At 41.8% G+C, this 60,948-nt stretch overlaps 1 protein-coding gene and 1 long non-coding RNA gene across 2 annotated transcripts; both read left to right on the top strand.

The window, feature by feature from the left end:
* Window positions 1-914: 914 nt before the first annotated feature.
* Window positions 915-38,378, top strand: SYT9 (synaptotagmin 9). The gene is made up of 7 exons (XM_033928676.1): window positions 915-1,062; window positions 9,867-10,203; window positions 12,341-12,887; window positions 18,784-18,904; window positions 20,392-20,563; window positions 30,536-30,665; window positions 37,781-38,378. Exons 1-7 carry the CDS (start codon window positions 915-917, stop codon window positions 37,847-37,849), a joined length of 1,524 nt encoding a protein of 507 aa, XP_033784567.1. The 3' UTR covers window positions 37,850-38,378.
* Window positions 38,379-47,216: 8,838 nt separating this feature from the next.
* LOC117352019 lies at window positions 47,217-52,359 on the top strand. The gene is made up of 5 exons (XR_004537555.1): window positions 47,217-47,298; window positions 48,782-48,924; window positions 50,135-50,203; window positions 51,516-51,570; window positions 52,135-52,359. It is a non-coding gene; the product is annotated as an uncharacterized LOC117352019 (long non-coding RNA).
* The last annotated feature ends 8,589 nt before the right edge of the window (window positions 52,360-60,948 follow it).

Genomic DNA, 60,948 nt, shown 5'->3' with positions numbered 1-60,948 from the left:
CATGGGATTTGAAGTCCTGTTACCTTTGTTTTGACTTGCTGCATAGAAAAAGATAAACAGGCATGAGGAGTTTCTGCCTCCTTTTGGTCATCAGTTCTTTGCCTTCCCAGACTGGAAGAAGTGGTTTCCTTGTCTTTGGCTCCAGCTCCCTAGCCACTGCATCTCTCAGCAAGGAAACCAGGTTTTTGGCTCTGAGTTTCAGTCCAATGCTGCACCATTAATACAAGGGGTAAAAGCTATCTATTAATCAAAAGACTGTACCCTAGTCTCAGCATAGGGAGGGAGAAGCATTAGAGCAGTGGTCTCAAACCGCGGCCCGCCAGGTATTATTTTGAGGCCCTCGGTATATTTTTCATAATCACAAAAGTAAAATAAAAGTTTCTTGATCATATGTCTTTTTAGCTATAAATTACAATATTATTATTGAACCTTAGCCAAAAGGAAAGATTTATAAATTATAGTGTTACCTCATACAAAATTATTATTTCTTTAATAAGACATCACCCATTTTTCCTGAGGCCCTCCAAGTACCTACAAATCCAAAATGTGGCCCTGCAAAGGTTTTGAGTTTGAGACCACTGCATTAGGGGCTGTCAGAGCTATGACCTATGCTGAGTCGAAAAGTGGCAAAAGTTTATTATTTCCCAAGGTAGGAAGGCAGCTAGCTTGGGCCCTGCTGATCTGGGTTCAAGCCCGGATTGAACCCCCCCAAAACGCAGACCTCCCTTTCCTAAGATTAAGAAGACTGTCAGCAGAGCTCGGCACCATCCCCTGCCAAATCTAGCCTAGCTAAGCTAATACCAGCAGTGAACGCGGGGAGCGCCCGAGAGTCGCGGCTGGAAAGCAACTGGTGGCACCAGTAAGTGGGAGGCTCCGAAAAGGCCCAGGCACCAGCAGAAGGATGCTGAGGGGACATGCCTGCGGATCGCAAGGACGAGGTGTGCCGGAGAGCTTTGCAGCTGCTGCTGCAGCTTTGCTCGGACGGGACGCTGGAAGCCGAGGACTGTCCGGATTTCACGTCCTACCAGCGGGATCGAGCCAGAGCACGGCTTGCAGACCCAGGTAGAAAACTTTGGCTTTTGTTACGTTGCATGCTGTAAACTGCATTTTAGGTGGCAACATAGCGGGTGTTAAGAAAATGTCATCTAAATTGATCGTTTGAGAAAATAAAATGGCTCTACAGAATCTATTCCCCATGTCAGCCTTCCCAGTTTTCCCTCTGAATCCATTAAAATTTAGCAACTTTTCCTTTCAGTCCATTATTTTAATCTACATCTGAAGATCAGCAAAAAAATGTAATGACTTCAAAATACCAATCAAAATATATTAATTTAGTTTTCTTTCATATTAATATGTCTATGATTGTGCTGTTTATGTTTTTTGTAATTGGCCAAGATGCAGTAAAATTACTGGGATATAAATAAATCCTGCACTAAGCAGATTGCCTGGGATGCTATGTGCTTTTTTTTCTGCTGATTGAGTGTCAACATCACTAACAGATGTACATAATACACACAACTTGTTAATAAACAGGAGCAACTGAATATGGACTCGGTAGTTCATTAGTTATTATCATTCTATTCAGTGACTTGAAGGACTTAAGGAAGTCATCAGGTCCCAGTAAATTTAGCCACACACCAATGGCAGGATTTTAAACAGAGTGCTGCTAGGGATCTATAGATTCTGGGGCCCAGAGCAAGGTTAATAAAAAGCATGAGTTTCTGCAAAGGAAGCGACAGCGGAGGGAATATAGGGGCTTGTGGGGGGGGGGGGGGTGTGCATGATATATAATCATATAGGAACATAAAAATAGTTATACTGGGTCAGACCAATGGTCACGGTACACAATCCAGGTCACTAATATCTGGCCAAAATCCAAAGAGTAGCAACATTCCATGCTAGTGATCCAGAGCAAGCAATGGCTTCCCCCTTGTCTTTCTCAATAACAGACTCTGGACTTTTCCTCCAAGAACTTGTCCAAACTTTTCTTAAAACCAGCTACGCTATCTGCTCTTACCACATCCTCTGGCAACGCATTCCAGAGCTTAATTATTCTCTGAGTAGAAAAAAATTTCCTCCTATTGGTTCCCTGTAACTTCATCGAGTGAACCCTAGTCTTTGGAGTGAAAAATCGATCCACTTGTACCCGTTCTACTCCACTGAGGATTTTGTATCTCCCCTCAGCTGTCTCTTTTCCAAGCTGAAGAGACCCTTTTATCAAAATGTAGTAAAAAGTGGCATTATTGCATGTGTATGTGCAGTGCCATAGCTAGGGTCGGAGGCGCCTGGGGTGGTGCCTCCCCCCCTCCCCCCCACGCACCCTCTTCTCTGCCCCTCACTCCTTCCACACCTCCCCACATCCCCACACTCGAGCCCTCCCTTCCCCTCATACCTCTTTAAATCTTCGCCAGAGTGAGAAGCTTCTTTGGTCTGCTGCTCACGCCAGCATTGGCTTTCCCTGTGACATCACTTCCTGACCCCACGAACAGGAAGTGATTTCAGAAGGGAGCTAAGCCAGCGTGAGCACCAGTTTGGAGAAGTTGCTTGTGCTGGCAGAGATTTCAGGAGGTGCGGGGGTGAAGGGAGTGGCATGTTTCCCCCACCAAAATGGCACCTGGGGTGTTCTGCTCCCATCCCCCTTTACTACACCGCTGCATATGTGGGTCATTCCTGTGTGCTAAGGCCAAATTTCAGAGTTTTTCAATTCATGGCCATATGCTAATTTTTTCCATTAGCATGTAAGACCCTATTTTGTAGGCCGGAAGGGCTCATGTGCTAACCACATGCTGGTCTTAGTGTACAATGTAGCTGTGCTACTTCTCAATTATTGTTATTTTTTTATTTACTTTTCTATACCGTTCTCCCAGGGGAGCTCAGAACCGTTTACATGATTTTATTCAGGTACTCGAGCATTTTTCCCTGGGCTCCAAATCTATCTAATGTCCCTGGGGCAATGGGGGGGATTAAGTGACTTGCCCATGGTTACAAGGAGCAGCGTGGGTTTGAACCCACAACCTCAAGGTGCTGAGGCTATAGCTTTAACCACTGCACCACACACTCCTTGTATAACTCCACAATTCCTAGATAAGAGATGTTTCTCTTAGTGGAATGCCATGTCTGAAATGAGTTAAGGATAATCATAGCCTGGACATTGTTTTTTAATAGGATAGAGCTTGATATAGTTCTAACTGTTTGGATTTTACTATTTTGATATGGGTGGAAGCACTCAACACAATTGTAAGCTATTGCTGGTGTGCCATATTCAGTAACCTCTTTAGAAAAATTGTTGCTTGGTTCTTGAAGAAAAGAATGCAAACAAAATACACCTGATAGAGAGCAGAATTACGTCCAGAGTATTTACAGCTGCATTGCAATTTTTAATTTTAATGAACAGCATTATGGGTAATTGGCTATTAGAAGGCATGAAACCATTAGGAACTCTAGAATATAATTATGCATGTCATTAAAACATCACTTATTTATTATTTAATAGTAAATTATGAGTCATTAAAAATGTTTCATAGAGTCGCTTGCTGACCTTGGCTTTTGAAGTTGAAGAAATGAGATACCAATGATTTGTTTAGTTTAATAAACAGGAAACATCAAGGAAGGAAGTTCTGAAAAATAACTCACAGTGCACTTTCAACTGCAATTATCACATACAACACATTTTACTACTAAGATGGTGAGGCCAGATGTGAGATGAAAGCAATTTGGCTATGCACTAGTGACCTAGATTGGCCATCGTGAGAATGGGCTACTGGGCTTGATGGACCATTGGTCTGATCCAGTAAGGCTATTCTTATGGTCACTATCCTGAGAGTTAGAAGCTTTCTTCTTTTAATTTAAAAAAAAACAACCCCACATTAAATTAAGCAAAGAACATTTGTAACTAGCGATCCAACACCATAAGGGTACCACCATCCTCAAGGAATAAAAATTATTGGGAAGCAATTTCTTTAATTCTTCATTGGGTCCCATTGAGCTGAGGATTATTTTGCCTTGAACCAGGGGTGCCCAATACGTCGATCGCGATCGACCAGTAGATCGGGAAAGCAACGTGAGTCGATCGCTGAGCCCATCCCGGGCTCTGTGATAGACTCGTGGTGTCATCCCAATCTACTGGGTGATCAGCCTTCCTCTCCCCGATGTCCCTCACCACCCTCCCTCCAGAAGCGTCGGACCAATCAGCATTCTGCTCCCCGACGTCAATTTTGATGTCGGAGAGGAAGTTCTGGGCCAGCCAATTGCTGCCTGGCTGGCCCGGAACTCCTATCCGACATCAGAATTGACGTCGGGGAGCGGAATGCTGGTCAGCACGCTGCTTCTACAGGGAGAGCTTGGGGCGGCAGTGGCTTGGGGGCCTGTTCCCCGATGGTAGCAGTGGCAAACTGGTGGCTTGGGGGAGAGCAGGGAGAAAGAAAGAAAGGGGGCAGGAAGGGAGAGAGAAAGGGGGGGGCAAGGAGACAAAGAAAGAAGGGAGTCAGAAAGAAAGGGGCATGGAGAGAGAGAAAGAAAGGGAGGCAGGGAGACAGAAAGAAAGAAGGGTCAGGGAGAAAGAAATAAAAAATTGGGGGAGAGAATGAGATCTGGAGGAGAGGAAGTATACAGGAGGCTGAAAGAAGGGAAGAAATATTGGATGCACAGTCAGAAGAAAAGTGCAACCAGAGACTGAGAATGATTTTATTTTCAATTTAGTGATCAAAATGTGTCAGTTTTGAGAATTTATATCTGCTGTCTATATTTTGTACTATGGCTCCCTTTTACTAAACCGCGATAGCTGTTTTTAGCGCTTGGAGCCTATGAGTGTCGAGAGCTGCGTGGGGCATTCTGCGCAGCTCCCTGCGCTAAAAACTGCTATCACAGTTTAATAAAAAAATGTCTATTTTTGTATAGTTGTTACTGAGGTGACATTGCATAGAGTCATCTGCCTTGACCTCTTTGAAAAAACCCCGGAATATAAACGATAATTAACATTTTCTGTGCGTACAGTGTGCTTTGTATTTTTTTAAAAATGTTATTTTTGGTAGATCATTTTGACTTGGTCATTTTAAAAGTAGCTAGCAAGCCCAAAAAGTGTGGGCACCCCTGCCTTGAACCATATTTATTTTCACTTTTGCATTTGCATTTAGCTGATGTCTGGCAGTCGTAGCACCACATAAGTTACATTTAATTTTATCAGGAGCCTCGCATGAAGAACTTTTTCAAAAGCTTTCTGGAAATCTAGATACACTATATCAACTGGTTCACCTTTATCCACATGTTTATTCATATCTTCAAAAAAGCCAAGCAAATTGGTGAAGCAAGACCTCCTTCGGCTGAACCCATGCTGACTCTGTCTCATTAAATCATGTTTGTCTACATGATACACCATTTTATTTTTTATAATTGTTTCCACCATTTTGCCCAGCACTGAAGTCAGGCTTACCAGTCTGTAATAACCCTGGAACCCTTTTTAAAAATCGGAGTAACATTGGCCACCCTCCAATCTTCAGGTACTACAGTCGATTTTAACGACAGGTATTTGGTGAAGATCTGTATGTGTTTTATTTGTGAAGAAATCATTTAAAGTTGTTTTTTATGTGGAATTGGAAGAGGGACCAGTTAGAAGAGGGGCCCCCTCCTTAATTTCTGGCCTGGGTCCCAGCATATGCAAAACCAGCCCTGCCAGGTAGATTAGATTGATTGTGAGCCCACTGGGACAGTTAGGGAAAATGCTTGAAGTACCTGTATGTAAACCAGTTTGCATTGGCGTACCAAGGGGGGGGGCGTCCTCCCCGGGTGCACACCCCAAGGGGGTGCACAGCCGGCCACCCACCGGGGAATAGGCTGCCACTGCCGCCATCAGGAACAAGCCGGCACTGAGTTCTCCCTGCTTTTCTTCCCCATGGGGCCGACCAACTCTCGCCACCTGAGGTCAATTCTGACATCGGAGAGGACGTTCTGGACCAGCCAATTGCTGCCTGGCTAGCCCGGAACGTCCTCTCTGACATTAGAATTGACATCGAGGTGAGAGTTGGTTGGCCCCTCGGGGAAGAAAAGCAGGGAGGGAGAACTCGGCGCCAGCCTGTTCCCAATGGCGACAGTGGCAGCCTTTCCCCAGCGGTGGTGGCATGGGGGAGGGCAGGGAGAAAGATAGAAAGAAAGGGGGGGACAGGGAGTCAGAAAGAAAGAAAGGGGGGCAGGGTGAAACAAAGAAAGAAAAAAATGGGGCATGGAGAGAGAGAAAGACAGACATAGAGAAAGAAAGGGGGCATAGAGAGAGAAAGAAAGAAAGAAATGGGGCATGGAGAGAGAGAGAGAGAAAGACAGACATACAGAAAGAAAGGGGGCATAGAGAGAAAAAGAAAGAAGGGGGCAGGGTGAAAGAAAGAAATTGGGCACGGAGAGAGAGAGAGAAAGACATAGAGAAACAAAGGGGGCATGGAGAAAGAAATAAATAAATGGGGCACAGAGAGAGAGAGAAAGCCAGACATACAGAAAGAAAGGGGGCATGGAGAGAGAAAGAAAGAAGGGGGCAGGATGAAACAAAGAAAAAGTTGGGGGAGGGAATGAGGTCTGGAGGAGAGGAAGCATACAGGAGGCTGAAAGAAGAGAAGAAATATTGGATGCACAGTCAGAAGAATAAAGTGCAACCAGAGACTGATGAAATTACCAAAGGTAGGAAAAATGATTTTATTTTCAATTTAGTGATCAAATGTGTCCGTTTTGAGAATTTATATATGCTGTCTATATTTTGCACTATGGCCCCCTTTTACTAAACCACAATAGCGGTTTTTAGCGCAGGGAACCTATGAGCGTTGAGAGCAGCGTGGGGCATTCAGCGCAGCTCCCTGCGCTAAAAACCACTATCGTGGTTTAGTAAAAAGGGAGGGGATATATTTGTCTATTTTTGTATAGTTGTTACTGAGGTGACATTGCAAAAGTCATTTGCCCTGACCTCTTTGAAAATCCGCGGAATATAAATGATAATTAACATTTTCTGTGCGTACAGTATGCTTTGTGTTTTTAAAATTTTATTGTTGGTAGATCATTTTGATTGGTCACAAAGTTAAGGGGGAGGGAGGAAGGGGAGCTGCTGAAAGACATCTAGTAATCCTTGCAGGCTTGACTGTGCAGGGAATTATTTTTGTAAAATCATGTTTTGTTATGTGACTGGCATTATTTAGACTTTAATTTCTACGAATGAATAGAATAAAAATGATATAAAATTACTTGCTTGTTTTTATGTGTGTGCGCTGAAGGAAAGTTGAGAGAGAGTTGGCTGAGGACGCTGAAGGGAAATGGGGAAGAGAGAGTGGGGAGAAGACGCTGATTTATAAATTGACAATTGTACAGAATATTGTTTCTTTTTATACTTTAATATAATAAGTTCAATATAAAACAATTCAAGGCTTGTGTGGATGGAATCAGGTGGTTTGCGGGGATGGGGACCAAGCTTACGGGGATTAGTCCAATAAAATGGTATTTTCTTATTTCTCATAAGAACATAAGAATTGCCACTGCTGAGTCAGACCAGTGGTCCATCATGCCCAGCAGTCCGCTCATGTAGCGGCCCTCTGGTCCAAGACCAGCACCCTAACTGAGACTAGTCCCACCAGCGCACGTTCCTGTTCAGCAGAAACTTGTCTAACTTTGTCTTGAATCCTTGGAGCGTTCCAGCTTTCTACCACTCTCTGGGTGAAGAAGAACTTCCTTACGTTTGTACGGAATCTATTCCCTTTCAACTTTAGAGAGTGCCCTCTTGTTCTCCCTACCTTGGAGAGAGTGAACAACCTGTCCTTATCTACTAAGTCTATCCTCTTCAGTACCTTGAATGTTTCAATCATGTCCCCTCTCAATCTCCTCTGTTCGAGGGAGAAGAGGCCCAGTTTCTCTAATCTTTCGCTGTACGGCAGCTCCTCCAGCCCCTTAACCATCTTAGTCGCTCTTCTCTGGACCTTTTCGAGTAGTACCATGTCCTTCTTCATGTACGGAGACCAGTGCTGGACGCAGTACTCCAGGTGAGGGCGTACCATGGCCCAGTACCTTCTCTAATCTGTTCGTGATCCCCTTTTTTATCATTCCTAGCATTCTGTTTGCCATTTTTGCTGCCGTCGCACATTGTGTGGACGGCTTCATCGACTTGTCGATCAGAACTCCCAAGTCCCTTTCCTGGGAGGTCTCTCCAAGTACCGCCCCGGACATCCTGTATTCGTGCATGAGATTTTTGTTACCGACATGCATCACTTTACACTTATCCACGTTGAACCTCATCTGCCATGTCGATGCCCATTCCTCGAGCTTGATTATGTCACGTTGCAGATCTTCGCAATCCCCCTGAGTCTTTACTACTCTGAATAACTTCGTATCATCCGCAAATTTAATCACCTCGTTCGTCGTACATATGTCCAGATCATTTATAAAGATGTTAAAGAGCACGGGTCCAAGCACAGAGCCCTGTGGCACCCCACTGGTAACGCTTTTCCAGTCCGAGTATTGTCCATTTACCCCCACTCTTTGTTTCCTATGCTCTAGCCAGTTTTTAATCCACATGAGTATTTCACCCTCAATTCCAATGGCTTGCAATTTTCCGAAGTAGTCATTCATGCGGAACCTTGTCGAACGCCTTCTGAAAATCCAGATATACAATGTCGACCGGATCACCCTTGTCTATCTGTCTGTTTACTCCCTCAAAGAAGTGCAGCAAGTTTGTCAAACACGATCTGCCTTCGGTAAAACCATGCTGACTGGTCCTCATCAGCCCGTGTCCGTCAAGGTGATCAATGATGCTGTCTTGGACTTGGGAGTGATCATTAGTGAAGACATGAAGACTGCCAATCAAGTGGAGAAGGCTTCATCCAAAGCTAGACAAATGATGGGTTGTATCCGAAGAAGTTTCATCAGCCGGAAGCCCGAAGTTATAATGCCGTTGTACAGATCCATGGTGAGACCTCATCTAGAATATTGTGTACAATTCTGGAGACCACATTATCAAAAAGATGTGCGGAGAATTGAGTTGGACAACTTCTAGGTTTGTAAGACCAACCACAAAAATAATTAAAGGATAGATCTAATTCACTTTACTTACTGTTGAGGTGGATCTGTCTGAGAGGCTTTAGATGGATGGTGGCTTTGGGTTCATGGTGAGAGTTTTGGTTTGTTGGTCGCTGCCAAGGTTGGGACAGAGAAGCTCTGGTGGTGTGGAGCTGCCCGTGTGAACTCCAGGTTCAATTCTGGTCTTTTTAAATAACACCCGTACCTTATGCAAACTTTTGACATGGAACAACCCCACCACCACCACCCTTTAAATTTAATTCTAAGAAATGTCCTCATTTTATCAGTCTTGTTTTCAAAAATTAAGCACTACAGCAGTGGTATCTTTCCAATGATGACAAATTAGAGCACACTGTGATCAGTGCTGCTTAGCATCCCTACCACCATGACCCTTTCATCATAAAGCATATGGAGACAGACTTAAGTTTTCAATCTATATGCTTCAAAAGAACTGAGAAGGGGGAGAGATAATAGAGACATTTCTGGTATAAATGAACAGGAGGTGGGCCTCTTTAAATTGATACAAAGCTCTGTAGCAAAGATGAAAGATGGTAGACCAAGGAGTAATCTAAGGTAATATTTCTTTAAGAAAAGGAACAACTTCCCAGTGGATATGGTAGAGACAAGACTTGGCTCCGAATTCACAAAAGCAGACTGTGGAGTCTTCAGTCGGTCATCAATTTCTATATTTCTTTCATTGCTTTATACTGTAGAGTAGTAACAGTATTTGAAGAAAGTCATCAAGGACTGACCCTAGTGGTACATTTTCTTGATTTGTTTAAAACCGTTCAGTAATAAGAAAACTAACTTAATTTTCCTTTTCCTTGCAGATATTTCAGTGAGTTTACTTTCCCTACTTGTTACAGCCTGTGGACTTGCTCTGTTTAGTGTGTCCTTGTTTGTTTCTTGGAAACTTTGCTGGATTCCTTGGAGGGAACGAAATCTGTTTTTCATGAATAAAGAAAATAACGGTGAGCAGCTGAACTTCAGTGGTCCTGAGTACACAGAGGAATCCCTGAAAGAGTCCTCTTTCCTCCCAGAGTCATCTATGAAGATCAGTCACACCTCTCCTGACATCCCTTTAGAAATTGAGGCAAGCACCAAGGGAAACTGTATACATAATGCCCGAATGCAACGGCAAATTACAGAACCAACACCCTCTGCTCGGTCAGTACCAGCAATTTATTAATGCTAATGAGCGCCTACGTATTCTTGTTCTAGTTCATAATACAAGAAAAAAAAGGCATTGACACTGAAAAGTCTGTGATAAAGTGTTAAGCTTAGAATTTACAACAAACAAAGTAATATTGGCCAATATCAGTAATGTACAGCAGATAATATTCAAAGATTTAACAAAACAATAATAAACCTAAAACAAATACCCACATCTGTAATATCTCTAAATACGCTTTCGACTGATTGGAGTATTTGTTATAAAGTGTTTGTAAAAATGAATACACTTACAATTAAAAAGCATAGTATAATTAAATTAAAACAATTATCCAGCATCAGTACACTATAATTAGAACAGAGGTAAGGAACGTCTAGCTCCAAAACAATGAACTGTAGCCTGATATTGAGACATATGGGGCACCACTGCTTGCCCCGGGATTGGTAGCATGGAAATTTGCTACTAATCGGGTTTTTGCCAGGTGTTTGTGACCTGGATTTGGGCTAGATGGGTCATTGGTCTGACCCAGTAGGGCGATTTCTATGTTCTTTGTATTCATGAGATATATTTGATTAGAATTGAAAAAGTAGACATACAAATCTATCACATGCATATCCATTAGGGATGTCCTGAAAATTTGAATGGTCTGGATGTTGCCTATTTCTGATTACACGTGAAATCAAGCAAATATAGTTTAAGGTCATACCATGATCATTTGCCAATCTTTTATAATGAAGTATCAAATAGTGAAGAAACTGATTTTATTTTCTGAGTGAAAAAAGCATCACTTAATGAACTGGGAGATTTGCAAATGAAATTTCAAAGAATTATCAATTTTAAAGCCCAACAGATTTGTAGAATGAGATATTGGCAAGATTGCACCACTTACAGAGGGAGTAATAGATACAGATAGTGGAGTGTTACCAGGACAAGTCATAAATTCAGATTTGGAAGATGAAGCTTAAGACTATTCTCTAACAACTAGGAAGCAGTTCTCAGATGAAGAAGTATCTAAAGGCTAACCACATAATTTTCAGGGCAAGTTAGCACTGCTCTTTGGCATTGAATATCAGTGATGCCAGTATAACTACTGCCTCTGTCCATGGACTGGCTACTATCTGGATGGTGCTGTGACCCTCAATGGCGTTATCCATAAAGTACCTTTGAATCTTGATGGCGATGCTGGCCAGCAAAAGTTGAGTGTATATTCAACTGTGGCACTATTCAGAGACCATCTCTGAATAGAAATATCTTATCCATACAAAGTGATAAGGATAAGTCTGACCTAAATATTTGTCATTATGTTTTCAGTCAACCCTAAGTTTTCAAAGAGAAGAATTACGGTATATGATTAACTCCAATAACCATTCTTAATTCTGACTCTCTGTAGGTCAATATTTAGCTGAAACTAGTTAACTTATCCAGTTAACTTTAGTTACTCAGTACCAGGTCTGTGGAGTCAGAGTTGGAGCAATTTTAGGTTGAGTCAGAGTCTGAATCAGTAAAAATGTTCCTACTCCAAATCCTGATTCAAAATAAAAATGTACATTGTAATATATGGTAAATTTATTTTTTGTGCTTATACATATATATTTGTACTGGATCTAAAGTACTGGTAAATATAAGTTATATTTATCAATACTTTAGATCAGAATAAAAAAATATAAAGCCTAATCTGAGTAGGATATGAAGTCAGAGCTGGAGTTGGAATTGTACTGCCCTGCTCAGTACTGACAAATATAGTCATTTTTACCCTTTCTTTTCTATCCTAACTTACCCTCCTCCCTTTTACTAACTCATGGGGTAGAGGTTTCTAGCAAAGCTGCTCCAACGCTCTGGGTCGCAGCAGAAACCTCTAGCGCAGCTTAGTACAAGAGGGCCTAAATCAGTGCTATCTGGTTAAATTAGAACTGCATTCCTGATCTCCTCCCTTTATCTAGATAACTTTTAACTGAAAATTGAGCTATCTAGACAGCAAGACCCCAAATTTAAGACAATTTATCTGGTTATCTGTTCTGAATATTAACTGAGCTGTTTTTTTACTGATTTTTATTCCGTATAAAACCATACTACTAGAGTAAATTATGAACTGAAAAATGTTACCAACTCAGTGTATTTTGCTCTTCTTTTAAGGCACAACTCAATACGAAGACAGCTCAATCTTTCTAGCCCAGACTTCAATATCCAGCAATGTCAAAAGCAGGAACAGCTGACTGGGATTGGACGTCTTAAACCTGAGCTGTATAAGCAGAGATCAGTAGATACTGATGATGGCCAGAGAAGTGATAGCAGATGCTGTGGGAAACTGAATTTTATTCTTAAGTATGACTGTGATTTAGAACAGCTGATAGTGAAGATCCACAGAGCTGTTAATTTGCCAGCAAAGGATTTCTCTGGCACCTCAGATCCTTATGTAAAAATGTATCTGCTTCCAGATCGGAAAACAAAACACCAGACTAAAGTACATAGAAAGACCCTTAATCCGGTATTTGATGAAGTCTTTTCTTTTCCTATTCCCTATAATGATCTGGCCATGAGAAAACTGCACTTTTCTGTCTATGACTTCGACAGGTTTTCAAGGCATGATGTCATTGGCCAGGTGATAATGGATAATCTTTTAGATTTGACAGACTTTCCCAGGGAAAGTAATATTTGGAGGGATATTGATCATGTCACCAGTGTGAGTATCACTTTTGAGTTTCTAGAAATTACTTTCATGATCCAAATTAAAACTGATGTTTCAAAAATGTTATGCTTTATCCACATTTGATTGTTTAAGTGTAGCTTCAAGTTTCAATCAAGTTTCAAGTTTATTAGGATTTGATATACCGCCTATCAAGGTTATCTAAGCGGTTTTTACAATCAGGTACTCAAGCATTTTCCCTCTCTGTCCCGGTGGGCTCACAATCTCTCTAACATACCAGGGGCTATGGAGGACTGAGTGACTTGCCCAGGGTCACAAGGAGCAGCGTGGGGTTTGAACCCACAACCCCAGGGTGCTGAGGCTGTAGATCCAACCACTGCGCCACACACTCCTCCACACTCCTCCTCCACACTCTTGTGATATGTTTTTCAGAAAACACTGGAAAGGCAGTTGTGTAACTACATCCCCAGATGTTGTACATATGCCAAAACTATAGCTCTGGGCTCAGAATATTAGCATATGTTGGTAGAAATGCCTGTGCATTTAGGTGTGCCCAGTTTTGCCTATGTGTGCACCTAAGTGTGGCAAATAAGAACATAAGAATTTCCGCTACTAGGTCAGACCAGTGGTCCATCGTGCCCAGCAGTCCGCTCACACCGCAGCCCTTAGGTCAAAGACCAGCGCCCTAACTGAGACTAGCCTTACTTGCATACATTCTGGTTAAGCAGGAACTTGTCCAACTTTGTCTTGAATCTCTGGAGGGTGTTTTCCCCTATAACAGACTCCGGAAGAGCGTTCCAGTTTTCCACCACTCTCTGGGTGAAAAAGAACTTCCTTACGTTTGTACGGAATCTATCCCCTTTTAACTTCAGAGAGTGCCCTCTCGTTCTCTCTACCTTGGAGAGGGTGAACAACATGTCCTTATCTACTAAGTCTATCTCTTTCAGTCCCTTGAATGTTTTGATCATGTTCCTCTCAATCTCCTCTTTTCAAAGGAGAAGAGGCCCAGTTTCTCCAATCTCTCACTGTATGGCAACTCATCCAGCCCCTTAACCATTTTAGTTGCTCTTCTCTGGACCTTTCGAATAGTACCATGTCTTTCTTTATGTATGGCGACCAGTGCATAGTGATGTTCGTCGTTGAGGCGACTTGAATGTTACATGCAATTTTATACTTTGATGTATTTTATGGTTTGGCCAGTTTTATTGGTTACAATGATGCTTGTGGCTGAAACGATATGTGCAATTTGTTTTATAGTGATGTTTATGTTGATGTGATTTGTATGTTAAATGTAATGTTTTATTTTGTATGTAAATGTATAACTCGCCCTGTATCAGAGCAGGGGATAAATAAACAAACAAACAGGTTGAAAAGGTGATGGCGAAAGCTAGAAGGATGCTAGAGTGCATATGGAGAGGTATGGCCAGTAGGAAAACGAGGTATTGATGCCCTTTTATAAGATTTTGGTGAGATTTCTTGTAGAATATTGTGTACAATTCTGGAGGTTGTACCTTCAAAAAGATATAAAAAAGGACAGAGTTGATCCAGAGGAAGACTACTAAAATTGTGTTTGGTCTTTGTGATAAGGGGCATGGGGACAGACTTAAAGATCTTAATCTGTATACTTCGGAGGAAAGACGGAAGAAGTCATTTAAATACCTACATAATATAAATGTGCACGAGTCGAATCTCTTTCATTTGAAAGGAAACTCTGCAATGAGAGGGCATAGGATGAAGTTAAGAGGTGATAGGCTCTGGAGTAATCTGAGGAAATACTTTTTTATGGAAAGCGTGGTAGATGCATGGAACTGTCTCCTAGAAGAGGTGGTGGAAGCAGAGACTGTGTCTGAATTCAAGAGGGCCTGGGATAGGCACGTGGGATCTCTCAGAGAGAGAAAGAGATAATGGTTACTGTGGATGGGCAGAGTGGATGGGCCATTTGGCCTTTATCTGCCATCATGTTTCTAAGCTAATCCTGCATAAGAATAAGTATACTTAATGCTAACAGACAAAAATGTTTTGTAAAGGAGCTTGTTGTCAGACAAAGGAAAAGAAACATGATTGCAAATTGGACACTTGGGGGACCCTCTTTTCAGACTCGGAACGCAAATGAACTAGATAAAATTACTGTTAGATTTATTGACACTGATGAGAATCCTATATAATAAAACGCTAGCCGCGCATGCGCACTCCTATCAGCATGCTTCCATGATCAGTAGGTCTGTGGCCGCAGGAGTGCGCATGCGTGAATCCCCAGCACCTACCTACACTCGCCGGAAGGACTGGACTCCAGCGCTGGACATCCTGCTCTCCTGTCGGCTCCTCTCACGAGCCGCACCAGCGTCGGAGAAGGCTTCCGACGCTGGCGGGGATCGAGAAGAGCAGCGGCGACACCTCAAGGGGCGGGAAGGGAAGCGCCGAAAAAAGACTCCAGCCGCTACTTTCTTCGCAGTCCAGACTCCAAATGTCGATTCAAGCAGCGTGTGCAGCACTCTACACACGCTGCTTCGGGGCCTTCTACTGCCCTGATTTGCTCTGCCGTGTCTCTGATGATGTCATCAGGGACGTGCCAGAGTAAGTCAGGGCAGTAGAAGGCCCTGAAGCAGCGTGTGTAGAGTGCTGCACATGCTGCTGGAGTCGCAGGTTTGTCGGGAAAGGGGAGCAGGAGAGAAGACATGCACAGCCACTTGCAGCAGGGGCTTAGAGGGCAAGAGAGCTGCAATTGGACAGACTGAGGAAGGAAATGTTCACATAAAGAAGGGCTGAGACTGAAGAAGGAAAGAAAATTGGAGAGACTGAGGTAGGAAATGTTCAGAGAAAGAACGGCTGAGACTGAAGAAGGAAAAAAAATAGGAATAAATGCCTACAGGGAAACACAAGATCAGGAGCATACAGAGAAAAAAAATACAGCATAGAGGTTTGCAGGAATAAGGAACACATAGAGAAAGTAGAGCAAAGACCCCTGCAAGAAGAGAAAAGAGCAAAGAGACTGGGGATGAGAAAGAGAGCAGACATGCTTGCAGAAGAAAAAGCAAGGCTGGAGAGTGCAAAGTGAGGAAGAAAGCAGAGACAGCGCTACACAGGGAAATGGAGGGGGAGAGACAGAAAGATAAAAAAAAAGACAGACATATATTCTAGCACCCGTTAATGTAATGGGCTTAAAGACTAGTCAACTATAAAGAGCCTTGCAGTGGTATCATCCTATCTGTGCTAATAACCTATCCTGCTGTTATATCTCACAATGCTGAAGCTTATATTGTATAAATCTAAATCTCAGTTTTTTATTTACAGTATTTTATTATTTATATACCACTTATATCCTACGTGGTTTCACATTCAGGTCCTTTATCATATTTCCTTATCTGTCCTGGTGGGCTCAAATTCTATCTACCGTAGTGTACCTGGAGCAATGAGGGGATTAAGTGAGTTGCCCAGGGTCACAAGGAACAATGAGGGATTTGAACCCACAACCTCAGGGTGCTGAGGCTTCAGCTCTAACCCCTGTGCCACACACTCCCACTCTCTTTAATACTACATAATGGTATCCAGGCTTGAAAATTTTCCTAAAATCTTGATTGTCTCTGGAACTTATGAAAATCCCAAAATGTATTTTCTACACTAGAACAACCAAAAAGGAACCAGAAAGAAGTCATAATAAAATCCAAGTTGACATCTACTACTACTGTATAGAGTCACACAGGAGACAGTCCCTGCTTGAGTGAGTTTACAATCTAAACAATCAAGACAGACAAACAGGATGTCAGGGTAGGGTTGCAGGTGGAAAGAATGGCAAAACTGCTGGCGGGCAGAGGGAAGTAGGGTTACGAGCTGAAGGCTGTCTCAAAAAGGTGGGTTTTGAATACATTCAGTGAATTTAACCACTCCACAATCAGCTTTGGTTATTAGTCCACAGAAAGAAAATATCACCCAAAAGTCTTTTCCACAACAAAATTGCAAGATATACACTTAGGTGGACCATTTGCACCTGCTTCAAAAATGGTGTAAAATCTTTCAAAAGGGCTATTTTATATGGTGGTCAATAATATATATCATCATGAAAGGAAAAATCCAAATAAAGCCTTTTCATCCATCCATCTTATAACACAAATGGAGCATCAACAGGCATCCACTTGCTACATTGATCAAAGCATCTGGACATAAGACTAGCCTTACTGAGTCAGATCAATGGTCCATCTAGCACTATCCTGGGATAGCAGAGGCTACAAATATTAAAGTGGATCAGCTGCAGCAGGAGTTGGTAGCAACAAGACTGTGAGGCAATAAATGCCAAGGCAAGGAGGCTGGGAGAGCGAATGTCAAGCTCCAAAAGAAGTTACAAGAGATGCACCTATGGGAGGATGGCTGGGATGCACTCGGCTAGGAAAGGAGAATGATGTGTTGTCCCAGAAGGTGGAGGAGACCCAAACTCAGCTACTGAGACTGCTGTGGGGTAGGAGTGCCAGAAGCAAGTAGAAAAATTAAATTTGGTGCTGCAAGCAGCTTATGGGGCTGAGAGGGACTAACTGGGAAGAGAGTATTCAAGATGACCCTGAAGAGACGGGCCTGGCAACTTCTACATAATTCTGAAAGGAGTTAAGACAGGCATACATGCCAGGCAATGGGTACGGGTGAAGAATGCCACTGTGGAATTCTCAAGAAGTGAAAACCCATGGTGATTTGCCATTCTGTTCTACCTTGCACCTAGGCACCAAGGTGCCAGTACATTAACAGCAGATGAGAAAGACTCTCAGTCCTTAGGACAAAACAAGGTTGCCTGGATGGGGGAAATTGAAGTCCAAGCTCTGGTAATGGGAGGAATGGACTCTGATTTGGTTACAAGGAACAACCATACTCTTAAACCAAAACTCAAGTGCTGCAGTGTCAAAAGGTCAAGTACTTCAAAAGCAAAAGGTGGCATTGATCTGGGGTTCTCCAACAGGGGAGGGAACCCAGAGACTGATGGTCGGTATCCCTATGACTATTATGAACTACATGAAGAAGAAGGGATGCCCTGTTCCCTTATGCATGCTTGAAGCATGGAGAGTAACAGTTGAGGTTGTGGCTCTAGGGTGGTCTTGGCAATTCAGAATAGTGGATAAGGTCCTAAGTGCCCTGGGAAGTGCCTTGGGAAAGGGGCCCCTTGTAAAAGCAGACACTCACCCTATTAAGAATGAGCTGAGGGGGAGGGTATGTAACAGATTAAAGGGTTTTCCCTCCCCCATGCAAATATTATATCTCCGGGCAGCAGGAGGTACTAATCAAATGTGGAACTATAGGTCCCAACATGCACTTGGCTATGGAGCTCAGTGTTGAGTCACAGGGGCAGAATCCACAGGAGAGAGCCATTTCTACCGAGGCTGGGTTTATTCTAGAAAGGTCCCCGAGGGATAAAGAGGAACTCTCAAGTTTTCCCTAGAGATTGGTGGAGGCAGGCCTTGGAAAAAATTGATGCCTGCAGAAGATTGACTGAGGTAAGCCAATTTCATTCTGCTTTGTGTGACAAACAATAACAAATACAAATTCTCTTTATATGCAATTGTGTCTTGACTGTATATACGCCAACCTCTCTGGGCAAGCCAGGCTAGTCTCCCACGGTTATGTTATCACAGATCTTTATATTATGTTCAGTGACTTATGAGATAGCTGATGAGGAGGGAAGGTGAGCAGTCTTTATAGACTGGCTCACCACGATAACCCATATTTCTAATCTCGGGAAGAAAAGGATACCTTGGTTTATATGCAAGTATATACAGTAGATATACCTCTGATTATCAATTTTGACCTGTTTTAGAAAATATGATTGAATTCTGGATACACATTGGAAACCAGTTATTAAAACTAGCATAATTGACAAAGTGATTCATTACATTCTAAATATTTAAGATGTTAATTGCGTTTCATAGTCAATAAAAAAATCTCTCTTGTTTGATAGGACAGTGTGGATCTTGGAGACTTGATGTTTTCACTATGCTATCTTCCTACAGCCGGGAGACTGACCATCACTATAATAAAAGCAAGAAATTTGAAAGCAATGGACATCACAGGAGCATCGGGTAAAAGCATTTCTGTTAGTCTAACCTATTTTCTGTGTCAGAAGGTTTCAACAGCCAAGGAGCCACACCAGGGTTCATCTGAGCTTCCAGAAGAACACTTTTAAGGCACCATATTTGGAAATCACATACAAAAAGATCTTTACTTAAAAACATTGAACACCTAGCATACTTTGCAAGCTTCAAATAGTACAAGCACGGTATTTGATGAACAGTCTTGGTATATTCTTGAGACTGTCTTACTCATAGTTGCACCTCCATGATCCTCTCTGGCTTCAGAATTTTAACTTTATCCCCAGGACCACCAACTATTCTTGATTCCCCAGCTGTATTCCTATTAAGGTAGACTGGGGTTGTTGTGACCCTCAAAGTATATTGGGAGGGGGGGGAAGTGATGTGCTATGGGATTTGCAGAAAAACTGGGGGTCCTGGCTGATATTCAGCATATAATTATCTTAGGTCAGTCTTGGCTGAATATTTCCTGAAAACCGGCATAAACTGTGGCGGCCATTAGCAATCCAGCCAGGCCTGGATATCCAATCTCAGTACTCACAAATGGCCTGCCATTGAATATCCAGGACTAATTTAATTCATGACAAGCACATCCCCTGTCAAAGCATGCAATAATTCATACGCTACTATATTAATTACTATGTGCTTTAACAGGGGATGTACCTTGAGAAAGCCAGTAGACACAAGTTGGTACACATTGGATAACTGTTCCCTTGGCCATTCTGGACAGCATCACTGATGTTTTCATATTTTGTTCAGAACAAGAAGAAATACATACAGAATCTGCCTTCTTGGCGTTTCCAATTCAATTGTTGTCTTCACATTTCTATTTCTAATCTCTGGTCCCTTGTTCTGTATTTGGTGAGGGTCTGTCTAAGTATGTTTTACATATGTGATCACAGTGCCGCTGCGATGTTCCGTTTCTCAAGTTATTTTTGTGTAGTGATGTGTAGCAGTTCCACTTGCTCTGTTTTCACGGTCTTCTTCTGACATCACTTCCTGAACCCACACCTAGGAAGTGACATCAGAGGGAGAGCTCACATAGGCGTGACAGCAGGTTGGGGGTTGCTGCTCATGTCAGGAAATTTACAGAGGTACGGAGGAAGGGAAGCGGTACGCGTGTGACAGTGGGGGGGGGGGGGGCCCGAGGAAGGCGGAAAAGAGGGGAGGGGCACCACCACCCCAGATACCTCTCACCCTCGTTACGCCACTGCTCTCAGCCCTAATAAATTTTCAAGGAAGGCTTACGCTGGGTTTTACTAAACCATGGAAGAGGTCGGCAAGGTAAATGCTCCAACACTTGTAGGAATTGAATGAGCGTAAGACACTCTTCCGCAGTTTAGTAAAAGAAGCCCTAAATTAGGAGTATAACTCAAAGTTATGAGGTTAAATCCTTTGCATGTGGTGCGATATAATTTTATATCTCCTCTTGAATTAATAGTTTTCTTAATTCCAGTATATTCTTCTGATTTAAACAGATCCTTATGTGAAGGTTTCTTTAATGTGTGAAGGAAGGCGACTGAAGAAAAGAAAAACCTCTACAAAGAGGAACACTCTAAATCCTGTTTACAATGAAGCTATAGTTTTTGACGTCCCTCCAGAAAACATTGACCAAATTAGCCTGTCAGTTGCTGTTATGGATTATGACCGGTGAGCTGTACATAGTTATCAGAAAACATAAATAAGACATTTTAGCCCTGTTCTATAAACGGCTGGTGATAATCAGCAGAGTTGTCAATCAACCGCTAGGAGTCTTTTATAAAATCACACTGACGGTCGCCTAGCTCAGCATCATAATGATAGACACCCATATATTAAGAACATAAGAATAGCCTTACTGGGTCAGACCAATAGTCCATCAAGCCCAGTAGCCCATTCTCACGGTGGCCAATCCAGGTCACTAGTACCTGGCCAAAACCTAAGGAGTAGCTATTAGGCCAAGGTTTAGGCCTACCGATGCCTAAGTCACTGCATGCCCATTCTCCAACCCTAACCATGCCCACTTTTCAGGTAGGTGCTGCTAGACACCTCGCCAAGTTCCACATGGAACTTAAAAGAATCATTTTTTTAATTTTTTTAAATTGCCTTTTAATGGTGTTTTCAATTACCATGCCAATTAAGCCAGTTAAACAATTTTGAGTTCTGTGCGGAACTCAACTAGGCATTGCCAGCCTACACACTGTTAATAGAATCAAGGCCTCTGTGTATATTTTTTAAACTAATATATTATCAAGCATTCATTTTTGACTTACTTAACCAATCTGTTTAAAACATATATAGTTTCCCCTTTGCAAGTTGTCCTAAAGACTATTCAGTCATACTGAAGGCCAAATTTTACAGCCCAATAATTGTCTACATGTATGTTTAGAAACATTAGATTATAAAGGATGCCAAAAATGTTTTGAGTAAATCCAAATGATAGCATTTGAAGTTACTTTTTACCTTTTCATTTCTTTTCATTTTTATTTTATGAATTTATCCACCTATCCAAATATTTCTAGGAGTCTTACAAAAATGCATTCCTAATAACACATCTAGCATATAACATAACAAAAGAATAAACTAGCACAAAAATAAAAATATTCAAATCAGTTTGCATCATAAGCTAGTCCAAACAGATATGTTTTCAATTTCTTTCTGAAGATAAAGATCCCTAAAGTTTCTTGCTCCAAATGGATATCGATTGCAAGTGAAGTCCAGCTTTGTGAACCTATAACTTGAAATGCTTACTTCCTAGTCAAAACCTGGACATTTAGAAATTTTATGGCCACCCTTCATTCTGGATTGATCTAGAGAGACACGACAAATGGAGAAAAAAATAATAGAAATTCCCAGCAATCTTATTTTTGATTGTTTATTTAAAAAATATATTAAATGGTGCATTCTCAGAGCGCCATTTACAGAGAAACACAATATTGCTGATGCCTGCAAAACTCTCCACTCCTCCTTGACTCTGTCCCTAGAACGCCATGCTCATACCCACCCAAATTACAGATGACCTCTTAGTGCCCATATTCAGAAGTATTGCCTGGTTAAGTGCGACTGGAAACTAGTGGCTGAGCCGCTGAGTGCAATTAAAGTGAGAAGCCTCTCCTGCTCATGTAAATCACTGTGAATGGCAGGTAAATGTCACATGTTCTATCCATTTCTCCATCTACACCCTCTACTTTCCCTTTTTCTAGCACTCAGGGAGGCTAGAATAGCAGACTTGGAGAAGCTGAAGCAAATATGGATACCAAAAGCATAATCAACCAATAGAAACATGAGATCCCATGTGCCTGTCCCACACTTTCATGAATTCAGACACAGTTTTTATCTCCACCACCTCTACCAGGAGACTATTCCACGCATCTACCACCATTTCTGTAAAAACGTTTTTCCTTAGATTACTCCTGAGCATATCACCTCTTAACTTCATCCTATGCCCCCTCATTATGGAGCTTCCTTTCAAATGAAAGAGACTTGACTCATGCAAATTTATGCCACATAGGTACTTAAACGTCTCCTGCCTTTCCTCCAAAGTATACATATTGAGATCTTTAAGTCTGTCACCAAACACCTTACGACAAATATTACCAATCAATTTAGTAGCCTTCCTCTGAACCGATTCCATCCTGTTAATATCTTTTTGAAGGTGTGGTCTCCAGAATTATACACAATATTCTAAATGAGGCCTCCTTTTTCCTACTGGCCATACTTCTCCCTACGCACCCTAGAATCCTCCTAGCTTTCGCCATCGCATCTTCAACCTGTTTGGCCAACTTTAAATCATTGCATACTATCACACCCAAGCCCCGCTCCTCTTTAATGCTCAAAAGTTCTTCACACCTAAACTGTACCATTCCCTCAGGATTTTGCAGCCCAAATGCATGACCTTGTATTTCTTAGCATTAAATCTTAATTGCCAAATTTCAGACCATTCTTCAAGCTTCACCAGTTCCTTCCTCATGTTATTCACACCATCAGAGGTGTCTACTCCATTGCAGATTTTGGTATCATCCGTAAATAGGCAAATTTTACCAGTCAAATATCTCTTTCCTAAGAGAGATCACCATTGATCACTACCTTTTGTCGTCTTCCACTCAACCAGTTCCTGATCCAGTCTGTCGCTTTGGGGCCCATACCGAGGGCATTCAGTTTATTTATTAGACACCTATGTGGAACACTATCAAAGGCTTTGCTAAAATCTAAATACTGTCATGCCGTGGGTGCCGGGTCCTGAGGCATGTGCCCTCGCTGAACGCAATTTATGATCTTGGCATGCCTAGGTTCCTCAATTCCCTGTACATCAGGGTCTTACAGTTTCTGCTAACAGGTGACTACAAAAGTGTCCAAAATAAAGTCCAAATAATGCACCTATTCCTGCAGTTTGCACTGCAGCCTCTTGGGCCTGGCAACACCCTTGCTTCTGGGTAAGTCCAGGAATTCAGACATTTTGCAAGCGAAAGACAAAATAAAAAATACAAAACAGGTAAGTACTTCACAGTTCATTGAATCACAAAACTTTTCCCTACAAAACTCACTGTGCCTGCCTAAATGTAGTCAGGCTTCCCCTACCAACTCTAGTAAGTTGGGAGGATGGGGAATTTCTGAATCCAGGCCCTGCCATCCCAACCCTTTGGTTCTCACATAGATTCTGCCCCACAATCCTCACTGTAGCAATCAATGGCTTGTAACTTCAAAACAGGAAAAAAACCACACAATACAAAGTCCTGCAGACAACACGGACAAGTGCTCTCAAAGTTCAGCAGTGTTTCAAGGCAGCAAATAAACTTGGAAAAACAAAAGAGTCCTTTTCAGACAGGGCAGTTTTCCCTTTCCATTGCCCTTGCAAACTTTCCAATTAGCTTCAAGCTGCTGGGAACAAAAACAATATCTAAGTAAATATAAAAATAGCGCTGCAAATATTAAAATACTTTTCTTTTTCAACCTCAATATAGAACATAAGCTGAACCTTAGAGAACTTAGATGGATGTTTGAACCTCAACCCTGAAACGATTCACAATCATCAAACAGATATCACTACCCTAACATGTGCCTATGTAAACATCAGAGCCTTAGGACCTAAAACAGAATATATAAAAAACTGGATAAAAACCAAAAACCTAGACTGCCTTTTCCTCACAGAAACCTGGTTAACCTCAGATGCAGACCCTAGAATAACAGAGGTATGCCCTCAAGGATACAAAATAACAGTGACCTGCAGAAGTAAATGCTTATGTTTCTTTAATATTTATTTTGTATTAAATTTTTAAATAATACAGAAAACTCCCTTCCCCACCCTACATAGTATAAACCACCAGGCATAACTTAGGCCACTATTTCGGTTTTTGCCAGGTACTTGTGACTTGGATTGGCCACTGTAAAGATGGGATACTGGGTAGATGGACCATTGGTCTGACCAAGTAAGGCTATTCTTATGTTCGGTTAAGAGTTTGTAACAAAAATATCCAAAGGAGCACAAATCTTTCTAAATTGTGAAACCAACATCTTTTAACAGCAGCTATTTCTTCATACTTGCACACAAGAAAATGTTTCTAAATTATTAAGCTATCAATAGTAATAAAGGAAAGACAATAAACTAAACTGTGTCTGTGTAAAATTTTGTGCTAGATAAACCAGTGAGCTGTAGCGCTAATTTAACAAACTGGCTTCAAAATCCCGACCTGTGAAGGTTTGAGGGGTATTCTCTTGACGCAGCGACCCGTGAAACAAGGTCCTGTAGGGGCCTCAAGGAAAGATAGTGAAGCCAGCATGAGTTGGATTACAATCATCAATTGATTTGGAAAGAAGTCTGGATACACTTCTGAACTATTATCAAGATTATTTTCGGAACTCAGTGAGACTCAAGACTGCTCGGTAGATAAGTGACTTTACGCTTTTGCCTTCCAGTTTTGGGTTAAATGACCAGTAGAAGCTTTAGATTTGAATGAGGTTTTTTTTTTGTTTGGTCAGAGACGTTTTTCTCCCTGTAATGTATGGGAGTTTTTTTCTCTCTGTCCCGTCCCCGGTGGCTAATGATAGTACATGGGACTCTTCAATGATCTTTGTGCTCTGGTTTGAGTAATACCCTTCGAGATTTTTAGGCCACTGGTTTATCTAGCACAAAACTTTACACAGACACAGTTTAGTTTATTAGTTGTTCTAAATTACTAAGACCAGTGGAATAGTAAGGGGGGTTGAGAGGGGCAGTCCGCCTTGAGAACCACTGTACTACGCACATAATTTATGGTTCTACCAGTGCTCCGTCCAATCTACACCTCTGAATATATTTACATATTTGTCGCATAAAGTATGCATTTTTTTTTTATCACCACTGCTTTTATCCTCCAATGCAGTTGCTCAGCTTTATAAAAGCCCATTTCTGCATGTAAAATAGAGTTTACCCAAGGAAACAAAATTAATTAAAAAAAAAATACCCCCTTGATTTCTGTCTTCCATGCCTGAATTTTGCTGATAGACACATTTTTTATTTTTATTTTTTTGAATTTGCACCATCCTAGATGTCTGGGGTGGTACTTGGAGAGACCCCCCCAGGAAAGGGACCTGAGAGTACTAGTCGACAAGTCAATGAAGCCATCTGCGCAATGCGCGGCAGCGGTGAAAAGGGTGAACAGAATGCTAGGAATGATTAAGAAGGGGATCACAAACAGATCGGAGAAGGTTATCATGCCGCTGTACCGGGCTATGTTATGCCCTCACCTGGAATACTGCATCCAGAACTGGTCACCGTACATGTAGAAGGACACGGTACTACTCAGAAAAGTCCAGAGAAGAGTGATTAAAATGGTTAAGGGGCTGGAGGAGTTGCCGTACAGTGAGAGATTGGAGAAACTGGGCCTCTTCTCCTCTGAAAAGAGGTGGTTGAGAGGGACATGATAGAAACATTCAAAATACTGAAAGGAATAGACTTAGCAGATAAAGACAGATTGTTCACCCTCTCCAAGGTAGAGAGAAATAGAGGGCACTCTCTGAAGTTAAAAGGGGATAGATTCCGTACGAACGTAAGGAAGTTCTTCTTCACTCAGAGAGTGGTGGAGAACTGGCATGCTCTTCCAGAGTCTGTTATAAGGGAAAATACGCTCCGGGGATTCAAGACAAGGTTGGACAAGTTCCTGCTGAACCAGAACGAACGCAGGTAGGGCCGGTCTCGGTTAGGGCACAGGTCTTTGACCTGGGGGCTGCCACGTGAGCGGACTGCTGGGCGCGATGGACCACTGGTCTGACCCAGCAGCGGCAGTTCTTATGTTCTTATGGTTGTTGTCCAACTAAAATAATGAAAGTTATTAGTAGAAGTGACCCTTATTTAAAAGAAAAGCACTTTTACAGTTTGCATTTCCAATGACCGCTCAGAGGGTAATTCTGTAAATGGGTCTAAATTGAGCTGTCTACAATGTGCGTAGTGGTTAGAGCTACAGCCTCAGCACCCTGTGACCTTGGGCAAGTCACTTAATCCTCCACTCCCCCGGGTACATTAGATAGATTGTGAGCCCACCAGGACAGAAAGGGAAAATGCTTGAAGTACCTGTATGTAAAACCACTTTGCGTATGGTTGTAAAAGTACAAAAAGGCAGTATACAAGTCCCAATCCCTATTGTAGCCCATCCTACAAAGAAAAGTAATACATATACTTTTATTGATAGAATACTATGTCATATTACACATGCATATATCTAGCTGCCCTAGATCTGATCTAAATGGCAAAAGATAATGTCCCGATTATTGTATTGTAAAATCTGCATGCACCCTGCACATGCTCCATCCAAACTGCACATATCTCACCTGCATAAGAACTTAAGAGCTGCCATACAGGGGCAGACCGAAAGTCCATCAAGCCCATATCCTGTTTTCAACAGTGGCCAATTCAGGTCTTAAGTACTTAGCTAGATCCCAAGTAGTAAAACAGATTTTATGCTGCTTGACCTAGAAATAAGCAGTGGAGTTCCCTAAGCCAACTCAATAATAACCTATGGACTTCTTTTTTAGGAAATTATCAAAACCTTCTTTTAGGGAAGTTCTGGCAGCTGCGCTGACTGACCTTTTCAATGAGTCTCTAGAGTTGGGAGTGGTACTGGAGGATTGGAGAAAGACGGATGTGGCCCTCTCCACAAAAGTGGAAGTAAGGATGAAGTAGGGAATTACAGGCCGGTAAGTCTGACTTCTGTCACTGTGGTAAGCAAATTAATGGAAACGCTTTTAAAACAGAGAATGGTCAAGTTTCTGGAATCCAGTGGATTACAGGACATGGATTCACTAGAGGTAGGTCTTGTTGTCAGACAAATCCGATCCATTTCTTTGACTGGGTGACCAGAGAATTGGATAGAGGATGTGCATTAGATATGGTGTATTTAGATTTGAGCAAAGCCTTTGACAGTGTTCCACACAGACTTCTAATAAATAAATTGAGTGCCCTTGGGATGTGTCCCAAAGTGACGGGCTGGATCAGGAACTGGTTGAGAGAAGGTGACAGAGGGTAGTGATTGCTCTGAGGAAAGGGATGTTACCAGTGGTGTGCCTCAAGGTTTGTTCTTAGGCCTGTTCTTTTTAACATTTTTATAAGTGATGTTGCTGAAGGGTTGTTGGTTAAGATTTGCCTCTTTGAGGATGATTCCAAAACTGCAATAGAGTAGATACGCCAGATGGTGTAAATAACATGAAGAAAGACCTGGCGAGGTTTAAAGAATGGTCTGAAATTTGGCAGCTAAAATTTAATGCTAAGAAATGCAAGGTCGTGCATTTGGGCTGCAAAAACCTGAAGGAATGGTACAGTTTAGGGGGTGAAGAACTTATGTGCACGACGGAAGAGCAGGACCTGGGTGTGATTGTATGTGATGATCTTAAGGTGGCCAAACAGGTTGAAAAGGTGACTGTGGCAAAAGCTAGAGGGATGCTAGGTTGCATAGGGAGAGGTATGGCCAGTAGGAAAAGAAAGGTATTAATGCCTCTTTATAAGACTCTGGTGAGACTTCATTTGGAATATTGTGTTCAATTCTGGAGACCACCTTCAAAAAGATATAAAAAGGATGGAATCAGTCCAGAGGAAGGCTACTAAAATGGTGTGTGGTCTTCGTGATAAGGCGTATGGGGACAGACTTAAAGATCTCAATCAGTATACTTTGGGGGAGAGGGGAGATATAATAGAGACATTTAAATACCTACATAATATAAAGAGTCGAGTCTCTTTCATTTCAAAGGAAACTGCAGTGTGAGGGCATAGGATGAAGTTAAGAGGTGATAGGCTCCGGCGTAATCTGAGGAAATACTTTTTTAAGGAAAGGGTGGTAAATGCCTGGAACAGTCTCCTGGAACAGGTGGTGGAAATAGAGACTGTGTCTGAATTCAAGAGGGCCTGGGATAGGCACATGGGTTCTCTCGATAGAGAAAGAGATAATAGTTAGAGGGGCCATTTGGCCTTTATCTGCCATCATGTGTCTGTTTCTAAACCCCAAGCTAACTGATTTCAGCACCTTCTCTGTCAACAAATTTGAGTTTAATTACACGCTGTGTGAAGAAATATTTTCTCCAGTTTTCTTTTAAATCTACTATTTAGTAGCTTCATGGCATGCCCCCTAGTCCTAGTATTTTTGGAAAGAGTAAACAAGTGATTCACATCTACCCTTTCCATTCCATCAGTATTTTATAGACCTCTATCGTATCACCCCTGAGCTGTCTCTTCAAGTTGAAGAGCCCTAGCCACTTTAGTCTTTCTTCATAGGGAAGTCATCTCATCCCTTTTATCATTTTCTTCTCCCTTCCCTGTACCTTTTCTAATTCCACTACATCTTTTTTGAGATACGGTGGCCAAATTGCACACCGTATTTGAGGTGCGGCTGCACCATAGAGTGATACAAGGGCATTATAACATTTTCATCTTTGTTTTCCATTCCTTTCCTGATAATTCCTAACATTCTAGTTTTCTTAGCAGCCGCCGCACATTGAGCTGAGGGTTTCAACATATCCTCATTGATGACACCTAGATCCTTTTTCTGGGCAGTGAATCCTAACATGGAACCCTGTATCATGTAGCTATAGTTCGGGTTCCTCTTTCCCACATACATCACTTTGCACTTGCTCACATTAAACATCATCTGTCATTTTGACACATGTATGGAGCTTGAATGTCCACACATACACGTGTATTCCCGGTGCCTTCACTGGAAAACATCAGCCTGTTTTAAGTTTCAAATTTTCTTAAAAATTTGGTAAATCACCTATATAGAGTTTCTAGGTGGTGTACAATAAAAAAGGTTATTTTACAAAGACTTATACATAAAGTAACACAAGTAGAACATACAAACTTACCGGTACAATAGGAAAAAGAGGAAGAAGTACAATAGCAAAAAAAAAAAAGAAACATGACAGGTAAGAACATGAGGAGAGGAGGTTTTGCATTTCTTAGGTCTGCTAAAAACCCTATTAAAATTACAAGTCATCCTGATAAGGACATTCAAATGTTATATGTATCTTTAAATAAAAATGCCTTTAGTTTAGATTTAAATCGGATCAGTAACATTTCTTCTGTTAAATTAGTAGGAGCAGAATTCCACAGTGATGGGGCAGTGACAGAAAAAAATGGGTATGCACATCGTATAGATATGATTAATTGAAGGAATAGATAGAAGATGATGGGAAGCAGATTGTAGAGATCTTGAGGGATTGTATGGGATTAATAACCTATTTATAAATTCAGGACAGTTAGTGGTACTAGTTTTAAAGGTCAAAAGAAGAGTTTTATATGTAATCCTTTGACTAATTGATAACCAATGGGCTTTTATTACGTGATCATATTTTTTAGAGTTGGTGATGATCTTGATTTAAGTTTTTTTTGGATTATTTGTAAGTGACATAACTCTTTTTGGGTAATGCCCTTGTACAGGGCATTACAGTAATCGAGACAAGAGATTACTAATGAATGAATTAGAATGTTAATAGATGAAGTATCCAAAATTTTTGACAGTGAATGAATCATCCACAACCTGTAGAAACACTTCCTTACTACTGCACAGATTCATTCATGGTAAGATAGGTTAAAGTTGAGTATAATGTGTAATAATTTTTTTGAGGTAACTATTTGCAATGGGGTTGAATGAATTTGGATAGGGGAGGAAAGCTCAATGCCCTTTTTGGTCGCAAAGAGCATGGTCTTAGATTTCTCAAAATTCAAGATAGCATATTCTCATTTAGCCAATTTCTGATTAATTCCATTTTTGAATTAATCTCTTGTATCTCATCTGGGTTCTCTGGGTCCAAAGGATATATTAATTGTACATCATCAGCGTAAGCATAAATGGAAAAACCAATGGATTGGCCCAGAGTAAGAAGAGGTGCAAGAAAGATGTTAAATAACAATGGGGAGAGAACTGACCCTTGGGGAATTCCAAACATATTCTGGAACTGATTAGAAGATATTTTGTTAAAAACAACTGTGGAATAGCGATCAGCAAGATAGGAAATAAACCAGTCCAGAATTTGCTCAGTTATACCTATTGATTGAAGACGTTGCAAGAGTAAATTATAACCAGTTCCTGTAATATTAGTCATCTCCTTGCCATGCAAAAATGTTAGAATATAATTTGAGAATGTAAATACTTTAAGAAAAAAATATGCTAAACATTTTCACAGGGTAGGTCACAATGAAGTCATCGGTATGTGTCAGGCAGGCAACAGTGCAGAAAGACTGGGCCAAGACCACTGGAATGAAATGCTGGCATATCCTCGGAAACCTATAGCTCATTGGCATCCTTTGAAAGAGGTAAGATTTACATTTTCTTGAGTCATAGGAGCCTATAAAGTATTCAAACAAGAGGAACATCTTAGTAATTAGAGGAATGGTAGAGACCCAGGAAGCCAGAACTCAAATTGCACATCTTCCATTCATAATCACTATGGCCTTTAGAAACCCACTTCACCCTTCAGTGCCTTAGATTTTAAGCCCTCTGGGGCAGAGTACTTATAACCTTAAACAGTGGCATAGCGAGGGTAGGAGGCGCACTTCTGCTCCCCATGCCACACTCACACCCTCCCTTCTCACCCCCGTACCTTTTAAAATCTTTGCCAGCATATGCAGATTCTCCAGCCTGCTACTCATGCTAGCTTTTCCTCTGATGTCACTTCTTGACCCCACAATCCAGAAGTGATTTCAGAGAGAGCCAGGCTGGTCATTCCGAGGTCCTCCTTGGACTCCTTGTCTCTCCAGGCTTCTCCAGAGTCCTTCTCGACCCTCCATTAGCCTTCCAGGTCTTCGACAATGTCTGGTGCCATTACTGGTCACACACCAATTACCATTATTCCAGCCAGTCCCTCCGCCAGACCCGCTCCTCAGTCCTGTAATAGTCCTGTAATGCTCCAGGGGACTCTTCCAGCTTTTCCGTCACTCAGTTGCCTTATCCTGCACTCATGCACCGATGGCTTTCCCAGACTCTCAGCCATCTTATTGCAGATGCACACACTGAGGACTCCTAGCTACTCTGTTGCCCAGTTGTCTTATCAAGTACACATACCCTGAGGGCTCTCCCAGCCCTTCAGTCATCTTGTCAATGCACATACTGAGGACTCTCCTGGATTCTCCTTTACCAGTCCTACCTCCGGTTGTCAAGCTTAATCCCCTCGACTCCAGGCTCTATTGGGTCTCTGACTACTTCTAGCTCTCTCATCACTAGTGTATAGGTCCCCGTGAACCCTCCCACTACTGGGCTTCTCCACTGCACCAGTCCCCCTATCAGGACTGGTCAGCACACATAGGGCCAGATCTCTCTCTCTCTCAGCTGGTGTATAGATTCCTGCAGACCCTCCAAACCCTTCCATTCTCCTCTGCACCAGTTCTCCCCTATCAGGACTTGTCAGCCAGGTTCCCATCTGTGCTTATCAGCAGTGACCTTCAGGGCTTACTGGGAGTTAAGCCAAAACCAGCATTCCTGCTCTTGAGAATCACCCAGCTCCCAAAGGAGCTTCTCACTTTCTGAGCTCTCTGTGCTGGGAGCTGTTCTTCTCAGCACCACAATCCACTTAGGGAGAGTGGACAGCTCCCAGCAGTACTTGCAGCTCTATGCAGATTAACTCTTCACTTGAGCTCAATGAGCTCCACTGCTCGGGCTCCCTCTGCTGGCCAGTGACAGATACTCCACCATGTCATATTCTCCTCTCCTTAAAAGGGTGTATGTTCCCCCAGAACAAAAAAACTGCTTATACAGTGAGCCCACCAGGACAGATAGGGAAAATGCTTGAGTACCTGATTGTAAAAAAAAAAAAAAACCCGCTTAGATAACCTTGATAGGCGGTATATAAAATCCTAATAAACTTGAAACTTATTAGTTCACTTCAGGTTTCCCTCTCTCACTAAGGTGGGGCTTGTCACCTTAACATTTCCAAAGTACAGAGAGCTCTTGATCTTCATCCTGGGCTCCCCAATAAGACCCTGTGTGGGTACCCCCTACAGCAGACATGTTAAACTCTGGCCCATGGAGTGTTCAAAATTGGCCCGCCAGACATTTTTAACTTCATAGTGAATCTGGCCCACCGTCATAAATTGCTGCCGCCGCTGCTGCTCTTCATTCGCGTCTGCCTTCACCTGGTCTCCTCTTCAAAGCAGCCTGCTGAGGATCGCCAGGCCACTGTCCACCTCGGTAGCACGTTCCCTCTGAAGCGATCCCATACGTCAGAGGAGGGGTGGGATCGCGTCAGAGGGAACGTGCTACTGAGGTGGAGAGTGGCCTGCGAGGTTCGCTACAGTGGCCGGTGATCCTCAGCAGGCTTCTTTGAAGAGGAGACCAGGTGAAGGCAGACGCGAATGAATAGCAGCAGTGGTAGCAGAATGGAGGGAGGGTAGGAACGGTGGGCCTATTCTGAAGGTGAGACTGGGAAGAAGAAGGAGGGGGGAGGAATATACAGGCCTTCGGAACAGGGACGGGCCCTGGTATAGAATTACCCAGAGGGAGAGAAGAAGGGGGCCAGATGTGCATATGCCGGACTGAGTGGAGGGTGGGGTAGGGTGGGGAAGAAATAAAACAGAGGAGAGGGAGAGAGGGAAGGAACAGAAAGAAAGAAGTTGGACACAAGGAATGAGGGATAGAGATACTGGATAGGAAGAGAAATGGAGAGATGGTGGACCCTGGGGTGGTGGGGAAGCAGGGAGAGATGCTAGATGAAAGGGTAGTTGAGAAAAGGACAGATGGTGGATCTGGGGATGGTGGGGTCCATTGCTGCAGATGCGGATATGGACACAAAAAAAAGGAAAGATGCCAGACCTCCAGGGGAGGGAAGGGAAACGGAAGGGGAGGACAGAGATAGAAGATAGATGGTTAGCACAGAGAAAGAAGAAAATGACAAATAGGCAGGAGACCCTGGTAAGCGAGTTATCAGAAGACAACCAGAGCCTGGGACCAACAAAAGGTAGAAAAAATAATTTTATTTTCTGTTTTGTGATTACAATATTTCTTTTGTTTACACCACAAAGCTGGTGTGGGGTTGGAGACGTAACCCTATACTTCTACTAAGACTAAGCCTTAGTCACTTAGGGGCCCTTTTATTAAGGTACGCATTTAGCGCGTGCTAAATCAGTTAGCATACCTTAATTAAATGACCCCTAATTATCTTAATTAAAAATATGGCCTGCGGCTTAGCCTTTTTTTTTCCAGATTTCGGCCCCTTATGAGATTGAGTTTGACACCCCTGTCCTACAGGGCCCCTTGTGGCCTCCTCCTCCCCTTTGGCCACCCGCTTTCCTCCTCACCTGGGGTGTTATTCTTCAGGCATTCCAAAATCTCCTTACTTCATCATGATGGGCATTTCCATTATCCCACCACTGCCACAATATGTCATCATCTAACCGATCTGAGCGGTTTACCCGTCACATCTCCACATCTCCAGGTACCATGGTTCTCTGTTAAATACGTGAATACAGGGTTACACATACATACCAGATTCATTCCCTTAAAATCTCTGATCAGGTCGTCCCAAGGTTCTCCCTGGACTCCTCATCTCTACAGGCTTCTCCAGAGTCCTTCCTGACCCTCCATTAGCCCTCCAGGTCTTTGGCAGCATCTGATACCATTACCGGTCACTCCTCTGGTTGCCTCCATCCCAGCCGCTCCCTCCACTGGACCACTCCTCCATCCTTTGGCCAGTGCTCTTAGGGTCCTTGGACTCTCCCTGCTTCTCCATCACATAGTTGTCTTTTCCTGCACTCACGCACTGAGTGCTCTCCCAGCCCCTCAGTCATCTTATCACAGATGCATGCACTGAGAACTCCTAGCTGCTCCGTCGCCCAGTCATCTTATCTGGCACACATACCCTAAGGGCTCTCCCAGCCCCTCAGTCATCTTCTTACTGATACACTCACTGAGGACTTTTCTGGATTCTCCTTCACCAGTACCATCTCTGGTCATCAAGCTTAAACCGCTTGATTCCAGGCTCTACCTGGTCCCCATCTACTTCTAGTTCTCATCACTGATGTATAGGTCCCTGTGGGTTCTCTCACCTCCAGGCTTCTCCACTGCACTAGACCCCCCCTGTCAGGACTGGTCAGCACACACACGACTAGATCTCTTTCCCAGATCTATCACTCTCTCTCTGCTGCTGTATAGGTCCCCATGGCCCCTTCCACCACTGGACTTCCATTCTCCACTGCACCATTCCCCCCTGTCAAGACTAGTCAGTCTGGCCACTCTACTTTGCTGCATGAGGCCCCATATCAGCACTAGTCAGCAGTGGCCTTCAGGGTTTATCGGAAGTTAGGCCAAAGCCAGCATTCCTTCTCCTGAGGGTCACTCAGCTCCTGGAGCTCTATTTTATTTATTTAATTAAAAAAGTTATGGCCCACGTATCCAACAATTCTATGCAGGTAACACATATATAACACATATAGTAAAAGGCAACTAAAAATAAAAACACGCAAGACATTAAACAAGACAATTCACATTGGTAATATTACACAAACTCTTAAAAAACATAAGCATATTCTTTTTAAAACAACCCCAAACAATCAAAAAGAAACATAAGACAACAACTTAAAATCAAAAACAAGCTTCTTGCCTTCTGAGCTCGCTGTGCTGGGAACTGTTCTTTTCAGCACCACTATCTACTCAGGATGAGTGGACAGCTCCCAGCAGCACTTGCAGCTCTATGCAGATTAGCTCAATGAGCTCCACTGTTTGGACTCCATCTGCTGGCTAGTAACAGCTACTCCATGCTGTCATACATGGTCAATTAGCACACCAGTTAACCCATTAAAAACCAACTAGACGTCCTCAATGTAGTTGCCTGGTGGTGCCTAACCTAGGCATCTCTTATAGAATTCCCCCCCTTAGTAGCTAGCAGATAGTAAGCTATGAGGTATGACCTAACTCAGGAGTAGGCAATTCCGGTCCTCGAGAGCCACAGGGAGGTCAGGTTTTCAGGATATCTACAATAAATATATATGAGATAGATTTGCATCTCAATGAGGCAGTGCATGCAAATCCATCTCATATATATTCATGGACCAGAATTGCCTACCACTGACCTAATTGACTGTCCGTGAAATTTAAAGTGTTAGCCAGCTATGTTTAGCAGTCAAATCGGGCCACTAAAATAGCTGGTCTAGCTTTGGCCACTATAAACCTAGCTAAGTATATAGTGGCCAAAAATAAACAGGATATTCAATGCTGGTCACTTGAATCAGCCCGGAATTGGATATCTAGGCTCAGCACCATGGTCTGAATATTGCCCCTCCCCCCTACTCTTCTTTATGAAATAAGAGTTAAATAGGGATCTCATTTCATCCTTAAAGTGGTGCGCCCTCATAAAATTATCCTCCATATGTTTAAAGTTATATACTTAAGTGATGAAGAACTTGTAGAAAATGCTTATATGGTCAGCATTGCTGCTAACATTGTACTGACTGCTCTTTATTAGCTAGCACTGGAAATTCAGCAGTGCTGATTTATCTGCTTAGCTCTTGTGTTCAGAGAATGAACACAAATTATGTGGAGTTATCAAAGATTTCTTGATCCCCTGTTTTACACCATTAAAATATTGTGTTATCAAATTAAACAAGAACTAACAACATATAATATATTAATATGAACATACAAAATGTTGTGTGATCGTGGCACTGAGAGGCTCCCCTCTTCAAACCCAGCATGCATCCAAAAAGAGAGAAAAGAGGCCTCAGACTAAAGTAAGGTACACAGCAAACTGCTTTAAATACTTTCACAGGTTTAGTAAAGCTAAGTCCTTGAACGTGCCTCTGGGTGACTTTGCCCTTTTCTAAACCTGTGCTGTTTTGTGAGGGAGTGTTTTTTGCCAGTGAAAGTATTTAAAGCAGTTTGCTGTGTACCTTACTTTAGTCTGAGGCCTTTTTCTCCCTCTTTTTGGATGCATAATGGGTTTGAAGAGAGGAGCCTCTCAGAAATCATTAAAATATTGCCAGGAACAATTTTGGCACTGGTGTATATGTAAATACCTGAAATCAAAGTGGCATTTTAACAACTCATTTGTTTGTCTGTAACCTTAAAGGTTCATATGCTAGGATGTCCTCTACAGTCAAGTAATCAGGCATTGCTTGATGCTCCATATTTTAAACAAATAAGACTTGAGATGTACAGAGACTCAATTTTTATGGTTGTGGGAGCCCAGTTATGGAATTAAGACTGAATGAGTCTCTGAGTACTTTTAGAAAATCTTTAAAAACATATTTGTTTTCACAGTCATTCTTATGAGAAACAAAATGTTTTAGATACGTCAGGTGTAAAACATTGAATATGTATTTGTGAATGCTTTGAGAACTGTTATGTATTAATTTGATATATTTTATATATGTGTGTTGTAAACCACTTAGATTTGTAGATTTGCAGTATATAAGACATTTTTTTAATTAAATTAAAATTCAGTAAATGGTGCTGAAAAATAGGTACCGGGAAAAATGTGCACTCAGTGTTATTCTATAAAGAGCACTGTGATTGAACATTCTTTATAAAATAACTAGTATTTTAGCCCGTTACATTAACGGGTGCTAGAATATATGTCTGTGTGTCTTTATTTCTGTCTGTCTCTCTCCCTGGCCCCCTTTGTCTGTCTGTCTCTCCCTGCCCCTGTATCTTTCTATCTGTCTCTCTCCCTGCCTCCTATGCAGCAGCACTTCTCTCCCAGCACTTCCCTGTGCAGCAGCCACAGCAGCATTCCCTCCCCCTCCATTTCCCTCCCCCCACACCACTTCCCTGTGCAGCAGTAGCGTTTCCCCTACCCCCCTTTCCCTCTGTCCTCATCCATCTGTCTCTGTCTCTCTCCTCACCTCCTGCCTCTGCAGAGATCTTGCAGCTCCTCCTCGTCCTCCTCCAGCCAGACTTCAGTGGCCTTCAGCAGCCGAGGCCTGCCACCGCTGCAGCCTGCAGCCGCTGACAGCCTCCACAGCCGACATCCGCCTCGGGGGATTCTCGCGCATGCGCACTCCTACCTGCGGGAGACTACAGCGCACGGAAAACGGAACACGCAGGTGGGAGTGCGCATGCGCGCTTAGGGTATTATTATATTAGACACATAGAATATATTCCGATACCCAACTGTGGGTGCGAAGAATGAATCATAAAATACATAGGAATGCCCTGACCTGTCATGCTGCACTCATAGCCACACACCCCTTTTCATGCAGGAGAAGATTTGGACATGCAAATGCAAGTGATGGCCAATTGACATCAATAATTGTTAACAGCCAGTTTCCAATTGTTCACAAATGTATTTGCGTGCAGATCTCAGGATTGCTCCCAGTTTGGGACTAAAATCTGAGCACCATTTATAGATTATGGGAGATAGTGTGTAAATGTTCATTAGGTCTTGTATGTTTTCTCTAAAAAAAAAAAAAAAAAAATTACAATTATTTTCATTCCAATGTAGTGGGTTGGACAGTCAACAGTCGGAGGTCATGGGTCATATAATTCCATTAAAGGACCTTCATCTCCATGAAGATGCATCAGTTGGAAGAATCTACATTGTTGAAGTTCAGAAAAACAGCACATATTCTTCCTGGTCGGTAACTAATTATTCCAAGAACTATGCCAACTTCAAGAGTTAACCAGATGTGACATGGCTTTTCAAAGAATCCTCACAGTGCTTAGAATTTGTTTGGCCAACTCTTGAACAGAGAAAGTTTAGCCACCACAAAAGAAGTGAAACTACAGGTGTTTCAGTGGCCTAGTTCAATAACTTTGGTCACGCTTGTGAGCTGTCTTTATTCAGCGATCTTCAGTGACTTGAGCCTTCTATCCCAAGCCTTATCCCCACTTCTGCCTCACTCCCAGTATTTAATTGCTGTGTATCTTGTCTCCCAGTCCATGCTCTTCTCTCATCTTCAGTGTTAGATGGAGAACTATCATTTAAGTACTTTTTCACTTCCTAAGAGGCTTTGTACCAGGCTAATTGTCCCCTTGTTATGGACCTGAGTGTTACTAAAGTGCTACTGAATAGCCAAATAAAGTTAATCTTTTGTCCTGAATATTAGCCTTTAAGTATTTTTTTTTTCTTTATGGTCTCTACTCAGAATTTATATATTGATGATTTTTGTGTGGGAAGTTTGTTCTAGAATGCATATCACTAAAGCTGGAAAGGTTGCATCCACTTACTGCTATTATTATCTAGCCTGGCTAAATCTATGGAAAGATTATGTGGGCTGATTTTCAGCAGCCACAGCCTCTGGGTAAAGTAACATGCTGGTAGTGGTGTTTTACTATATACATATCAGTGGTGACTGTATGACTGTTTCTATGCATAAGTAAGGCCGGTTTTTACTACACCAACTTGTGCTTTGAAGTTATGCAGAAAGTGGCTTAATTTCACTATTCTCCTGCCCCTAACCCCATCTCCTGATTAACTCCTGCGTTTTACATGTACAAGGGACTTACTCGTATGTGACTGACATCAGCAGTAGCTACATAAACCGTTTTATTCTTAGGCTGAACTACATCCCACTGTAAATCTATTTCATCAGTAAATCTTAATATCAATTACATGGGTCCTTACAGGTTCTTGCAGCTGATTTTCAAAGGAATATTTCACAGGTACTGTTAACTTTCAGAAGTTTTGTGATTCCAAATGGGCAGCAGATTTGCACCTGATTTATCTGACACAGATAAATGCATTGATATATTTGAAAATCACATATGTATACATTTTCTTTCTCAAGCAAGAGCAAAAGTGGAAATGTCCAATCAGAATGGTGCACAAAAAGTGTCTTTCAACTCATCTGATAAATCCAAATGTCTTTATTCATCCAAAGTAACTCAATGACTCGACATGATCATGTTTCGGCCACCCGGCCTGCATCGGGAGTCTTAGTAGTCTTTGGGTATCAATTGGATAAATATGCTCTTTTTTCACTGCAAGGTCGTGTTGCTTTTTAGCGTCACAAGATTCGGAGCAACGGTTTGATCGTTGTGTTTTAGAGCATATTTATCCAATTGATACTAAGAGAGAGACAACACTAACACTGGGAGAGACAGAGAGAACAGTAACGCTGAGAGAGAAAGAAAACACAAACACTGAGAGAGAGAGATCACTAACAATGAAAGAGAGAACATTAACACTTAAAGTGGGAGAACATTAACACTGAGAGAGAGAGAGAACACTAACACTTGGAGGGACAGAACACTAACAATGACAGAGAACAATAACACTGAGAGAGAGAACACATGAATACTGAGAGAGAACACTAACACTGGGAGAGCCAGAACACTAACACACAGAGAGAGAACATTAACACTGAGAGAGAGAACACTAACACTGAGAGAGAGAGAACACTAACACTGAGAGAGAGAGAACACTAACAGTGAGAGAGAGAACACTAACACTGAGAGAGAGAACACTAACACTGGGAGAGCCAGAACACTAACACACAGAGAGAGAACATTAACACTGAGAGAGAGAGAGAACAATAAGACTAAGAAAAAGAGAACACTAACAGTGAGAGAGACAGAACACTAACACTAAGAAAAATAGAACACTAACATTGAGAGAGAACTTAAACACTGAGAGAGAGAGAATACTAAGACTAAGCGAGAGAGAGAACACTAACACTAAGAAAGAGAGAACATAAACACTGAGAGAGAGAGAAAACTAACACTGAAAGACAGAACATTAACACTTAAAGAGGGAGAGCACTAACACTGAGAGAGAGAGAGTACACTAACACTGAGAGAGAGAGAGAACACTAACACTGGGAGAGAGAGAACACTAACACAGAGAGAGAGAACATTAACACAGAGAGAGAGAACACTAACACTGAAAGACAGAACATTAACACTTAAAGAGGGAGAGCACGAACACAGAGAGAGAGAGAACACTAACACTGGGAGAGACAGAACACTAACACTGAGAGAGAGACAGAACACTTGAACACTGAGAGAGACAGAATGCTAACACAGAGAGACAAAAATCTAACACTAAGAGAAAGAGAACATGAATACTGAGAGAGAGAACACTAACACACAGAGAGAGAACATTAACACTGAGAGAGAAAGAGAACACAAATGCTGAGAGAGAGAGAACATTAACACTGAGAGAGAGAGAACACTAACAATGAGAGAGAGAGAGAGAGAACATTAACACTGAGAGAGAGAGAGCACTAACACTGAGAGAGAGAGAACACTAACACTGGGAGAGCCAGAACACTAACACTGGGAGAGCCAGAACACTAACACACAGAGAGAGAACATTAACACTGAGAGAGAGAGAGAACAATAAGACTAAGAAAAAGAGAACACTAACAGTGAGAGAGACAGAACACTAACACTAAGAAAAATAGAACACTAACATTGAGAGAGAACTTAAACACTGAGAGAGAGAGAATACTAAGACTAAGCGAGAGAGAGAACACTAACACTAAGAAAGAGAGAACATAAACACTGAGAGAGAGAGAAAACTAACACTGAAAGACAGAACATTAACACTTAAAGAGGGAGAGCACTAACACTGAGAGAGAGAGCACTAACACTGAGAGAGAGAGAGTACACTAACACTGAGAGAGAGAGAGAACACTAACACTGGGAGAGAGAGAACACTAACACACAGAGAGAGAACATTAACACAGAGAGAGAGAACACTAACACTGAAAGACAGAACATTAACACTTAAAGAGGGAGAGCACGAACACAGAGAGAGAGAGAACACTAACATTGGGAGAGACAGAACACTAACACTGAGAGAGAGACAGAACACTTGAACACTGAGATAGACAGAATGCTAACACAGAGAGACAAAAATCTAACACTAAGAGAAAGAGAACACATGAATACTGAGAGAGAGAACACTAACACACAGAGAGAGAACATTAACACTGAGAGAGAAAGAGAACACAAATGCTGAGAGAGAGAGAACATTAACACTGAGAGAGAGAGAGCACTAACACTGAGAGAGAGAGAACACTAACAATGAGAGAGAGAGAGAGAACATTAACACTGAGAGAGAGAGAGAACATTAACACTGAGAGAGAGACAGAACACTAACACTGAGAGAGAGAGCACTAACACTGAGAGAGAGAGAAAACTAACACTGAAAGACAGAACATTAACACTTAAAGAGGGAGAGCACTAACACTGAGAGAGAGAGCACTAACACTGAGAGAGAGAGAGAACACTAACACTGGGAGAGAGAGAGTACACTAACACTGAGAGAGAGAGAGAACACTAACACTGGGAGAGCCAGAACACTAACACACAGAGAGAGAACATTAACACTGAGAGAGAAAGAGAACAATAAGACTAAGAAAAAGAGAACACTAACAGTGAGAGAGACAGAACACTAACACTAAGAAAAATAGAACACTAACATTGAGAGAGAACTTAAACACTGAGAGAGAGAGAATACTAAGACTAAGCGAGAGAGAGAACACTAACACTAAGAAAGAGAGAACATAAACACTGAGAGAGAGAGAACACTAACACTGAAAGACAGAACATTAACACTTAAAGAGGGAGAGCACTAACACTGAGAGAGAGAGTACACTAACACTGAGAGAGAGAGAGAACACTAACACTGGGAGAGAGAGAACACTAACACACAGAGAGAGAACATTAACACAGAGAGAGAGAACACTAACACTGAGAGAGAGAACACTAACACTGAGAGAGAGAGAACACTAACAGTGAGAGAAAGAGAACACTAACAGTGGGAGAGACAGAACACTAACACTGAGAGAGACAGAATACTTGAACACTGAGAGAGACAAAACACTAACACTGAGAGAGACAGAACACTAACAGTGAGAGAGAGAACACATGAATACTGAGAGACAGAACACTAATAATGAGAGAGAGAGAGAGAGAGAACAATAAGACTAAGAAAAAGAGAACACTAACAGTGAGAGAGACAGAACACTAACACTAAGAAAAATAGAACACTAACATTGAGAGAGAACTTAAACACTGAGAGAGAGAGAATACTAAGACTAAGCGAGAGAGAGAACACTAACACTAAGAAAGAGAGAACATAAACACTGAGAGAGAGAGAACACTAACACTGAAAGACAGAACATTAACACTTAAAGAGGGAGAGCACTAACACTGAGAGAGAGAGAGAACACTAACACTGGGAGAGAGAGAACACTAACACACAGAGAGAGAACATTAACACAGAGAGAGAGAACACTAACACTGAAAGACAGAACATTAACACTTAAAGAGGGAGAGCACGAACACAGAGAGAGAGAGAACACTAACATTGGGAGAGACAGAACACTAACACTGAGAGAGAGACAGAACACTTGAACACTGAGAGAGACAGAATGCTAACACAGAGAGACAAAAATCTAACACTAAGAGAAAGAGAACATGAATACTGAGAGAGAGAACACTAACACACAGAGAGAGAACATTAACACTGAGAGAGAAAGAGAACACAAATGCTGAGAGAGAGAGAACACTAACAATGAGAGAGAGAGAGAGAGAGAGAGAGAACATTAACACTAAGAAAGAGAGAACATAAACACTGAGAGAGAGAGAAAACTAACACTGAAAGACAGAACATTAACACTTAAAGAGGGAGAGCACTAACACTGAGAGAGAGAGCACTAACACTGAGAGAGAGAGAGAACACTAACACTGGGAGAGAGAGAACACTAACACTGGGAGAGAGAGAACACTAACACACAGAGAGAGAACATTAACACAGAGAGAGAGAACACTAACACTGAAAGACAGAACATTAACACTTAAAGAGGGAGAGCACGAACACAGAGAGAGAGAGAGAACACTAACATTGGGAGAGACAGAACACTAACACTGAGAGAGAGACAGAACACTTGAACACTGAGAGAGACAGAATGCTAACACAGAGAGACAAAAATCTAACACTAAGAGAAAGAGAACATGAATACTGAGAGAGAGAACACTAACACACAGAGAGAGAACATTAACACTGAGAGAGAAAGAGAACACAAATGCTGAGAGAGAGAGAACATTAACACTGAGAGAGAGAGAACACTAACAATGAGAGAGAGAGAGAGAACATTAACACTGAGAGAGAGAGAGAGAGAGCACTAACACTGAGAGAGAGAAAACACTAACACTGAGAGAGACAAAACACTAACACTAATGCTGAGAGAGAGAACACATAAAATACTGAGAGAGAGAGAACACTAAGAGACACAGTACACTAACACTAAGAGAGAGAGAGGACACTTGAATACTAAGAGAGACAGAACACTAACCTAGAAAAAGACCTGGGGGTATTGGTGGACAAATCAATGAAGCCGGCGGCGCAATGTGCAGCGGCCTCAAAGAAAGCGAACAGAATGTTGGGCATTATCAAAAAAGGTATCACTACCAGAACAAAGGAAGTCATCCTGCCACTGTATCGAGCAATGGTGCGCCCACATCTGGAATACTGCGTCCAATGCTGGTCACCATACCTTAAGAAGGACATGGCAATACTTGAGAGGGTCCAGAGGAGAGCAACAAGGATGATAAAGGGCATGGAGAACCTTTCATATGCCGAACGGTTGGACAAGCTGGGACTCTTTACCCTGGAAAAGTGGAGACTGAGAGGGGACACGATAGAGACTTATAAAATCATGAAAGGCATAGAGAAGGTGGAGAGGGACAGATTTTTTAGACTAGCGGGGACAACTAAAACAAGCGGTCATTCAGAAAAACTGAAAGGAGACAGATTCAAAACAAATGCAAGGAAGTTCTTCTTCACTCAACGGGTGGTGGACACCGGGAGCTCGCTTCCAGGAGAGGTGATAAAACAGAGTACAATAATGGGGTTCAAAAAGGGACTGGATGACTTCCTGGAAGCAAAGGAGATAGCAGGGTACAGATAGAGGGTTACTTCACTGGACATTAGGTGAACAGGGTATGGAAGTTGTAGGTTAGGAGCACTTACAGGACATGGACCTGGGGGGCCGCCGCGGAAGCAGACTGCCAGGCACGATGGACCCCTGGTCTGACCCGGCAGGGGCAATGCTTATGTTCTTATTAGAGAGAGAACAGTTGAATACTGAGAGAGACAGAACACTAACACTAAGAGAGAGAGATCACTAACACTAAGAGAGAGAACACTTGAACACTGAGAGAGACAGAACACTTGGACACTGAGAGAGAGAACACTAACACTGAAAGAAAGAGAACACGAATACTAAGAGAGACAGAACACTAACACTAAGAGAGAAAGAATACTAACACAGAGAGAACACTTGAACACTGAGAGAGACAGAACACTTGGACACTGAGAGAGAGAACACTAACACTGAGAGAAAGAGAACACGAATACTAAGAGAGACAGAACACTAACACTAAGAGAGAGAACACTAACACTGAGAGAGATAGAAGACTAACACTTAGAGGGGCAGAACACTAACACTAAGAGAGAAAGAATGCTAACACAGAGAGAACACTTGAACACTGAGAGAGACAGAACACTTGGACACTGAGAGAGAGAACACTCACTGAGAGAAAGAGAACACGAATACTAAGAGAGACAGAACACTAACACTAAGAGAGAGAACACTAACACTGAGAGAGATAGAAGACTAACACTTAGAGGGGCAGAACACTAACACTAAGAGAGAAAGAATGCTAACACAGAGAGAACACTTGAACACTGAGAGAGACAGAACACTTGGACACTGAGAGAGAGAACACTAACACTGAGAGAAAGAGAACACGAATACTAAGAGAGACAGAACACTAACACTAAGAGAGAGAACACTAACAGTAAGAGAGAGAACACTCACTGAGAGAGACAGAACACTAACACTAAGAGAGAGAACACTAACACTGAGAGAGATAGAATACTAACACTTAGAGAGACAGAACACACTTAGAGAGAGATAGAACACTAACACTAAGAGATAGAGAATACTAACACTAAGTGAGAGAGAACACTTGATCACTGAGAGAGAGAGAACACTAACACTAAGAGAGAAAGAATACTAACACTGAGAGACAGAACACTTGGACACTGAGAGAGAGAACACTAACACTGAGAGAAAGAGAACACGAATACTAAGAGAGACAGAACACTAACACTAAGAGAGAGAACACTCACTGAGAGAGACAGAACACTAACACTAAGAGAGAGAACACTAACACTGAGAGAGATAGAATACTAACACTTAGAGAGACAGAACACACTTAGAGAGAGATAGAACACTAACACTAAGAGATAGAGAATACTAACACTAAGTGAGAGAGAACACTTGATCACTGAGAGAGATAGAACACTAACACTAAGAGATAGAGAATACTAACACTAAGTGAGAGAGAACACTTGAACACTGAGAGAGACAGAACACTTGGACACTGAGAGAGAGAACACTAACACTGAGAGAAAGAGAACACGAATACTAAGAGAGACAGAACACTAACACTAAGAGAGAGAACACTAACAGTAAGAGAGAGAACACTAACTGAGAGAGAAAGAACACTAACACTAAGAGAGAGAACACTAACACTGAGAGAGATAGAACACTTGGACACTGAGAGAGAGAACACTAACACTGAGAGAAAGAGAACACGAATACTAAGAGAGACAGAACACTAACACTAAGAGAGAGAACACTCACTGAGAGAGAAAGAACACTAACACTAAGAGAGAGAACACTAACACTGAGAGAGAAAGAACACTAACACTAAGAGAGAAAGAACACTAACACTAAGAGAGAGACAGAACACTAACACTAAGAGCTAGAGAATACTAACACAGAGAGAACACTTGAACACTGAGAGAGAGAACACTAACACTGAGAGAAAGAGAACACGAATACTAAGAGAGACAGAACACTAACACTAAGAGATAGGAAATACTAACACTTAGAGAGAGTGAACACTAACACCTCTTGTGAAGACCCCCATCAGCAAGAGCAGCACCTCCCCACCCCAGGCCACTTCTGCTGCTGTGGCAAAACAGGCTACCTCAATATAATCAGCTGTTGACTCTGGCCTGTAACCTCAGAGGGGCAGGAAGCAGCAGCAGGGTGTCAGGTGAGAGCGAGGAAGACATTGGATGGAAAGGGAGCGAGGGGGGCAGATGCTTTATAGAAGGGGATGGGGAGAGAGGGGACAGATACCGGATGGTAAGAAAGAAGGGGGATGATGCTTTATATAAAGGGATGCAAAGATGGAAGAGAACATAAGAACATAAAAATTGGCACTGCTGGGTCAGGCCAGGGGTCCACCTGCCTAGCAGTCTGCTCCCGCAGCGGCCCCCAGGTCAAAGACCAGTGCCTTAACTTAGACTAGGCAGATGGTGTGTTGAAGAGATAGGTGGAAGATGATGGAAGGGGAAAATGAAAGGGGAGGGGGCAGATGATTTATAGAAGGAGATGGTGGCCATGGGACGTAGAAAGGAAAGTTATGCTCTTGGTGCTTGGCCCAAGAAGCAGCAGCTGAGTTCCTGCAAAATTAAGTTGGTTTTTTTTTTTTAAATGAGGTTCTGGCAATGAGAACAAAACAGTTCACATTTGATGGAAAAATATAATTTATTTAAAGTTCATCATGGGATATATAATTGATACCAAGATCATTTAACTTGGTGTACAGAATTAAATTTTGCAACATAGTCTATATACATTAAGAAGCTTATTCTACTTATAAACGCTCATTAAAGCATTTTATGAGGTATAAAATCGTCCTCCCTTTGTGCGGGATAGAATTGTAACCGGACGATTAATCGGGTGCACGTCACCAGCGCACGAAGTTTACGTAACATCTACCACCCTATGAGGGGTGATGACCAAAGCTAGCGTAAATGATCATATGGCAATCAGGTGAGCGATGACGTGGAGCCTAATGACTGAGCGTATAAAGTTCACGGTATTCGCCACTTTTGAGAATGCAACGTTGGAATGAGGAGGTGTGACTGCGCTCGGTAATCTTTGCGATGCTGTAACCTTGGAGGGAAGAGGTTCCGCGCTACAGCGGGTAAGTTTTTAGATGCTGTTTTAAGATGTAAGCGGTTAGAATGAGTTTGAAAGTTTAAATTTTGAACTTAGAGATTAAGGCTTGTGTTTAAATTTAACTATAGTCGTTGCCTTCAGTATTCCTAAACCGAAGCTTTGTTTTAGCGTTTCCCGTACGATGCTTGTTTTTGGAGGGGTAATTTTAAGAATTAACACGCTTAGGATCCGCTCAGTGGCGTACCTAGGGTCTACGATACCCGGGGCCCACTGTTTGTTTGTTTTTACACCCACACCCCCCCCCCCCTATCTAAAAAAAGACTTAATAATGTTTTTCCAGGTGCAAGCTATGAGGGGTGGTGTTATTGGGTTTGGAGTCACGGTCCAGGAACTTCACTTTTCAGGACCCGGTTCCAAGGCTTTGGTCCCGGTTCCGGTGCCGTGATCCAGCATGTTTCCAGACTGCTCTCTTGTCCGATGGTCTTTTACCTTCCGTGAAGCCCGGAGAAACTGTCGGCCTCGGCAGTGATTCAGCTACTTCCCCCGCGGCTCCCCTTCCGCGCTTTTCGTGTCTGTCTCTGGCGCAATTCTCCCGGAAAAGCGCGGAAGGGGAGCCGCGGGGGAAGTAGCTGAATAACTGCCGAGGCCGACAGTTTTTTCAGGCTTCACGGAAGGTATAACTTGAATTAAATTAAAACAGCCACAATGATTTAACTGATTAAAAAAAGTAACTTTAGAAGCGGTAGAATGATTTCAATTAAATGAAAAAGCAATTTAAGAAACGGTCTTAAAATCACGTTGCCAATAGATTCATTATTGTATTATGTACCATGTGGTACTATTAATGTTGTAGATTTTAAAAGTTATAAAAAATTTAATATGCACATTAAAAATTAGCACAGTTTTAATTCAAAGAGAAAATGAGATTTTTTTTAATAAGATGTGATTTCAAATAATTTGTATTTTGTGAACACAATGATTTTTATTGCTGACTATAATTGATTGATAAATAGTTGATCTGGTAATTGATAGTATATTAAAAGTTGAAGCGTAACTTATACTAATTTAGCTTTTGATTATAAAGATTGCTATAATATAATTTGTTTATTCTAATTAGTGAATAAGAGGTTAACTAGTGAAGGAATAAGAGAACAAATTAAAAGCATACTTTTAAGTGCTTCAATTGAGGCACCAGATTGATCTAGCTTTTGATTATAAAGATCCCTATAACATAGGGGATTCAATTTACAAAGATGATTATGAATCAGTAATAAAGACATTAGTTTAAATCAAAATTTATATATTTTGTTAATATAATTCTATAGATTATATTGTGATGATTTAAATAGCTACTTGACAAGCAATAAGAATGTTTAGAAATGTAATTGGAAATTTATTATAATACAGTATTAGAATTCTTGCAGTAACTAAAGTTTAAAGCGTTAACAATAAAATATTATGTTGCAAATAATGAGGGTATTGATCTTCTTTTTTTCTATTTTTTTAAGGCTTCAATAACATGATTACAATTGAAATTATGTCTGAAATTTCCACCTTGGCTTTCATGAACGCAGTAGCAGCTTGTGGATATTGCCATTGGCTGAGGAAGATGTCTTCAGTCGGCAGGGCTTGGGAGTCCACACTAGCTCAAGTATTTATAAATTGCACAAGGCAGGGAGAAACTTTGGTGCCCATCCACTAATTTAGGGCTCCAGTTCCTCCCCCAAATCAGCTGTATAAGACTACACCACTGAATACAAAAATAATTGTGATTAGCATATCCCAAAGCTAACATTCCAGTTAATAAATTCAAAATAAAACAATTTTTTCTAGCTTGTCTGGATGTATTGTTTTTCTATCATCTTGGTCCCAGTTTCTCTTTTTGCGTTTAGTCCATTTTTTTTCTCCTTCTCTTGTAACATTCCATTTCTTTCTTATGCCTGTCTCTAATGTATTTTTTCCCCTTTCAGCTTAATTTTTTGCCTGTGTCCACTCAAATATTGCCTTCTTTCTCACCCTTCTTCTTTTTAAATGTTCAGCTACTTCACAATTCTCCATCTTATCTCAGTCCCTAGCTCTCCCATTTCCAATCTCGCTCTTTTCACAGCCTCCTTTTTGCTGTTTTCTACTCCCCATTACCCCATTAATACCACTGTACTCGCTGCTCTTTCACTTATCTTGTCATCTCCCTTTTGACCTCATTCACATGGGTCACATCTCTCCTCAGGCTATAACTCCCTGTTCCTTTCTTTCTATCTTCTAGCATCTCTCTGCCTTCCTTCCCCAGATCCAACTTTTCTCCCTTTCTCTTCCCAACTGCTCCATCCCATCTCTCCCCCTGCCTGCCTCCCTTCCCCAGGTCCACCATTTCTTCCTTTCTCTCTTCCTCCACACCATCCCAGGTCCAACTTCTCTCCCTTCAGACTATTACCCACCATCTCTATATTTTGGCCCCATAAGCTCTCCACCTCCCCCCAGCCCAATCTAGCACTTCTTTAATACCATCCCCCTCTGTACTTTAAAAAAAAGAAAGCCCAGTATGTTCTCCCCTCCTTCTCTCTGTGCCCATGCATCTACCTCACTCCTCTCCTACTCCCTCCCTTCTCTCTGCCTAACAGTTCTCTTCATCTCATGTGCACCATCTTTCCCTTTCTATTCTCTCCCGCATCTCTTTCCCTCACTCCCTCCATTCTTCCATATTAAGGCTCATGCTCCCCTCCCTCTTTCCCTTCATTCTGTGTCCCAAGTTCATGCCCCTCCTTCCTTCATCCTGTATGTGCTCCCTCCCTTAAGTCTCAACACATCCTCCTTCCTTATTTCCCTCACTTACTTATATATTTTGTTTGTTTTTTGTACTGCAGGGATTCCTAGAATGTGAGTTACCTGATCACCGAAAGGAGTCGACTGAAATTTTACAGGAAGGATGGCAGGTAAGAATTTCCAGTTGTTAAATTCAAATTAAAACAATTTTTTCTACCTTGTCTGGATGTTTTGTTTTTCCATCATCTCGGTCCTAGTTTCTTTTTGCATTTTGCCCATCTTTAACTAAGTCTGTTTCTAGTGTCTGCTGTCCATTTATTTTCTCTTCTCCTCTCATTCCATTGTTTTTCCTTATGCCTATGTCCAATGTATTTTTCCCTTTCAGCTTTCTTAACTTTATTTTTTTGCTTCTTTCCACTCAAATCTTGCCTTTCTCACCCTTTTTAAATGTTCCGCTACCTCAGTTTTCCATCTTTTCTCTATCCCTAGCTCTTCCATTTCCCATCTCACTCTTTTCCCAGCCTCCTTTTTCCTGATCTCTACTCCCCATTACCATAATACCACTGTACTCGCTGCTCATTTCTTGTCATCTCCCTTTTGACCTTATCTACATGGGTCACCACTTTCAGAATCCCCCTCCCTCTCCCCTCAGGCTGTAACTGCCTAGCTTTCTTTCCATCCCCTAGCATCTTATCCCAGCTCTTCCCTCCTGCCCTCCTATGGGTTCTACTCTGCTCCTCTATCCCCACAGTCCAATGTTTTTCTCTTCTGTTTTTCTTCCCTTCCCCCTCCTTGATGCTGTATCTCTGCCTTCCATCCACAGACCTAACATTTCTCCCTCCCTCCCTTCCATCCCCGGATCCAACTTCTCTTCCTCTTCCCAAATGCCCTATCCCATCATTTCTCCTTCCTACCCTTCCATCCCCGGATCCAACTTTTCTTCCTTCCTCTTCCCAAATGCCCCATCCCATCTCTCCCCCTGCCTGCATCCCTTCCCCAGGTCCACCATATCTCCCTTTCTATTCCCAACAGTTTTTCCTTGAAGTATCTTTCCCTCTTCCTCCACACCATCCCAGGTCCAATTTCTTTCCCTTAAGACTATTGCCCACCATTTTTCTCTGTTTCTGGCCCCATAAGCTCTCCCCCCCCCCCTTCACAGCTAAAATAGCACTTCATTAATACCCTCCCCCTCTGTAGTTAAAAAGAAAAGTGCGGGAGGCTTCCTAGGCCCAGTATGTTCTCCCTTCTCTCCACGCTCATATCTCTACCTCACTCCTCTCCCCCGTGACCAATAATTCTTTCTTTGTCTGTGTCTTCATCATCTTTTCCTCACTCCCTCCATTCTTCCATATTATGGCTTGTGCACCCCTCACTCTTTCCTTTCATTGTGTGTTCCAAGTTCATGACCCTGTTTGTGCTCCCTCAAGTCCTAACACGTCCTTCCTTCCCTCACTTACATATTTAGTTTGTTTTGTACTGCAGGGATTCCTAGGATGCGAGTTACCTGATCACTGAAATTTTACAGGAAGGATGGCAGGTAAGAATTTCCTGACTCCCAAATGGTAAATTGGTTGGCAGTGATTGGTCAAGGAGAACTTTGGAGTTGAGAATCGAATTATACACAAGATGGAAGCCATGCAATTCAAAAGGGACCATGCTGCATTTTTAAAATAGGAAGTTTTTAGAAGTGTAGTGCAGTGGTTAAAGCTACAGCTTCAGCATCCAGAGGCTTTGGGATCAAACCCACGCTGATCCTGATGACCCCTGGGCAAATCACTTAATCCCTCCATTGCCCAAGCTACATTAAATAGATTGAGGCCATTGGGACCGGGGGGATAGAAAGATACTACATGAGGTAGGGAGGGATAAAAGCTGGAAGGGTTTTGCTGCACAAGGGATGGGAGGGAGGGATAGAAAGGAAATAGGAAGAATTGGGGTGGAGAAGAAGGAAGAGATGATCATTGTGTATGGGAAAAATCTAGTGTCTTTTTTGGGCTCAAAATGAATGAGTCTTATTTTTGGGGAAACGCATTTCTTAAAAATGGATAGAAATGAATTGAAATTTGAAAAGTGTTTATTGAAAAATTATTTATTTCTGAAGACAGGAATACTTGGAGGCTTTGACTGAGCGGACTTGTCACAAGAACAGCCAGTGTGTATGAAAGACACATGGACCGATCCTGCACAGTGCTGGGAAAGATAAGTGTTTATCATAAGAGTATTAAGAACATTATATACTCGCACACAGTCCAATTACATTAGTGGGAATTTATTACTGAAGACAGGAATATTTGGAGGCTTTGGCTGAGCAGATTTTCCATAAGAACAGCAGTGGTCAACTTTAGGATGTTAACTACTTGTTGGTCTACCTTGGTGTTCACCACTGCCTTGGTGTACATCGCTTTGGGGGGGGGGGGTTGATCACCGCCCTGGTGTACACTGCCTTGGTGTACATCGCTATGGGGGGGTTGATCACCGCCCTGGTTTACATCGCTATGGGGGGGTTGATCACCGCCTTGGTGTACACCGCTATGGGGGGGGTTGATCACCGCCCTGGTGTACACTGCCTTGGTGTACACCGCTATGGGGGGGTTGATCACCGCCCTGGTGTACACTGCCTTGGTGTAAACTGCTATGGGGGGGTTGATCACCGCCCTGGTGTACACCGCTATGGGGGGGTTGATCACCGCCCTGGTGTACACTGCCTTGGTGTACACCGCTATGGGGGGGTTGATCACCGCCCTGGTGTACACTGCCTTGGTGTACACCGCTATGGGGGGGTTGATCACTGCCCTGGTGTACACTGCCTTGGTGTACACCGCTATGGGGGGGTTGATCACTGCCCTGGTGTACACTGCCTTGGTGTACACCGCTATGGGGGGTTGATCACCGCCCTGGTGTACACTGCCTTGGTGTACACCGCTATGGGGGGGTTGATCACCGCCCTGGTGTACACCGCTATGGGGGGGTTGATCACCGCCCTGGTGTACACCGCTATGGGGGGGTTGATCACCGCCCTGGTGTACACTGCCTTGGTGTACACCGCTATGGGGGGGTTGATCACCGCCCTGGTGTACACTGCCTTGGTGTACACCGCTATGGGGGGGTTGATCACTGCCTTGGTGTACACTGCCTTGGTGTACACCGCTATGGGGGGGTTGATCACTGCCCTGGTGTACACTGCCTTGGTGTACACCGCTATGGGGGGGTTGATCACTGCCTTGGTGTACACTGCTATGGGGGGGGTTGATCACTGCCCTGGTGTACACTGCCTTGGTGTACACTGCTATGGGGGGGTTGATCACTGCCCTGGTGTACACTGCCTTGGTGTACACTGCTATGGGGGGGTTGATCACTGCCCTGGTGTACACTGCCTTGGTGTACACTGCTATGGGGGGGTTGATCACTGCCCTGGTGTACACTGCCTTGGTGTACACTGCTATGGGGGGGTTGATCACTGCCCTGGTGTACACTGCCTTGGTGTACACTGCTATGGGGGGGTTGATCACTGCCCTGGTGTACACTGCCTTGGTGTACACTGCTATGGGGGGGTTGATCACTGCCCTGGTGTACACTGCCTTGGTGTACACTGCTATGGGGGGGTTGATCACCGCCTTGGTGTACACTGCTATGGGGGGGTTGATCACTGCCCTGGTGTACACTGCCCTGGTGTACACTGCTATGGGGGGGGTTGATCACTGCCTTGGTGTACACTGCTATGGGGGGGTTGATCACTGCCTTGGTGTACACTGCTATGGGGGGGGTTGATCACTGCCTTGGTGTACACTGCTATGGGGGGGTTGATCACTGCCCTGGTGTACACTGCCTTGGTGTACACTGCTATGGGGGGGGTTGATCACTGCCCTGGTGTACACTGCTATGGGGGGGTTGATCACTGCCCTGGTGTACACTGCTATGGGGGGGTTGATCACTGCCTTGGTGTACACTGCTATGGGGGGGTTGATCACTGCCTTGGTGTACACTGCTATGGGGGGGTTGATCACTGCCTTGGTGTACACTGCTATGGGGGGGTTGATCACTGCCTTGGTGTACACTGCTATGGGGGGGTTGATCACTGCCTTGGTGTACACTGCTATGGGGGGGTTGATCACTGCCTTGGTGTACACTGCTATGGGGGGGTTGATCACTGCCTTGGTGTACACTGCTATGGGGGGGTTGATCACTGCCTTGGTGTACACTGCTATGGGGGGGTTGATCACTGCCTTGGTGTACACCGCTATGGGGGGGTTGATCACTGCCCTGGTGTACACTGCCTTGGGGTGTGTTCACTTTGTGGTGGTCTACTCTAAAGTCCTAAACAGCTGTGTCGCAAGCGATCATAAAATTTCTTCCCACTAATGTAATTGGACTGCGTCCAGATTGTGTAGAAGAGGAGGTAGGGGAGTTCTAGAGGCCACAATCCGCTTATTCTGATCTCTCCCCCTCTCAAAATGAGGCGGTACTTTATCAACCTGAGTTGTAGATCATGAAATTGTAGCCTTAAATTTGTAATCTCATTATGCCTGGAATTAATGGTTATAGAAGAGTTGACATTTGAGCAAATAATTTGGGCATACATCCTGTCTAAGACTTGCGGTTGGCTGCACTGCCATATTGGAATATGGTGTTTCTTCTTTTTGTTAGGGTATGGATTCCATGGTTTCTTTTAACTTCATGTATGTATTCTGCCTAGGTCTTACGCAGGAAGACGAGGTGTTTTCTGTTTGACCTTTGTGGATTTCTGACAAGAGGATGCATGTCTGGCTTTGGCAGAAATGTAAAGGTAAGGAGGGAAGTGGCAAATATTTAATTTGTTTGTTATCCCCTCCTAGTAGCTCTGAATGGGTTAGAAGCAAACATTCACAGTGGGATACAGTTAGACAGTCAAAAGATTTTACAGTGACTTAAGTAAAGGTTAAGAATGGAGAAGCTAGTGCAGAAAGGAAGGCGAGTTTAAGGGAGGCGATGGGGGTTGATTTGCAGTTGGAATTTTAGTTGAAGTGTCCTGGGATGGTCACATGTTTGTGGGAGATGGATAGCTCGCTGATGGAATTTGAGTAGGGATTCTAGGGCTTCTGCTCGGGAGCAGGGGGGTTCTGTAGAGTAGGATGAGGATGACTTTGTGCTTGTGGCAAATTCTAGGCCCTCTAGGGTGGGAATATTCACTAGGTAGTGAAATGGAGCGAGGGAATACGAGGTTCGGTGATGTGTCACCTCCCAAGGCTGTCAGTCCTTTTCTGATTCTTCATTTTAAATCTGTCTGCTTTTTTGGTCCATTATAAAAAGGAAAGAGCAGTGCAGGAATGACTGTTTCATTGTGTGAAGGTTGCGTATGATAGGTATTCCCCTGTCCTTAATTCATTTTGAATCTTTACTATGAATTTCTTTATTTTAATTTTCCAATGAGTTTGACGCCAATTTGGTTTTTTTCACAGTGCACCTATCACTTGAATATTATACAAATGACCTGTCTTCACTTTTGGATTCCTGGAAAAAGATCTGTGAAACTTGAGTGACGTACCTGTCGACAATGCAAAAGTTAAGTGAAACTTATTATTTTTTTATGAGAATTGTTTGATTCTGTCTTTTAAATGCAAGTAACATTATTATGTAAACCATTTAGGTTTTCATCGCTATAGAAACGTTTAAAATATACAGCTAGCAGTCGGCTTCGCTTTAAATCGCATCAACAGGTATAGTTCCATTGAAGTCGGTGTTCTTTAAACAGGCAATAGATATAATTAAAAAAATAAAGGAAAAGTTAATACCTTTTTTTATTGGACTTGCTCACTCACTTACTCACTAATTCGCTCAGTAAAATAAGTGATTATCTTATTTCCTTTATTGGTTTTTTCCTATCTATTGCTTATTTTAAGCAGATCGACTTCAATGGAACTATACCCGTCGATTCGATTTAAGGCGACGCTAACTTCTAGCTGTATATTTTAAAACTTTTTATAGCGATGAAAACTCAAACCGTATACATAATAACATTAGTTACATTTATAAAATAGAAGCAGACAAAGAAAATCAGCAATAGGAAGACAATAGCGCAAAGCGGCTTATATAAAGAATGATAAAGTTCCCAAAGGTCAAAGGCCTTTAAGTAGTTTCCTCAATTTCCCTTTAACCACATTTTCTGTAATATGTGATTTATACATATCTTATGTACCAAAGCCTTGTGCAGATCCATCCCAGCTTTAAGTTTTTTTATTTTTTAAATTTTTGAGCTCTATTTGTATGAGGGTTTAGGACATAAGAAATTTATGAATCGGACAGAGGTGCTCTCGCTCACATGATATTACAGAAATGCAGTAGGAAAGAACTTAAACGCAATTGGTTGTAGTTTTTTCTAGATATTGATGTTTTTTGACTGCTAAGCCTTGGGAATTTTTTCATAATTGTACAAGCATTTCATGGCTTTCTTCCTAGTACTGATTTTTTTAAGGATCAATTCAGTTTTTTGGCTTCTGTATGTAACTTATATAATTTAAATTTTCCAATGAGTTTGACACCAGTTCTGGGTTTTTTTTTTCACAGCGCAGCTCTTATCACTTGAACGGTATAGAAATGAGCTGTCCTTACTTCTGGATTCCTGGCAAAAGATCTTCAAAACACAGCTTACATTGGTTCCTGTCGACAACCCAAAAGTTAAGTGAAACTTTATTTTTTTTCTTTCGGCTCTTGGCCGAATTACACAATCGTTTGTACGAGCCACTTTGGGCTATTGTCTCGCTCATTTTCCTGAGGATTGTTTATTTGCTTCTGTTTTATAATTGTAAGTAACATTAAGTAAACTGTTTAGGTTTTCATCACTATAGAAACGTCTAAAATATACAGCTAGCAGTCGGCTTCACTTTAAATCGCATCAACAGGTATAGTTCCATTGAAGTCGGTGTTCTTTAAACAGGCAATAGATATAATTAAAAAAATAAAGGAAAAGTTAATACCTTTTTTTATTGGACTTGCTCACTCACTTCTCACTAATTTGCTCAATAAAATAAGTGATTATCTTATTTCCTTTATTGGTTTTTTCTATCTATTGCTTATTTTAAGCAGATCGACTTCAATGGAACTATACCAGTCGATTCGATTTAAGGCGACGCTAACTTCTAGCTGTATATTTTAAAACTTTTTATAGCGATGAAAACTCAAACCGTATACATAATAACATTAGTTACATTTATAAAATAGAAGCAGACAATAGCGCAAAGCGGCTTATATAAAGAATGATAAAGTTCCCAAAGGTCAAAGGCCTTTAAGTAGTTTCCTCAATTTCCCTTTAACCACATTTTCTGTAATATGTGATTTATACATATCTTATGTACCAAAACCTTGTGCAGATCCATCCCAGCTTTAAGTTTTTATTTTTTAAATTTTTGAGCTCTATTTGTATGAGGGTTTAGGACATAAGAAATTTATAAATCGGACAGAGGTGCTCTCGCTCACATGATATTACAGAAATGCAGTAGGAAAGAACTTAAAAGCAATTGTTCTAGATATTGATGATTTTTTACTTTTAAGCCTTGGGAATTTTTTCATAATTGTACAAGCATTTTATGGCTATCTTCCTAGTACTGATACTTTAAGGATGTACTTTTTTTATTTTTTTTTTTTGCTTCTGTATATAATTTATGTAATTTAAATTTTCCAATTTGTTTGACACTGGTTCTGTTTTTTTTTTCACAGCGCACCTCTATCACTTGAACGGTATAGAAATGAGATGTCCTTTATTTCTGGATTCCTGGAAAAATCTTACACGGCTTACGTCGGTTCCTGTTGACAACCCAAAAGCTAAGTGAAACTTTATTTTTTGCTTCAGCTCTTGGCTGAATTACACAATCATTTGTACGAGGCTATTGTCTCACTCTTGCTTATTTTCCTGAGGATTGTTTGTTTGCTTCTGTTTTATAATTGTAAGTAACATTATTAAAGTAAACCGTTTAGGTTTTCATCGCTATAGAAACATTTTAAATATACAGCTAGAAGTCTGCTTCGCTTTAAATCGCGTCAACAGGTATAGTTCCATTGAAGTCGGTGTTCTTTAAACAGGCAATAGATATAATTAAAAAAATAAAGGAAAAGTTAATACCTTTTTTTATTGGACTTGCTCACTCACTTACTCACTAATTCGCTCAGTAAAATAAGTGATTATCTTATTTCCTTTATTGGTTTTTTTCTATCTATTGCTTATTTTAAGCAGACCGACTTCAATGGAACTATACCCATGGACTCGATTTAAAGCGACGCTAATTTCTAGCTGTATATTTTAAAACTTTCTATAGTGATGAGAATTTAGACAGTTTACATAATAATGTTACTTACATTTACAGAATAGAAGTAAATAGACAATCATCAGGAAAATCAGCAATAGGAAGACACTAGTCCAAAGCGGCTTGTACAAAGAATGATGAAAATTCTCAAAGGTCAAAAAGGCCTTTAAGTAGTTTCCTCAATTTCTTTTCACCCACATTTCTGTAATATGTGATATGTCTCTTATGTACCAATGTCTTGTGCAGATCCATCCCAGCTTTAAGGTTTTTGGTTTTTTTTGGCTCTTTTTGAGCTATCTGCATGAGGTTTCACTATACAAGAGAAGTAAAAATCGGGCAGAAGCTGTGTTGCTCACATATCATATTACACTAATGGGGTAGGAAACAACTTAAGATGCAATTGTTTATAGTTGCCTTTTTCTAGATATTGATGCTTCTTGACTATTGACCTTTGGGAATTTTTTTTATAATTTGTACAAGCCTTATTTTCCTACTGCTGGTTTTGTTTTTTTAGGATCAATTGTAGGTTTGTTTGGTTCTGTTTTTTATAAATTGATGTATAATATGTATATTGTTTAGATTTTAATGAGTATAGAAATTTTAAAAATATATGGCTAGAAGCTAGCTTGGCTTTAAATCGAGTCAACATGTATATTTCTATTAAAGTCTTTAAATGGGCAATAGATGGAAATAAAGGAAATAACGCAAAACTTTTTTTATTGAGCGAGTAAGTGAGTAAAGTGAGTGAGTGAGTCCAGTAAAAAAGGGGTTGTCTTATTTCCTTTATTTCTATCGCCTATTTAAAGAAGATTAATTTTAATGGAAATATACCTGTTGACTCAATTTAGAGCCAAGCTAGCCTCTAGTCTTATATTTTATTGCATTTTAAGTAGTTTCCGAAGGTCTCCTGTTATAAAACCACGATAGCAGTTTTTAGCTCAAATAGCCGCACCAAACAGCCTGAGCCGCTCCCGACGCTCATTGAGTTTGTATGAGTGTCGGGAGCAGTGCAGGCCATTCGGCACAGCTCCCCCACGCTAGAAACCGTTATCGCAATTTGCCGCCTTCACCACATTTCTGTAATATATTTCAGCAAGAGAACCTCTGTCTCATTTATACATTTTTGTTATGTACTGAAGTCTCGTGCAGATAGAGCCCAAAAATATAAATAAACTTAAAGCTGGGGTGGATCCGCACAAGACTTCAGTACATAAATGTATTAACCGGGCAGAGGCTCTCTTAGAAATGCTGTGAAAGGCAAATTGAGGAAGCTACTTAAAACGCAATTGTTCATAGTTGGCCTTTTTCTAGATATTGATGCTTCTTGACTATTGACCTTTGGGAATTTTTTTTATAATTTGTACAAGCCTTATTTTCCTACTGCTGGTTTTGTTTTTTTAGGATCAATTGTAGGTTTGTTTGGTTCTGTTTTTTATAAATTGATGTATAATATGTATATTGTTTAGATTTTAATGAGTATAGAAATTTTAAAAATATATGGCTAGAAGCTAGCTTGGCTTTAAATCGAGTCAACATGTATATTTCTATTAAAGTCTTTAAATGGGCAATAGATGGAAATAAAGGAAATAACGCAAAACTTTTTTTATTGAGCGAGTAAGTGAGTAAAGTGAGTGAGTGAGTCCAGTAAAAAAGGGGTTGTCTTATTTCCTTTATTTCTATCGCCTATTTAAAGAAGATTAATTTTAATGGAAATATACCTGTTGACTCAATTTAGAGCCAAGCTAGCCTCTAGTCTTATATTTTATTGCATTTTAAGTAGTTTCCGAAGGTCTCCTGTTACAAAACCACGATAGCAGTTTTTAGCTCAAGGAGCCGCACCAAACAGCCTGAGCCGCTCCCGACGCTCATTGAGTTTGTATGAGTGTCGGGAGCAGCGCAGGCCATTCGGCACAGCTCCCCCACGCTAGAAACCGTTATCGCAATTTGCCGCCTTCACCACATTTCTGTAATATATTTCAGCAAGAGAACCTCTGTCTCATTTATACATTTTTGTTATGTACTGAAGTCTCGTGCAGATAGAGCCCAAAAATATAAATAAACTTAAAGCTGGGGTGGATCCGCACAAGACTTCAGTACATAAATGTATTAACCGGGCAGAGGCTCTCTTAGAAATGCAGTGAAAGGCAAATTGAGGAAGCTACTTAAAACGCAATTGTTCATAGTTGGCCTTTTTCTAGATATTGTCGCTTCATGATACTACTGACCAGGGTGTCCAACCTGCGGCCCCGGTTGAGGGCGACGCAGCGTTTTCCTCCACTCCCACCCCCCCTGGTGTTTACCATCACTCTTCCATCTCGCTGCAGCATTTGCACGGCCCCAGAAACTTTTTTCGTCCAATGCGGCCCAGGGAAGCTTAAAGGTTGGACACTCCTGATTTTCACTATTGTTTGTACAAGCCTCTTGGCTACTGTCTTATTGCTCATTTTTGTTTTTTTATAAATTTATGTATGTATTATGTAAATCATTGAGGTTTTCATTACTATGGAAATTTTATTAAAGTATATGGCTATAGGATAGAGGTATAGTTCCATTAAAATCAGTCTTCTTTAAATAGGCGATAGATAGAAATGAAGGAAATAACACAAGACCTTTTTTATTGAGCAAGTAAGTGAGTAAAGTGA

This window comes from Geotrypetes seraphini, chromosome 19 (genome assembly GCF_902459505.1).
Source record: "Geotrypetes seraphini chromosome 19, aGeoSer1.1, whole genome shotgun sequence".
NCBI classification, from domain to species: domain Eukaryota; kingdom Metazoa; phylum Chordata; class Amphibia; order Gymnophiona; family Dermophiidae; genus Geotrypetes; species Geotrypetes seraphini.
The sequence above is the reverse complement of the archived record's forward strand: the minus strand, read 5'-3'. Positions and strand labels throughout refer to the sequence as shown.

What these genes read in the sequence shown, in the direction of transcription:
- SYT9 (XM_033928676.1), top strand. Translation starts at nt 915, where the DNA reads ATGCCTGCGGATCGCAAGGACGAGGTGTGCCGGAGAGCTTTGCAGCTG. An exon ending in ATATTGATCATGTCACCAGT is followed by an intron (nt 12,888 to 18,783) that starts GTGAGTATCACT and finishes CTTGTTTGATAG; the next exon opens with GACAGTGTGGATCTTGGAGA. An exon ending in GCTGTTATGGATTATGACCG is followed by an intron (nt 20,564 to 30,535) that starts GTGAGCTGTACA and finishes ACATTTTCACAG; the next exon opens with GGTAGGTCACAATGAAGTCA.